General features: G+C 37.1%; 1 pseudogene; it reads right to left on the reverse strand.

Moving 5' to 3' along the window:
* Positions 1 to 34334: 34334 nt before the first annotated feature.
* LOC143645285 (glycosaminoglycan xylosylkinase pseudogene) lies at positions 34335 to 35402 on the reverse strand (annotated as a pseudogene).
* Positions 35403 to 72089: the final 36687 nt, after the last annotated feature.

Genomic DNA, 72089 nt, shown 5'->3' on the forward strand with positions numbered 1-72089 from the left:
CTTGCTGATAATGTGGGTACATTCTAAAGTCCACCTTTGACTTTCAGCCTCTATTTGACAGTGAGATTTAGCTTCCCCAATGCCAAGCTATTTCACGAACCTGACAAAGTCGCTGATAGTCATAGTCCTGTTGCATAAATGTTCCACTATTATATTGAACAAAGAGTCTGTGTTTTGTGGTTTTTGTGTCTCCAGTACGTAGAGCAGAACCCAGTACATTGTGGCACCATATATGTATAAGAAAATATATTTGAAGATATTAATTCAAATTATTGAACAAATGAACGAGTGAATTATTCATACATAAGCTGGTAACCCATATTGCAAGTTTATGTGGGAAACAGATTTGCTGAGTGTCTGTTCCAAATATTTTTCACTTAATGCCTTATTTATTTCATGCAACAATCACTAGGAAGTGTCCTTCACTTACACATAATAATACTGATAAAAGCTACCTTTTATTAAATGACACGGAGTTAGCCCGAGAACCTAGAGAGCTGACTCCCAAGTCTAGGAAGACAATTACAGGAAGTTCCATCTAAAACTTCTCTATGTAAAGTGCTATAGGGGCTTGAAGAAGGAATCCAAAAACTTTGTGGATCAGGGGAAGTTCCTGAAAGAAGCAAATTTATCCTGATGCCTAAAGAATGAGAAGGAGACAGCCCGAGAATGAGCGGTGGATGAGCTATCCACAAGAGGGAGCAGGGCTTGTTGTACGGGCTTGTTTTGAACATGTGCCTGGCACACCTGAGGATGCCACAGAATTTGGACATGGCTAGAAGATATGGCGTGGAGTTGTGAGACATGAGCTTGGGTTGAGGAGGGGGCAGATTATCAATGATTCCATAAACCTAAGGCCCAGAGGACACATTAACAGCATTACAGCTTGAAAAGTGTAAAGAATTTTTTTTTTAATATTCAAGGAATTATTTAAGATATAATGTAGAAAATGAATTTGGGTTGGACACAACTGGAGGAGATGGGGAGGTGGCAGTGAGGGTGAGACAAGAAAAAAAGCTGTTGAAATTAAGTGAGGACAAATAAATGGCCTGTACTAAAGAAGGTAAGTGGCAGTGGGAATTTGAGTTGTGGGATGTGGATATATATTTTTGAGATTTTTCCGGGGAGAATCAACATCTCATGAAAGCATAGCATATGTCTAATGTTGTGGGTATCACGACTAATTTATCAAGAAAAGATTCTAGGGTTCATAGAGGGAAAGCCATTTGTCCAAGAGCATTGCAGAAATCTAAGAGCGATTGTGCCCCAAAGCTTTATCCTTTCCACCCTGTGACACCATCTCCCTATAGCTTGATGCCCCCAATAACACATGAATTCCCATACGATGATGCACTCTGGCAGAGATCACCATTAGCAATAGAGCAACTTGAATCTTCCTTGTGCAACATTGAAACCATCTTCTGCTTCTTCCCCCAAATATTGACTGATGTGCCAAACACTTCAAATTATCAAATGTAAATTCTCTTTGAAAATCAATTTTAGAATGCCTAGCCAGAGACTTTGTTAAGCAGTTATGATTGAATGTAGAAAAATTAAAATGCAAATCAAATGTAGATTATCTAGATCACGCATATAACATCGTCTTCCACTAACACAGATGCTGTTGCTTCTTTAAAAAAAGAAAACAAAACAACACAAAACCCTCCTCTTTGGCATCTCAGAAGTAAGCACCCTTTTGCTAATTTGCTTCTTTCCTGAAGAAGAATAAACAAATCTTTAGAAACATAATGGGTCAGATTGTTCTCTCTGTGGCATCTGAGCATCTCCAAGGGATTCCACAAAACCCCACTGGGGGTCATTGCCTCTTTCAGGCCTCTGGGAAGCTCTGGGTAAATAATTGCTTCCCCACATTACCTGGATACCCTGGTGCTCCAGGCACAGGCCAGGCCAGACAGTAACTTCTGAACTGGGAGGATTTGGCTGATTAACTTTCCATTAAATGCTTCCTGACTTCATGCTGAAACTTCGGGGATCAAGCTGAGCACTGAGAAAAAAGAAACCATCTGAATGCTTCACTGGTAATTAACATCACAGGGTGACAAATCAATACTACCTGGCTGTTCCCATAAACAATGATAACAGGGAGAACTAGGCTTCCAGCCCAAAGCCTTGTGGTTATTTTTCTGTAGCTTTTTTGCTTTAGAGAGAGAGAAAGGTAAAGTAGGGCTGGGTGGTTTTTCTTCAGTGATAGATGCGAACAGATCTTTCAAGGACAAGGGTCTTGGCTAAAAATTAAATAAATTGTGCCCTGGGGTGCTAGACAAAAGTGAGACTTTGGGTGAGGGTTTTTTAAATTGTATGGGTGCTACCTACAGATTTATTAGAAAGGCAGAGCCCAGAACTTCTGTTTCAGGAGTATCACGGCAAGTTCCCCCTTGGGACTGTGCATACACGGCAGACCCTTACAGGGTCTGTGCACCTCTTGGGCACCGTGCAACTTTTCAAACCTTGTAACCAGATCAGATTATGTCACCCTTATTTGCCCATCCTCTTGGAGATGGAAGACACTTTTCTATTTTGGGGGTAAATGGTCTCTAGCACTCTAACTTTCGCCTTCTCAGAAGGTTATCTGGGATGATTAATTAAAAAGTGGTATGCACTGCAAACATTGAAAAGGGAAATAGACACATATACCATAATAGTTGGAGACTTCAATTCACCACTCTCATCAATGGACAGAACATCTAGACAGAGGATCAATAAAGAAAAAGAGAATTTGAATATTACAATAAATGAGCTAGACTTAACAGACATTTATAGGACATTACATCCCACAACAGCAGGATACACCTTTTTCTCAAGTGCTCATGGATCATTCTCAAAGATAGACCATATGCTGGGTCACAAAGCATGTCTTAACAAATTTAAAAAGATTGAAATCATACACAACACTTTCTCAGATCATAAAGGAATGAAGTTGGAAATCAATAATAGGCAGAGTGCCAGAAAATTCACAAATACGGGGAGGCTCAACAACACACTCTTAAACAACCAGTGGGTCAAGGAAGAAATTGCAAGAGAAATTAGTAAATACCTCGAGGTGAATGAAAACAAAAACACAACATATCAAAACCTATGGGACGCAGCAAAGGTAGTGCTAAGAGGGAAATTTATTGCCCTAAATGCCTATATCAGAAAAGAAGAAAAGGCAAAAATGCAGGAATTAACTGTCCACTTGGAAGAACTGGAGAAAGAACAGCAAACTAACCCCAAAGCAAGCAAAAGGAAAGAAATAACAAAGATTAGAGCAGAAATAAATGAAATTGAAAACATGAAAACAATAGAGAAAATCAATAAGACCAGAAGTTGGTTCTATGAGAAAATCAATAAGATTGATGGGCCCTTAGCAAGATTGACAAAAAGAAGAAGAGAGAGGATGCAAATAAATAAGATCAGAAATGGAAGAGGAGACATAACCACTGACCTCACAGAAATAAAGGAGGTAATAACAGGATACTATGAACAACTTTAAGCTAATAAATACAACAATTTAGATGAAATGGATGGGTTCCTGGAAAGGCATGAACAACCAACTTTGACTCAAGAAGAAATAGATGACCTCAACAAACCAATCACAAGTAAAGAAATTGAATCAGTCATTCAAAAGCTTCCTAAAAAGAAAAGTCCAGGACCAGATGGCTTCACATGTGAATTCAACCAAAATTTCCAGAAAGAATTAGTACTAACTCTCCTCAAACTCTTCAAAAAAATCGAAGTGGAGGGAAAGCTACCTAATTCATTCTATGAAGCCAACATCACCCTCATACCAAAACCAGGCAAAGATATTACAAAAAAAGAAAAGTACAGACCAATCTCTCTAATGAATATAGATGCAAAAATCCTCAAAAAAATTCTAGCAAATCGAATTCAACAACACATTAAAAGAATTATACATCATGACCAAGTAGGATTCATCCCAGGTATGCAAGGATGGTTCAACATAAGAAAATCAATTAATGTAATACACCATATCAACAAATCAAAGCAGAAAAATCACATGATCATCTCAATTGATGCAGAGAAGGCATTTGACAAGATTCAACATCCTTTCCTGTTGAAAACACTTCCAAAGATAGGAATACAAGGGAACTTCCTTAAAATGATAGAGGGAATATATGAAAAACCCACAGCTAATATCATCCTCAATGGGGAAAAATTGAAAACTTTCCCCCTAAGATCAGGAACAAGACAAGGATGTCCACTATCACCACTATTATTCAACATCGTGTTGGAGGTTCTAGCCAGAGCAATTAGACAAGAGAAAGAAATACAAGGCATCAAAATTGGAAAGGAAGAAGTAAAACTATCACTGTTTGCAGGTGATATGATACTATACATCAAAAACCCGGAAAAATCCACAACAAAACTACTAGAGCTAATAAATGAGTACAGCAAAGTAGCAGGTTACAAGATCAACATTCAAAAATCTGTAGCATTTCTATACACTAGCAATGAACAAGCTGAGGGGGAAATCAAGAAACGAATTCCATTTACAATTGCAACTAAAAGAGTAAAATACCTAGGAATAAATTTAACTAAAGAGACAAAAAACCTATACAAAGAAAACTACAAAAAACTGTTAAAAGAAATCACAGAAGACCTAAATAGATGGAAGGGCATACCGTGTTCATGGACTGGAAGACTAAATATAGTTAAGATGTCAATCCTACCTAAATTGATTTACAGATTCAATGCAATACCAATCAAAATCCCAACAACTTATTTTTCAGAAATAGAAAAACCAATAAGCAAATTTATCTGGAAGGGCAGGGTGCCCCGAATTGCTGAAAGTATCTTGAGGAAAAAAAACGAAGCTGGAGGTCTCACGCTGCTGGACTTGAAGGCATATTATGAAGCCACAGTGGTCAAAACAGCATGGTATTGGCATAAAGATAGATATATCGACCAATGGAATCGAATAGAGTGCTCAGATATAGACCCTCTCATCTATGGACATTTGATCTTTGATAAGGCAGTCAAGCCAACTCACCTGGGACAGAACAGTCTCTTCAATAAATGGTGCCTAGAGAACTGGATATCCATATGCAAAAGAATGAAAGAGGACCCGTATCTTACACCCTATACAAAAGTTAACTCAAAATGGATCAAAGATCTAAACATTAGGTCTAAGACCATAAAACAGTTAGAGGAAAATGTAGGGAGATATCTTATGAAACTTACAATTGGAGGTGGTTTTATGGACCTTAAACCTAAAGCAAGAGCAGTGAAAAAAAATAAATAAATGGGAGCTCCTCAAAATTAAACACTTTTGTGCATCAAAGAACTTCATCAAGAAAGTAGAAAGACAGCCTACACAATGGGAGACAATATTTGGAAACGACATGTGCTGGTTTGAAAGGAAGTATGCCCCCTAAGAAAAGCCATGTTTTAATATAAATCCCATTTCATAAAGGTAGAATAATCTCTATTCAATACTGTATGTTTGAAACTGGAATGAGATTATCTCCCTGGATGATGTGATTTAGTCAAGAGTGGTTGTTAAACTGGATTATGGGATGACATGTCTCCACCCATTTGAGTGGGTCTTGATTAGTTTCTGAAGTCCTACAAAAGGAGAATGGGAGACTCAGAGAGGGCAGAGAATGCTGCAACACTACAAAGCAGAGAGTCCACCAGCCAGCGACCTTTGGAGATGAAGAAGGGAAATGCCTCCCGGGGAGCTTCATGAAACCAGAAGCCAGGAGAGTAAGCTAGCAGATGACGCCGTGTCTGCCATGTGCCCTTCCAGCCGAGAGAGAAGCCCTGACTGTGTTCGCCATGTGCCCTTCCAGCCGAGAGAGAAGCCCTGACTGCGTTCGCCATGTGCCTTTCCAGATGAGAGAGAAACCCTGAACTTCATCGGCCTTCTTGAACCAAGGTATCTTTCCCTGGATGCCTTTGATTGGACTTTTCTATAGACTTGCTTTAATTCTCGGCCTTAGAACTGTAAACTAGCAACTCATTAAATTCCCCTTGTTAAAAGCCATTCCGTTTCTGGTATATTGCATTCCAGCAGCTAGCAAACTAGAACACGACATATCAGATAAAGGTCTAGTATCCAGAATTTATAAAGAGATTGTCCAACTCAACAATAAAAAGACAGCCAACCCAATTACAAAATGGGAAAAAGACTTGAACAGACACCTCTCAGAAGAGGAAATACAAATGGCCAAAAGCCACATGAAGAGATGCTCAATGTCCCTGGCCATTAGAGAAATGCAAATCAAAACCACAATGAGATATCATCTCACACCCACCAGAATGGCCATTATCAACAAAACAGGAAATGACAAGTGCTGGAGAGGATGCGGAGAAAGAGGCACACTTATCCATTGTTGGTGGGAATGTCAAATGGTGCAACCACTGTGGAAGGCAGTTTGGCAGTTCCTCAAAAAACTGAATATAGAATTGCCATACGACCCAGCAATACCATTGCTAGGTATCTACTCAAAGGACTTAAGGGCAAAGACACAAACGGACATTTGCACACCAATGTTTATAGCAGCGTTATTTACAATTGCAAAGAGATGGAAACAGCCAAAATGTCCATCAACAGATGAGTGGCTAAACAAACTTTGGTATATACATACGATGGGCTATTATGCAGCTTTAAGACAGAATAAACTTATGAAGCATGTAATAACATGGATGGACCTAGAGAACATTATGCTGAGTGAGACTAGCCAAAAACTAAAAGACAAATACTGTATGGTCCCACTGATGTGAAACGACATTCGAGAATAAACTTGGAATATGTCATTGGTAACAGAGACCAGCAGAAGTTAGAAACAGGGTAAGATAATGTGTAATTGGAGCTGAAGGGATACAGACTGTGCAACAGGACTAGATACAAAAACTCAAAAATGGACAGCACAATACTACCTAATTGTAATATAATTATGTTAAAACACTGAATGAAGCTGTGTCTGTGCTATAGTTTTGTTTGTTTGTTTGTTTGTTTGTGTTGTTTTTTGTTTTTTTTGTTTTTTTATTTTTTATTATTATTATTTTTATTTTTTACTCTATATTATCATTCTATATCTTTTTCTGCTGTTTTGCTAGTTCTTTTCCTAAATCGATGCAAATGTACTAAGAAATGATGATCATACATCTATGTGATGATATTAAGAATTACTGATTGCATATGTAGAATGGAATGATTTCGAAATGTTGTGTTAATTTTTTTTAATTAATAAAAAAAAAGTAGTATGATTCAGTTAAGCCTAAAGAACTTTACATTTAGAAGAACCTTCTTCTGATGCCTACCATAATGTAGTAGGGAAATACTCAGTAAAAGGCATGCATCATTTCATTTAATCTGCCCAACAAACCTGTAAATTATCATCACCCCCACTTTCCAGTTGAGGAAGATAGGGATCAGAGATTTAGCCGGTATTCTGCACGTAGTAAGCATTACAGCCAAGCCTGGGTCCCATGACCATCTGGCTGCAAAGCAGAAGCTGTTTCCTCTATAAGCCAGAGAGCTAGCCACCTCCCGTGGCCACCGCACAGCTCTCACGTGGGTCTAGAATCTTAAGCTTTAGCTGCCCGCTTCAGTCTGGACCCATCCCTCAGTAGTCATGCGACCTTGAGGGGTTTACTTAACCACTCTGAACCTCAGTAGCCTCTTCACCAAAATGAGACTATTAATAGTAACTAATTCATTGGATCTCTGAGAATGAACTGACATAAGGCCTTTGCACAGCCTCTGGCACAATATAAACGATCAATGTCAGCTACTATTATACCTATACATATAATGGTGCCATTAACAGACATATATTTTCTATGAATTTATGTTAAACATGTAGAGAAAGAAATTGTGTCAAAATACAGGCTTTATTTGTTTTGCATTCGGCAGACTATCCAGTTGTTCAGGAGGGTGGAAATGTTTTCAAAATAAGATATCTCACCAAAAACTTCAGGTTTCTATTTTTTCACCTTTTAGTAATTGCCCATTTTTTGGCAGCAAATGGAGTTTTCTACTGGCTATTCTGTTATTATTTAAAAACCAAAGACAAATAAATGAAAACTTTCAAAACTATGTCTCAGGGGTGCAAGGGTATTTCAGTGGTAGATTTTCACTTGCCATGCAGGAGACCCAGGTTTGATTCCCAGTCCATGCACTTCCCCCAAAAAATAACAAACGAGCAAAACAAACAAACAAAAATTCAACAAATGGTGCTGCAGTAACGGGATACTCATATGGAAAAAGTACTGAAATGTGACCCTGCCATACAGCATACAAAAAAAAAAATCTCATGGAGATTCCCACATCTGCCTGTCACATCAGGGCCAGTACAATTTCTTCTCTGTGTGACTTTTTATTGTCCCAAATGAAAGGCAGGGAGAGGAGAGAGATTATGAGTATCTTCTCCCTTCTAATAAATTGCACATAAAGATCACTCCAATCTGTACTTAGATTTTTTTTTTTAAGTTTTTTTTGTTTGGAGAAAATCATTTAATGATGTGATCTATTTGGGGCTTATTTCTCTTATCTATTTGTATTTACATGAAGTAATGTTATATCTGTTATTTAAATAAACCCAGCTTATTTGAAATCAGCAGACTTTTGAGTCTCAAATATTTGTCAAACACTAAACCAAGGGAGATAAATATGTGAGTAAGAAATTCTCTGCATGCCAGATGCTCAGAATTGTGTGTGCATGTGTGTGTGTGTGTGTGTGTGTGTGTGTGTGAGAGAGAGAGAGAGAGAGAGAGAAGGTGGAGGGGGTGGGTTGGAGAAACAGAAAGAAAGGCAAGTGGAAAGGAGCCTTTTTAGCCCTTTCCCTTTCAGAATTATACTAAATTCCACTCTTCGCATCTTTCTGTGCTTCTGCTGGTCCAGACTGAATAATTTTCTTGAGAACCATATTTTTAAAAAAAGCAATCAACTTTTCTTAAACAACCGAGTTCTCTATATTTTAAATTTTTAAACTACGAATTTATCTCCCTTGGTTTAGTGGTTGAAGGAAAAGGGGAAATTGAGAACTCATAAACTTCTAACCTAACAAACATGAAATTATTCAGAAATTCTTATTTTTTGATATTACTATTCAGCTCACACACTCACAAATAAGTAGATTTACATAGGTTTCAGGTTTTTACATTAGCTTTAAATATCAATATCAAGTACATGTATTGGATCTTCTTCTTCTAAGTAGTATAGATTATATAGCGAGAGAATTGACAATGAAATATAGACCTGGATGTAGATCTACACACAGATGTAGAAATCTGTTTGAAAACTGTCATCTCTCCACTCCACGTCCCTGTGTCTCCACCTCCCCACTGTTATCCTACCATTGTGTCAATTTCCAAGGCAGGAAAAAGGAAAGGAAAGCAGTCTTTTTTTTTTTCCCCTTTTAATTTTCTGATCTCAATTGATGACACCTGGGATTCCCTTGAAGTACTTTTATTCATATATATATATATATGAATTTATATACATATATAAATTCAGGTGCAGGTACACAGGGAATGGGGAGGTGAGGAAGTGGCACCTTGTGGATTTTATTTTGGCAATTTCAATTTCAATTCCCTTTTGACTCTTAGATGATTTACCACTCACACTGAGCTGAGAAAACGGGTGACAGGATTCTCATTATTGTTACAGGGGGTTCACAGTTGAGCATTTACTTGGCTGTGTTTGTAACTCCGTGATGAGTGGGTGAGTGGCTGACAGAGCATAGACAGAGCTGAATAGAAATCCTACGGCACATTAAAACCAGAAAAGAGGAAAGCACTTAATTACTGAGTGAAGAGGTGCTGTTTTGACAGCTGAGAGTACAATATCCTGTCTCTAAACATAAAGATAGTGCTAATAAAAGTTCGTGTTTTATAGCCCCTGTTATGTGCCCAGCATGGTATTTGGGGCTGGGAGTTCATAGTAAACGAGAAAGTTTCATGCAATCTGCCTTCTTGGAAATTACAGCATCATTTAATTCCAAGAAGTCCTCACAACAGCTCCTCTAGGTACATCTTTTCATCTCCATTTAAAAAGTGCAAACCAAGTTTCAGAGAGGGGGAGTGACTTCTCCAGGGTCACACAGTAAGAATGTTGGGGTCAGAAAGTGCATTCATGTCTCTGACCCCAGACCCAGTCCTTTGCACAGCACGGGGCAGCCACCAAGTCAGATATATTGACAACACAGAACTAATTCCTGTACTAGTTTCTCCTTAATTATTTTTGTAAGCTTAGACTGGTTCCATGGATAAGTTTATAATCTCTGGCAAATGAATGGTGATTTTAACTTTAAATATATTCTAATATATCGTATGGTAATGGAAATCACTCATTAAACCTGAGAGTAAGTGGAGCTTTCCAGAACCACAAGACTTCATTTAAAATTCCAGAACAATACTTAGCTATTAAGCCAACAAAAATGATTATGAGGAAAGAATTATGTTCCATTTACACTCCTATTTCAAACGACAAATGACCCGGAGTTGCCTTTTCTAAATGTCAGTCCCCTAGCTTTCTACTTCAACATCACCTGGGATGCTTGATTAAAAAAAATAGAACATTTGAGTCTATATTTTAGTCACCATCTCCAGGAAAAACAAAACAAAATAAAACGAAACTGTAACTGAGAAGTTAAGATTTAGGGGCTGATTATGATTACTGAATCATTATATAGACATTTCTTCTTTACTTTCTGGTATATTAGAGTAGACAGAGGGAAATACTTGAAATCTCTGAACTGTGATCCAGCTGCCTTGAACTTTGATAATGATCATATAGACTTTATCTCGTGCCCTCATGATTGTAAAAACCTTCAGACTGACCTCTACTATTTCCCATTTTATCCATTTTTTTCACCTATAGTCTTGTGATCACTAAAGACAGCCCCTAATGTTTATTAATGAAGAGCCTTGGCTCAGCCTAGAGCTAACCCACCCCAAGTCCAAAGTTATTTTGATAACCAAAGCTGGATCTAACCAAAATGTGCCCACCTGACATATGCAGTTGCCTACACTTTAAACTATAAGTGATCTATACCTCATTATAATACTAAAAATCATGCCTATCAACATATTAAGGCTGTCATTTTCTGACATGTGTTCTGTGACTAAGCATGTAGTCAATTTGCACATGCTTCATAATTAGATCACCTCTAATTACATCATCAGAGCCACTGTGCTCACCATCCTAAAACCTGCCAATCTTTTGATACTACAAAGCTATCAGAATTACTGAAGATTTTTAGGCCAATAGGCCATCTGACCTGCTTTGTGCCTAGCAATAAACTCTTTCTCTCTTTGAAAACCTGGTATGCCAGAAATTGGTCATTTGAGCACATTGGGCAAAGATCCCACCGCTTTTGATTGATATCAAAACCTGGGGCTTGGTATTTTAAACCATTTCCCCAGAACATTTCAGTCTATACTCAGGCATGGGAATTACTCATCTAGTTATGAACTGCTGCACTACAAATGGAGTAGACATGTAGTCTCACCTTCTTTATTGATAAAACCTGACTAATAAAAAGACTCAAGGCTGATCAAGTATAGAAGGAACTGGGTGGTGCAACGGTGGCTCAGTGGTAAAAATTATTGCTGCCATGCCAGAGACCCAGGTTGGATTCCCGGTACCTGCCCCTGCAAAAAAGAGAAAAAGAAAAAAATAGCAGGAACTCTGATAACTTTCTCTTAGAGAAGAGTAGACTTCCTACCATTATTGTTGAAAAAACAGCCACCAAAACAAAGTCCTAGAAATTGATTCATGAGACCATTACTTCTGTTTCTCTCCTTGCCATGCCCTATTGGTATTAAGTTGGCTTCCTTAGATCTGGCTGCTACCACCTGGACAACTGAGGAAAGATGACTTCAGACATTTGATGCAAAGTTAATGGAAATCTACTCAATGTTTCAGTTCTCATTTTGATTCTATATTGAGTCATCAGTTAAGTCTCTCTAGGAATTATGTCATGTGTAGCCTCCACATTCTCTTCTCAATCCCAAAACAGAAAAGTGTATTCATTCTTCTCCCTTTCTGGGCGGCGGCGGGGAGGGGGGGTGGCGCGGGGGGGGGGGAGGTTGATTGCTTTCAGTGGAAAAGACAATATTTGAACCAAAAAGGCCCATCTGCAGAGTCTCCACCTCCACGATCCCACCTTCTTTCTGGAAACTTTTCATTCTTTATCATGCATCTCAAAAGGTTGATTATACACCCATCCTTGCCAATGGGGCTTGACTGGCTTTTAAAAAGTCAGGACTTAAAAAAATACAAAATACAAAAAAGCCTGTTTCACTATTGCCTTGCGTCTCAGATGCAAATTGTCCTCTCAAGGGTCACCAAATGCATTCTAAGCCTTCGTTTAAAATGGCAAAACTGTAACAGAAATTAATGCTAGAGCTTTATAATCTATTTATAAATAACCATATACCCAAATTCGTTACTTTTGACATTATTGCCTTCATTTCCTTCAATTGCCATGTTCCATATGTCAAGATGAGACACAGTAGAAAAAAAAAACACCTGCTTTTTTTTAGAATGGACATCAAATCCTATCTAAATCATGGCCCTAAAATATCAAGGGAAACATCAGCCTGCGCTAAAGATGTGTGAAATGATGTGGCTACACCTTTCCCATTTTTGTTGGTAATCTAAAGCTGTTGCTCTAAAACAGTTTCTGATCCATAGAACACAAACTCTGGAGGATGATAAGATTTACACACAATACACAGAGTTGCTTTCATTAAGTATTTTGGAAAATGACCAGTATAATAAAATCATTTACCGCAGATTTCACAAAAACAATGTCAATCTGTAAAGACAGATATAGCATATTTTTCCCCCAGCTAAACTCGGAGAACTGAATGAGTGGCATTCTACAAATTCTCTACGGTAAATGTTAATCCAGACCAATTCATGTTATTGAATCACTAACACTCAAACACTCTTCTGAGAACCAGAGTGGGAATGGAAAATTGTCTGGGGAGAAAAGGAGAACTACAAAAGAAATAACCCTTTCCTGGAAGCTGGCTATTTGTCACATACTATAATAAAATAACTTAAACTCTAATAACTTCCTCATAAGCCTTCTCATTTAATCCTCACAAACATTCTCTGAGCTCCTGCAATTGTCCAGGGTAGAGAGAAAGCACAATATAAATGAGGCACTTCACCAATCCTCTTTCATTGCATTAAAAAAAAAAGTTCAAAAATTTTTATCTATGAACATACACATGTAATCTTATAGTAATGCAGAAATGTGATCACATCTTACATGTTATGACTTTGTTTTTAGTGAAATCTATTTTCCCATTCTGGGTTGGCTTCCCTCTCTGCTCCTAACTCCCTCTATCCAGATCACCTGCAAGCCAATGTTAACAACTGATGCTAACAACCTAACAAGTTATGTGCCACAGTTTTCTCCACAATCATGTGGTTATACACACATGCACACACATATTTCATCAGATCTAAGATGCAGCTCTGTCACATCTTAATATCTCTTAAATTAGGATGCTTTTTACAATCGCTGTGGAGCACCCACTGTGGAGGACATGGTTCCCTCAGTCTACTGCAGGCACGTAGCATCTAATGGATAGACGTCTAGGAAATGTCATCGCTCTTGATTGCAGAGGAAGATATTCCAAATACCGATGACTTCAGGTTGAAGAGGGATTCAGATAAATCCTACCGTGCGAATAAAATAAAATCTAAAATCCGTCTTTTACTTATATGCTCCTTTTTATATATGCACAAATGTGATACATGATTAATTTCACTCTGGTTGTGTCTAAAAGAACTCTTTGAATAAGAATTATATTTTTAAGTGTTAAAAATGCCTTGAGTTCAGCGGGCCATGGTGGCTCAGCAGGCAGAGTTCTCACCTGCCATGCTGGAGACCTGGGTTCAATTCCCGGTGTCCATTCTTGCAAAAAAAAAAAAAAAAGGCCTTGAGTCATAGTTTCATTTCAGCATGTTTTCCATTATATATAAAAAGATGGTGCATTTTGCAACTCATGGAACTTTAATACAGTTCAATAAGGTACAAGCACACCTACATATACATGCAAAGTTTTGCTCATCTTGTTTATAAAAATGGAATCTTATTTTATACAGTCTACTTTTATTTTGTTTATCTCCCTGAATGATAACTTGCAGAAATTCCTACAATCCAAGTAGTATATCTCATATTCATTCATTTTATTGGCTAAATAATATTTCATAGTGTTTTTTCCTCTATTGACAGGCATTCACTTTATTATTGGTTTGTTTCCGTTATAAGCAATGCTTATGAATATGTTTTTACATACTGTTGGTTTACTTATTTGGAATATATGCCCAGAACTGGGATTGCCGAGTTACTACATGCATGCAGTTTAACATTCAATATATGTGAATATAGTTAAAAGGGGAACTATTAGGCCATATATGTTACTAGAATAAAACTTAAAAGATAAAACTGAAGACTGTATAACACAGAGAACCTATTGTAGACAATGAACTATAATTAACATAAGAATGTTCTTTCATGAATTATAACAAATGTACCACACTAATGCATGATGTGAATAATACGATGGCATATGGTAAAAGTGTAATGTCCAAAGTAAATTATAAATTATAGTTAATAGTCACCATTTTCACATTCTTACATCAATTATAGCAGAGGTACTACACTAATGTAAAGTGTCAACAATAGAGGTATATGGGAAAATTATAGTTTTTATATGATTTTACTGTAAACCTACAAGTTCTCTAATTAAAAAAAAATAATTTGATAGGATATAATTCACAGGCCAGGGTATTGGATGTTTTAAATGAGGTAATGCGTGTAAATTGCTTCGCACAATGCCTAGAACATAGAATCTCTCAATTAATACTGACTACTACTGTTAAAACAATAGCAGAAGCTATCATCAATTTTAATAATGTTCTACACCAGTGTGAGGTGTTGGTGGTGGGATGGTGTATGAGAATTCTGTATTTTAAGCATGATTGTTCTGTAAAACCGTATCTTTTCTAATAAGAAAAAATTTCAATAGATACTGTCAGTTTGCTGAATGAATGAATTCTTTCTTTTGCTAACAATGCAGCTGGTGGTAACTACACACAGCAAATTACACTTTTTTAAGTCAACTATATCTTGAGATAAATCATTATTATGTTAATGAACATTTCCCTAATTACCAGTCAATGATTTTTTAAAATCTTTCCATGTATTTGTAAGTCATTAGGCAAATTTATTTAGAATTCCCCTATTCATTTATATTGTATATTTTGCATGTTTTTTTTATCTGATTATCTTTTTTGGGGGGAGTGGGAGGGAAATCCCTTTGTAATAGTTATTTGCATATGGTAGATATAGCACTTTTGTCATCAGGGTTTTATATTATTAATTTTTTTCAAAGTCCATATTTTTACAATTTCATCTTGCAACAATCTTAACTTTTTATGTCTATCTTTAAATTCTACCAGATTTTCTTGCAAGATTTTTTTCTTCCCTTAAGTTATTTCATTGAAGCTTGTTTTTATATAGTAAAATAGAGGTCCAATTTTAATTTTACTTAGTTGTGTCATCACTACTCAGTAATGACTACATCCTTTCCCATTTATTTGATTGAACTCTCAATTTTGCATATACTACCTTCCTATATACAGAGAGATATGGTCTGAGATATGTTAGTTTTAGTGACCATCCATCTATTTTTCTGCCAACAGCACAATGACTCCATCTCAAAGGCATGATAGTGGGTCTTAATATCTGGTAAGGTAATTACTTTCCTTTTTCCCCAATCCTTTCTCTGACCTATTCTTGGAATTTTTTTCTGCTATATAAGCTTTAAAAAGGTTCCCTCCTACTTTGTTGTGCAACTCTCACTGTTTACTTGGTTAGGTAATGTGCACAAAAAATGTAGCTTGTAAAAGGCAGAGGGACCATTTGATCCTAGTCTCATCTGATTGCAGTAAACTCACTAGTATGCAGTTCTGTCTCCATGCAGAGTTTCCTTTGTTGCTCATACAAAACTGGCAGTTATGGTTTTTGTTTTCTATGGATGAGGAATTGAGACTAGGAGAAGGGTAGCTAATTTGCCTAAGACTGTGCAAATCATTTGCGGGAAATACTTCCTTATTCATTACACACTATAAAACTCCAAGATTGTCATACATGTGTACAATCCTCTCATCCCAAATTAGTATCTGCCTTCTCCAAGATTCTTTAAATACTGACATTTTACCTTTTAACCCCTACATGAAAGTCCTAATGCACCTTTGGGAAACCAATCTATTTGATCCTGGACACAAAAGTTAGGCAAAGTGGGTGTGACTGTCCAGAGGAGAAAAGGGAGATGTGCATTCCTTGAATAGTACTCTCCATGGCAGATCCCTCACTTTTTCTGCCACTAGATCAAACCATCACAAACCATCTGACTTGCAAGCACTCCTGACCATACAGTAGGAATCAGAGGTCTTTGGCATCAATGCCTAGGATTCAGAAGTTAAGATTTGACTTGGGAGTCACAAATACAGAACTACTGGCTTCTGGAAAAATCTCACCCACTTGACACTTTACTTATCCTCCAAATCAGGATATCAGTATATATTCTGTTTTGCCTGGAACAAAGTCCAAGTTTATGCCTGTTTTCCCAGTATAATTAATAATAAGGTCCCCTTTTACTCTCAACACTGTCTCACTGGGACAACAGATTATATGGTCATGCTACTCAGAAAGAGAAAATGCCAGACCTATCATATTGACCTGGAGCCAACTGAGGTTTGCAGAAATATCATTAGAATACCAGAGGGGAAGGACTCAGGAAAAATATAGTCATCTCCTATTTTATACCATTGTTATTTAACAGAAGCATTTTCTTCCAGAAAAGGAGGTTGCTGTAGTTTGAGGGATGTTTTCAAGGCTAAAAGGGCATAAGTGGTGAAGTAGAAGGGAGAAGTGATTTGGAAATAGATACATCTGGTCTACTGTTCCTGTTCTCTGAAAACAAATATTCAGGGATGGAAGAGCCAAAGTCCCCCTGAGATTGCGCATCTCAGAGACACTTTGGTGCCAAGACTTCTTATCTCCAACTGTCAACAAGAACATCGTGATTGATCCTGTAAGAAAACATGCAAGGATTCTCTGATTCCAGTTCACTTAAAATTAAAATCTTGAATAGAAAAGAAGGATCATTGAAAGAATCATGGGCAATTAGAGACAGTGAGGATATCTGATGGCTAGGGTGACCAGGAAAGGGAACTATTTGGTTTGCCAAAGCTGCTGGAATGCAATATACCAGAAATAGATTGGCTTTTATAAAGGGGATTTATTAGGTTAGAAATTTACAGTTCTAAGATCATGAAAATGTCCAAATTAAGGCATCGAGAGAAAGATACCTAGACTGTGAAGAAAAGCCGCTGGCATCTGGAGCACCTCTGTCAGCTGAGAAGGCACATGGCTGGAGTCTGCTGGTCCCTGACCCTGGTTCATTGCTTTCAGCTTCTGATCCCAGTAGCTTTCTCTCCAAGCATCTCTGGGTCCTTAGTTAACTTCTCCAGGGCAAATTCTGCATTTCATCTCTTAACTTGTCATCTCCAAATGTCTGTGTCTCTTGGCTTCCTCTCTCTGCCCCCTGTGTTGGCTGTGAGCTCTCTGTATGTTTCCTGCCTTTTATTCTCTTCATAGAGGGCTCTAGTAGAAAGGTAAAACCCACATCTCATACACATATCCATGGACACAATTTAACCAAAAGTCCCACCCACGATTGTGTGGATCACATCTCCATGGCAAAACCTAGTGAAAAAGTCCCACCCAGTAATAGGTCTGCCCCCAAAAGTCTGGATTAAAGGAAAATGGCTTTTCTAGGGTCCATGACAGCTTCAAACCAGCACACTAGCCATAGAGGGTGACGGGATATAGATTTAGACAGGTAGAAGAGAGAGAGAAGCAGAGAAATGAGAATGTACATAGATAAAGGAGGAGCAGCACAATGAAACATTCATGGGCAAAAATTAGTCTGACATAAGAATGAGTAGCTTACTTTTATCCAGGGCTAACTCCCAATGCTGCATATAAAATGAATTCTGTGAAGTTGTTCCAAAGACAATCCTGATGGCTTTGCAATTTTGGAGGAGAATGGGAAAAATATTTCTTAGGATGACTACAGGTTATGCTGTTTTCTCTAGCAAATAATAATGAAGATACAGGCAGTCACTGAAAGAGTTCTTTGCAAAGAGATAGGTCAGATACTCAGTTTCCTAACGTCCAATTTTCCTTTCCTGACCCTCACTGTTTTCTTTACTCCTACACATGCACACTGCTTGCAGCTGAAGAAGCAGCAGATTGTTTCTATATCCTTTCATACTGGAATAAAGTTCATTTGAAAGCAAAGTGATCATCACAAATGAGAATGAAAATTGCTAACAAGTGAAGGAATTGGTGTTTGCTTCATGACCCAATCACTAAATTAAGGTTTGGAGACACAATTCCAAGAATTCCCAAATTATCTTATTTTTCCTGATTACAAGAGATTTTTGATCATCCTTCCTGGCAGATTTATTTCACTGGCGCTCATAATTTTTCATCTTCATTTTGGATTACCCTGTCCAGCTATTTCAATGTCCAGTAAAATTTCTCACTGAAGCCCACAGAGTGCTAGCAAAGAGTGGGGATGCTCCCTCCAAATAAACAACTGATTCCTTTGGGTGGTGTCCATAAAGGATGATAAATGTACTCCAGTCTTGATGCATTGAAATTATATTTCCCTGGTAATAAAATACTGTTATCAACATCGATTGCATGCACATAAATTGTTAATAATAAAAATAATGATATATGGCTCTCATTAAGTACTATGTAACAAATAATACACTTAACATTTTACATTAATTGATTCATTTAACTCATTTAATCCTTGCAGCAGCACCATGAAGTAGTTTTCTTTGACTTGGGAAGCTGGATCTTAGAACCCAGCCACCATGTTGTGAGGAAGTCCAGGCCACGTGGAGAGGTCACATGTTAGGTTTCCAGCCAGCAGCCCCAGCAAAATCTCCAGCAAACAACTGCATCGACTGCCAGGCATGTGCCAAAATGAGCCTTTAGATGATATCAGCCACCCAGGCTGAATGAGCTTCCAGCTGAGGCACTAGAAACCACATGAGGCAAAGACAAATCATTCCAACTATGCTTTCTCTGAATTCCTGACCCGCAGAGACTGAAAGAGGTAGAATTTGAGCGTGAGCTGTTGTGCAGACATAAATAACTAATAGAGGAATAAAGTAGGTAGCTTATATCCCCAGCATTACAGATGAGGAAACCCTGTTGTAATTATTTGTTGAAATGTCTCTCTTCTCCATTACATTCCCCTATGCCAACGATCATGTCTTATTCTTCTTTGTATGTCCTGCTCTAAGCACTGGTCCCAGTACTAACAGGACACAATAAATGTTTGCTCAGTGAAGGGATTATGAGAAATGTAGATAGCAGAGGGAGACAATTTCCTAAGCGCACTTTTTGTCTCTTTACCCAATTCCCCCAGAAGACACTCATTGTGAAAGGCAAGCAGACCTAAATTGTTCATTTATTACAGAGAATGAGGCTTGTGAAAACTACATAAAGAAGGTGAATCATATTCTGATTCACCTGATTTAAAAGGTATTTTTGCAGGAAGACGGTTGCACTAAAGTACCTTTTCACCAACTGCTGAGACAAAAGAATTTCTTCTTTTCTAACGCCGTGTTTAGAAACGGTAGTCTCCTAAGCTAGTATGACAATGCTATGTAGTGATGAATGAGTCCAGACACCATAAACCATCCTCTCTTCAGACTTGCATTCACCATTGCATTGGTGCTTTTCCGGATATCATGACCTGCTCCCTGGTTCTATGTACAGACACCAGAGGAAACCGATGAGCGTGTGGCAATGGCCACAATTCTTTTACTGTGCCTCTGCTCCCTTTGCCTGGCTTCTGAGTGTGCTTTGTGTCTGCTGGCCTGCACCTGTGGTGACAGGCAGCAGAAGACTGCTCTGTGCTCCCAAAAGTGGCAGGGAGGTTAGAGCTCCCTGGGATAACCCTTAGCCAATGACTAATGGGTGTCTTTCTTGACATTTGGACAAACTCTGAGATGTAATTTACACAGAACGGCCCTTCAAGACAGTGTGAGTTCAGGACTAGAGCTCTTCCTCTTTCCCATCCAGTCTCCTCCACTACCTTACAGGCTTCTGGGTATGGCTTTAATACATTAGTTGTCTACACTTTGCACTGTAACTGAAAGAAATGACCTCTGCAAATGTACCCTAAGCTTATGACTTGATAGCCCTAGAATTTGTTTTCCTAAACCCACACCTTAACATCTTCCTTTCATGGTGTTTGCAGGTACATGAAGCCTGGACAGTCTTGGCCTTTATGTGTAGTGTGATGTTTTGGAAAGATGATGAGTTTTGAGGTCAATTTGTAATACTAATTTGGCTCTACCATCTAATACCTGAGTAACCTCAATCAATTTTTTACCCTTTTGAGGCCCAGCTTCTTCATTAAAAAAAAATCGGATAGCATTTACCTTATAGGTTTCTTCCACTCAACTGTAGGAGTAAGTTACTTTTCACAGTGTCTAGAAAATAAGACAATCTCAACAAATATTAGCTCTGTGGTAGTTAGACTCAGTTGCCAACTTGGCAAGGTGAAGGTGCCTAGATCTATTGCTGTGGACATGAGCCAACAGCGTGTGAACCTCATCTGTTGCTGATTACATCTGCAGTCAGCTAGGAGGCATGCCTGCTGTACTGAATGATGTTTGATTTAATTGGCTGGTGCTTAAATGAGAGAGCACAATGTAGCACAGCCCAAGCAGCTCAGCATACCTCGTCTCAGCACCCGCAGCTCAGTCTAGGCCTTTGGAGATGCAGAAAGAAATCACTCCGGGGAAACATGTTGGAACCCAGAGAGAGAAGCCCAGCAGAGATCGCCCTGTGCCTTCCCACATAAGAAAGAACCTCAATTGAAAGTTAGCTGCCTTTCCTCTGAAGAACTACATGTTAACTAAATAAATCCCCCTTTATTGAAAGCCAATCTGTCTCGTGTGTTGCATTCCAGCAGCTAGCAAACTAGAACAAGCTCCCTCTCCTTTCACCTAACTTAACTCTTACAAAATAAAATCACTCCATAGGTTGCTCTATTTTAGTAGAGAATGACATTGTGTGAGTTTGTGCATATGTTGAAATACACATGAATTAGTTATACCACACAACTCAGCAAAGTAATGAGAAGAATGGTAAACCCCAGTTGTCAACTAGTAGGTTGGCACCAATCTGATAAAATACACCAAAAAATCCATACCTTACAACAGTTTTTAAGTAATGAAAAAATTTTACTAACATTCAGCTCAAAAAGGGTTCTTTTCTAGGTAATGAGTAGCTGCAATATGATGGCTAGTTGCTGTAGCACCTCAGAGACAAGGAATCCCCAAGCTTGCAGATAGCAATTTTCATGATTGGAGGAACTCTTAACATTACAGAATTCTGTGTAGTAACAAATAAGGAGAGGAACAGCCAAGAAAATAAGTAATAAAATTTAGCCTATGATTTCTGTACCATAGTGTTGAACTTTGAAAGATTATGGAATGAGACAAAGAATAACTTGAAATTAATATACTAAAATTGGTATAAGTGAGTGATTATTTCATTTGAGACTGTGAAAGAGCGCCAAAAAAGGAGCACAGGGTCTTTTGGAACCTGTGCAGAGCTCACAAAAGAATAAAACATAAGGGTCAGGACAAAGTCATAATCATAAGTCATTCCAGGCAAAGAAGTCTCCATTACCCTAATGAAAAAGTTTTGGCAGAAGGATAAATACACAGTGATTCTAGCTGAACATTAATATTAGTTTATTGGAAGCAGTAACAGAATATTTATAATTAAAGTAACTCTTTAATGAACTGGATTTTTATTCCATTGATTTATACACTTCTCAACAGATTTCTTTTAGTATATATTTTTTAAGCATTCAAAAGAGTCAAGATCAGAAAACAACCCTTGATAAAGATAGGAAATCCCACTAAATTTATAGTAAAAGTCTTAGTTTTCAGAATGGACTGATTCCAAAGTTAAGAAGTCGCCTATAATAATTGATTTCAGAACTACACTTTATATTCTGTGGTTGGTAAAAAGGTTATACCAGCATAAAATTTCAACTAAATACAGAAAACCACTTGTGTGACTGTGCACACATTGTGAGTATATTATATATACATGTAATATACTATGTATAATGTATATATATAATAAACTCACAGTTAAGTTTCAACATTTATTGTCCCATAAGTTAGTTTCTTATGGGTGTAAAATTCACCTTAACATTATAGAACTCACAATCAGAGAAATCACTAATTACTTCAAAATCCACTGACTTTATTTAGGGAAATCCATACACTTTTACACTATTTATTTACATTTACACCAATTCCCAGGGAACTAACAATTCCCATCATCCAACACAGAAAATAAATATGAATGATCTATACATAGAACAAGTCATAAAGGCCAGGAATATTTATGTATATTTAATATATATGACAGCTTCATTTGGTAACTGTTAAATGAAATTCATTAAAAATTTTGTATTCATGATGTTTCTTGAGCTGATATTTAATAGTAATTATAAATTTGCCATAATATACATAGACAGATTATGCAATGTGAATTTAAATTAGTTTTCATTAATAAAAACAATCTAGTGTATTGTGAGCATCCAACTGCATTCATTTGCATTTGATTAAGCCACTAAAATCATCTGAAATAAGCAGTAATTTAATATCTGCAATGTTAATTCTAAATTCAAATGATATACTAATTACAGATTTAGTATATCAGCTAATTACGTCAGTTTGAAATGCTGCCTTACTTTCATTTTTTAAAAAACATTTGTTTAATTTTGAGTATTACACATTTTAAACTTGGGTATTTTCCCCTTTTGTGTAGTCACCCTCTATGATAACAGGGAGCAAAGACCATGAATTAACATATGGTTATTTTAGCCCTAAGTGCTTGATGTCATTAATGGGGTATGGGTAAACAAACAGGACATCTAGAGCTGCACCATGTCTACTCCTGCAAACTTCTAGGTTCTCTGAAATAGGTAACTATGTCTTCTTTAGCTTAGTGCCCCATCAGAATGTGCCACATCACAGGTGCTCCATAGGTGCAGTAAATGGAACTACTGTCATTCTTTGGGGAACGGGATACTGAGTGGTTAATAATACTCTTCTACCTGTTTAAGTCATTCCACATATTAATATATGTCTCGGGGGCAGGAGCATGGAATAAAATTTACCATGTCAATTTTGGAAAATTCTGGATGGTGGGATTATGGATAATTTTTTTTCTTTAATAAATTTTCTGCGTTTTACAAATGCTCAAGTGAGTTAATAAACTCCCACAATTAGAAAATGTAAGTTATTTATCCAGATTAAGTAAATATATTCTTTAAATCAGCACACCCATAGATTCTGCATGTGTTTAATTAAACAGGGGTGGCAGTTCAGGAGACATTTATAGAAAAGACTTAGAAAGACAGTGTATCATAGATTGTTAGTTGGAATTTTTTTTTGATGCTGTATGGAGTGGTCATATTTCATTATTTTTCCACGTGAATATCCCATTATTGCTGCACCATTTTGTTGAATTTTTTGTTTTGCTTGTTTGTTTTTTTGGGAGGTGCATGGACCGGGGATTGAGCTCAGGTCTCCTGCATGGCAGGTAAGAATTCTACCACTCTACCACTGAACTACCCTTGACTCCCTGGAATATTATTTTATATAGGTAGAAATTGTCTTCATGTGTCACATGTGGTTTCAGTGTCCTTTCTATTTGAAAAGTAAACATGACCAGAACTATGATTATCTTCCAACTCTTGGCATCCAAATTTCAAAATACCTTTTGCTAAGAACAGGTCACTTCTGGCAACATGTTGATGACAATGAGTAGACACTACTAACATTATTACCATCAGTGCATCCAAAGGAGACATACAACTTCAGCAAGGCAAACTTTAATTGTCATGAGAACTTATCATCCCTTCTCTTCAAATAAACACAGTCATCAAGTGCTATAGGAAGAAAAGAGTCAGCTATTAATTAGTAATTGAATATACCAAACATTAAATATTTTTACATGTATTATATCGTTTAATTTCACAAGAACTCAATATGATGAGTATTATTCTCCCCATTTTCAAATTAAGAATCTGAAACATAAATTGATAAGTAACTTGCCCAAAATGAAATGTTTCCTACTGACTTGACTCAGACATTTTTATTCCAAAATCCTGCTCTTTTTTTTCAACTGGGTGCCCATTCTTGCAAAAGCATGAATAAATTCTTCTCAACATTCAGGTGAGTGTTTATTCACTTTCAAGTACAGCGTTTTTTCTAACAGACATGACTCCCATCTTTGCCTAAATTTCTTAGGTATGAACAGATTTATAGGTCTGGGGAGACTTTGCTCAACACACTTTGCTTCCATTCTCCCTGATCAGCTCCCTAATCACTGATTAACTTGAGCCCTTTTCAAAGGCAGCTCCTTCCCCAGAAATCACCAAGACTAACTCTAGGAACTGGAACTCCATGGCCTAGGTGGAATCCAAGTGAGGACAGATGGAAGAGATGGCCAAGGCCAACTCCATGTGCTTTGTTATCTGAGGTCCTGAGAAAAGAGTCATTTCCTTATGAAATTTTGGAGCCCACCAACTATTAAGCGCAAGAACCACCAGCTGAGCAAAGCGATGCTCAGGTAGCAGGATTGAAGAAGAGTTGCTCTTCTTCCTGCCACATCCAATGGCCCCTTTTTAAATCAAAGATCTTTAAAAAGCCTCTTTGGAATCCTGAAATGAAATTCATGGCCACTATTACCCACTGGGCAGGTTTGAAAGGATTATACACCCTAGGAAAGCCATGTTTTAATCCTGATCTATTTTATGGCTTTTTAAATCCCTATTCAGTACAGTAGGTTGGAAACTTGATTAGCTTATCTCCACAGAGATGTGACACACCCAGTTGCAGGTATTAACCTTGGGTTAGTTGGCGATGTGACTCCACCCATTCCAGGTGGGTTTTGACTAGTTAACTGGAATCTTTTAAAAGAGGAAGCATTTCAGAGAAAGCTTGAGAATGACAAAGTCCACCAGACAGAGATCTTTGGAGAAGAAGAAAGAAAACGCCTCCCAGGGAACTTCATGAACCAAGAAGCCTGGAGAGAAAGCTAGCAGACCCATGCTCTTAACCATTAGCCATAATTGCTCCCTACCCCAACCCACTCTTACCCTCCACTAAATCCCACACATATTCACACACACACATGACCGTAAAAATGGATCAAGTAATAACAAAAGGAGTAATCTGGTCATATTGTTTCTTTTGGAGATTTTGTCTAATATGCAAGTTGCTTCTCATAGATCTGTGTTTAGTAAGAAATTCATTCACCTATATCTAAATTAGGTGTCCTAGTAGGCAACAATACCCTACTACTCTAGGAAGCAGATACATTCAATTTCAAAATAGCTGATCATGTGAAAGAAAAATGTATTGCAAATTTAAGAAGGCAGTTTTACTTTATCATTTTCTAAAATGGACACTATATATTGGATAATATTCAGACACATGATTTTAATATAGAGAAGTCATAACAAGTACAGACTCTGGAATCGGTCCACTAGGTTACACCTTTTCAGGCTGTGTTTTCTTGCATAGGTAAATTAATCCTCTCCATTCTACAGTTTCTCACTATGACAAATAAACCATGCAGCCATGTGGGCTGCTGCAAATATTAAAAGAGATAATAAATCTACACACTTTCATCTGTCTCAATAAATGGAATCATCTTGAACTCTTCATATTGATAGTTATCTCTAAACAACATAAAAATTTGGAAAAATTAATGGATTGCATATCTGTCATTGTTCAATATCATGCATTCCTCAGAGACTCCATAGAAACAAACTGAACCAAATACTAAACAAATAATACCATTTTACCATTTTGGAAGAGTGGGAGGGAAGGATTAAAAGGTGAGAACAAGAAGGAATAAAGAGGGGAGGGAGAGTGGTGCAACAGTGACTCAGTAGCAGAATTCTGGCCTGCCATGCCAGAGGCCATGCCGGGTTCAATTCCTGGTGCCTGCCCATGCAAAAAAAAAAAAGAGAAAGAAGAAGAGGGGAGAGAATAGAAATGCCCTCTATTGTTTTGTTTTGTTCATAAAGCTGAGCTCCCCAATCCTTTGACTTTCCTGATAACCTTCAAAATCTCTCCCAATAGATCATTTTCAATGGTTTCCAACTTGTTTCTAAGTTTCTCAGAAAGGGGAGAGTTGGTTGATTGCTTTCTGATGTAATTAGAGGCTGCTTTTTAATTAAATTATCAACAAGCCTAATGTGTTTTAAGTTTCTTTGCTGCCATGGTAGAATATTAATTGAAAACAAAATGATCAGAAGCAGGCAAAATAGGTTACCCGTTGAGCTGACCCCAAGTTGTCCTGGTAAATAATCAAAAGAGGCCAACAAAGTCCTTTCTGTCCTTATTTTCTACCTCTTGTTCTCTCATACTTTGTAAACTAGAAATAGATTTTTAGCATGGGACACTGTAATTTATTCACTCTGCATAAAGAATGTATGAATGAAAGCTACAGCAGAGTGGGAGAGCGAGACAGAGACAAAGACACAGAGAGAGACTGAGAAAAGGTCAAGAAAATAGAGTCAAAGTTGTAGTCAAAGACAGATATAGAGACAGGCACAGCCTGACTTAGCTGGAAACTCCACTATGTTGTTCTACCATACCAATTTCATTAATATTTTTAAAAGAAAACTAATTATGTGACTCTGTGTTCATCTTTAATAGCATCAACAATTCTATCTATAAACCTATCAACAATCTATTCTGATTCTGTCATAATTTTTCTGCACAGTATTTTTTCTTTGTGCACCTCAAATTTTGATCTATTTTATTAATATTTTCCCCATTGATTTAGACACAAGGTGTATCTATTTTGTTATTTTTACCTTACATTCATCCTGCTTTCACATTCATTGTCTTGACATATGATATATGCACAATAAATGTCATTTGAATGTCTGAGTGAATGAATGGATAAACATGTTTACTTCCTGATAAAAGTTTTTCACATGTGAGTTCATTTTTTAAAGTTAGTAATTGAGAATCTATTTTGTGCTAGGCTCTGGGAAAACAAAGATGAAGAGTGTTTTGCTTATTCTTTATCTAACAAATAATTATGTAGATATATTACTTACCAGGTAATAGCTCAAAGTGTTTTACAAATATTACTCCACTTAAATGTCTTAACAAGCATATTATGCATGTACAATTACATATGGAAATATAGGCTCAGGGCAGTTAAGTAACTTGCCTAAGACCATCCAGCATACAAGTGTTTGAACTGAGACTCAAACTTAGGTACATATGATTTCAAAGTCAGACTGATCCCTTTTCATTGAATTTTGCTACTCAAACTAAGAACCCACCCACATACACAATTCAAATTCATACGAGACATTAATTATTTAAATTCCTTTTTTTCCTGAGCTCATTAAAATACCTGTATATTCATAAATCTTAATCACCTTGTACAGAGCACAAGTAGAATATAGCAAGGAAAATACCAAATATTTGGAAATTAAGTATATAAATATTGAAACAATTAAAGCATAAAATATGCAAACAAAATATTTTGAATGACAATGAAAATGTATCAAACTTTGTGGAGGAGGTAGAAATAAAGTGAGTTGGGAATTTATGGCTTCAAATGCTTACACTCAAACTCATGAGAAGTCTTAAATCAATCACCTAAGTTTACACTTTAAAATATAGAAAAAAAAAGCAAGATAATATCAAGATAAACAGAAAACAATAAATAATTAAGATCAGAAATCAATGAAATGAAAACAGGAAAAAATAGAGAAAGTTTAAGTCAAAAGTTGGTCCCTTAGAAAGAGCAACAAAATTTATTCACCCCCAAGAAATCCCAAATCAAGAGACACAAGATATTGATATCAGGCATGAAATAGAGGGACTCATCACAGATTTTACAGGCATTTAAAAGATAGTAAGAAAATATTATGCATAATTGTACACCAAAAATTTGACAACTTGCATGAAATGGACAAATTCTGTGAAAAAACAGTACTAACCAAAATTGACACAAGATGAAATAGCACATCTGAATAGACCTATGTTGATTAATGAAGTTGAAATTCATTACCAAAAACTTTCCAATAAGGAAAATACCAAGTCCAGAGCATTTTGCTGATGGGCTCTACTATACATTAAAGAAGAAATAACACCAATCTTAAGTAAATGCTTTCAGAAAATAAAGGAAGGAACATTTCCCAACTTATTTTATGAGGTTACATAAACCTAATACCAAAGTATGTCACCAAAAAAGAAAACTACAGACTCATATCCCGTATGAGCGTTAATGCAGTCTCTCTAACAAAATATCAGGAGCTAGAATAAAAGGGGAATTTCTCTATCTGATAAAGGGCATCTATGAAAAACTGATATACCCTTAAACTTAATGTTGAAATTGTAAGAACACTTCCCCTAAGATCAGGAATAAGGCAAGGTGGTCTCCTCTCACTAATTCTATCCAATATTGCACAGGATATCCTGACTTTTATAAGACAAACAGAAATAGGTGACAAAATACATAAAAGGAAGCAGTAAACCTGTCTCTACTTCCAAATAACATGAATTTTATGTAAAAAATTGTGAGGAATCCACAAAAAGTGATAGAATTGATGGATAATTTAGCAAGTCTGCAGAACCCAAAGTTAATATGCAAAATAATTGTTATTTTATATGGTAGCAGCACACAATTGGAAAATAAAATGAAAAAGTCTTATTTACAATAATCTCAAACTAAAATATTTTAAAAGAAATTTCAGAAACTTTTGAAAATCCATACACTGAAAACTACAAATATTTGTTGAGGAAAAATATAAATACTTAAGTAACTGGGTAGATACATAATGTTCATGGATTGGAAGACCCAATATTGTTAATATGCCAATTATCCCCAAATTGATATATAGATTCAACTCATTCCTAGGGTATTTTGAAGAAACGGACAAGTTGAATCTAAAAGTTATATGGACATAGAAAGGGCATGTCCTAATCAATATCTTAAGCAATAATGAAAATGATTCACAAAGTTGAAGAATTTACACCACATGATTTCAGGACTTACTATAAATCAAGTGCAATTAATATAGTGTGGTACATGCTAAGGAATGGGCACATAAATCAATGGAACTAAATGAAGATTCCAGGCATAGACTCACACTTCTACAGCCATTTCATTTTTAATTCAGGCACCAAAGCAACATATGATATGGGAATAACTGCCTATTAGTATTAAAAATGAATCCTGATCCTTCCCTTATACAATAAGAAAAATTAATTCAAGATGGTCAAAAGACACAGATGAAACAATAATACCATAAAGTTTTAAAATATCCTTATGACTTGAAGGTAAACAAGGAAAGGTCACATTAAGCAGTAATAATAAAAGAACAAAGTGATAAATGACTTCATCAAAATTAAAACTTCTACTTGAAGGCATCATTAAGGAAATAATTGGAAAAGCAATATACTGGGAGAAAACATTTTTAAAATAGATATAAGTGACGAAAGTCTGACTTCTGTGATAGAGACATCTGGCAACTCAAAATAAACAGTCAAAACAATCCAGTAAGAAAAAGACAAATATCTGAGCAAATATTTGAACAGGCACTTCATAAAAATAGCTAATACGTACACAAAAAAAGAGCTCAACATCATCAGACAATGGGGAAATACAAATTAGAAACATAATGTGAAACCACTATGCACCCATCAGAATTGTTAAAACACCAAAAGCCAGCAAAGCTCTAGAATAACTGCAAGTATTATACATTGTTGGTGCAAGTGTAAAACTGTACAACCAATGTAGGAGAAGGTCCCTTCAGGTTCTCCTAAAACTATTCATGCATCAACTATATGACCCAGAAATTCTGCCCCTCAAGCTTTACTGAAGAAATGTGAATATATATATATATATATATTTTTTTTTTTCCTCAATCCTACTAACCATATTTTAAATGCTCGATAAGTACATGTGACTAATGGTTACCATATAGAGAACAGGGATATAGAACATTTCCGCCATTGCAGACAGTTCTTCTGGATAGAGCTTTACGAACAGGAGAAAACTAAAAACAAGAGTGATCACTTTGGCATGAAGTATTAGATGTCTCAGGGGCATGAGGGAACTTCCTACATCGATGGCAATGTTTGAAGATATTTTGGTAAGTGCTCAGATTACACAAATATACATAGTTCTGAAAGCTCAGCAAATATTTGCCTAGGAGTAGCATATTTTATTGTATGCAAATTTTATATTTGTAAAAAGATACTGGATTCTAGTTAATTTGAATGCTGCATTCGAGTACTGATGTCTGTAATTTTCTTTAGTGGGAAGTGTAGTGATGCATGCATTCACTGTAAAATGAATCAATAAAATAAGTTGGGTTGGTGAATTTCTACAGGGATGAATAGATGGATAAAACTGTGATGAAACAAGTGGAGGAAATGATGATAGATTTTAGGTGGCATGTGTACAGGTTTTAGTTGTACTTTTTTTCTTTTAACTTTGTAATATGTTCAAAAAATGAAGTTTTAGAAGAGTTTTCAATTATATAGCAACAAAAATATAATTCTAGGAATAAATCTAAAATAAATATATAAACAAAAGTCCTTTATTGAGCAAATCCAAAACATTATTTAAAGGCACATCATATCATAAGACCTAAGTAAATAAATGATGTCAGAAAAATTTGATCTATAATTCCTGTGGAAAGCCCCCCAAAAATCAATGAAGGTTTACTTTGAAATTTGAAAAGCTGATTCTAAAATGCCAGTGAAAAATAAATCAATAGTAATAATAACAACAACAATAAAAATTTAACAATAGCATTTATTAAGTCCTCACTACATTTCAGGACCTTTCTAAGCACTTTTTATATACTATCTCAATTAATGCACATTATAAACCTGTAAGTTAGATACTGTGATTTTTAATGCTATACACATGAGGAAGCTGAGATGCAGAGAGGTAATAACTTGTTCAATTTTACACACTTAATGAGCGCACATTAGTAAGTAGAAATTTCTCTTCTAGGGAAACTCGCACCTTAGTTCAAGAAAATATACGTTATGACATTGTTTGTGACAATCACTTAATGACAATCTATACCACTCACAATAAGGAAATTGATAAGTGTGATTTAGTTGCACAATGTAATGCCTTGTTTGAGTTAAAAGAAACAAAGTAAAATGACAGGTATCAAACAGGATAATTCTCTAAAACATAATGTGAAGTTGAAAAGAAAATAGTTATGCAAACAGATGATCACAGCATGCTGCTATTGATGTAAATTTTTGAACCACACAAACCAATATTGTATTCAGATTTTAAAGCATGATTCTAGCAGCCAAGTGCCTAGGTTCAAGCCTCAGCACCATCACTTAATATTTGAGTGACATTGCTCAACTCACTTGACCTTTATGCACTTAGTTTTAATCATCTACAGATGTGGGTAATAATCAGAGGAACCATAATTTCCCAGTTTGTTGGAGAAAGCCCCAGAGTTCTGGTTTCATAGTAACTTGACCAGTTTATGTCTCGTTTTCCTTTCTGAAGGGCTCTGATTTGGACAGTAAATTATATGGTTGATTCACACACAATTTTGCCACCTCAGCAAAGCTAAATTGACTTATATGGAAAAGACCTAGGGGAAAAAGGGCTTTCTAATACTTCTGCCTAACTTGGCTGGTATAACCACCCTGGGATAAGAAGAGCTGATAGAACATTTCAGCCTTCCCGTTTTGTCAAGACCATTACTTGGAAGCTGGAATGCTGGAATAGAGGAGAATGCATGCCTCTGGCAGACTGTTGAAATGCGAGTCTTGATATAAAGTGATTTCACTTCATGTCAAGAAATCAGATCAGGAACTACTGGGAAAGATTTCTTGATCCTCTCTCCCACTCCTACACTGTCATCAGAGCACTTGGAGACTTGGCATCATGTGAGAAATGCAACAGAGATTCATCAATCAGAATGTATCCCCCTCCCATTACCCTCTTCACTTTGGATGTATTTAGACAAGGCAAAATTAACCTTGCGTTATATTAGGAACTATGTCAGTTCTGGATTCCAGTCTTCTGTCAGTTATTTTTATTGCTGTGATTTGGGGAAATTACCTAATTCCTACCATATTCAATTTTCTCATCTGTACACTCAGGAGACTAATACTGACATTATAAGTTTGATTTGGAAATGAAAGATATCTGTTTCAGCCCATGCCAAATTTTCTATATATTGTAACTCATATTATTTAACTGTATTTCCCATAATTATCTACTTTCACACCTTTGCTTTTGATCATCCACAGGTCATAATGCTTCCCAATGAAAGCATGTTGTTTGGCCTGATCATGTCATTGGAGGTGGCTCAGATTTGATTCTTAAAAACCTCTCTACAAGGGCTGGCCACGGTGACTCAGCAGGCAGACTTCGTGCCTGCCATGCCGGAGAGGAGAACCAGGTTTGATGCCTGGTGCCTGCCCATGTAGGAAAATAAATAAATAAATCCCTCTACGTGTTTTAGAAAAACATCCACTTTTGAGATAGAGCATATTTCCAGTTCTATTTCATTATTTGAGCCCTATTTCCAAGATTATTTTCTGAACATACCCTCACTCTGTGTACTCTTCCTATAATTTTAGGTGATTGATTTGAACTATTGGATTAAAACTACTCTCAATATCAAAGGCAGCAAAATACTATTCAAATGTCATTATTTATATTGCCTTCTTTAACAAATGTGCAGGTCATTTATACTTTTTCAGGGAATTTTTGATGAACATGAGTGATTCATAGAGGACAGATAATATTTAAATGGCATCATTAAATAATTTAAAATGGGAAGATCTCCTCTGGGAATTACTATAATTCTATATTCTCATTATCTGCTTTCAGTTTCCAAAATATTGTGGAATGAAAGGAACTTCTAAGTAATTTCTCTATGGTATTATTAAGTGAGTTGACATCTACCTTTAGAGAGACTTAAATTTTGCATTTAGCACAATGATTATTAAAGCATTCTTGAATAAATTTAGGAAACTAAGAATCAAGTGCAGTATGTAATCAATAAAGAAAATACTAAATATTAGCACTTCCAAATGTCTGCGTAGCTGAAGGTAGAAGATAAAGCTTATGAATTGTTGAAGGACTCTGTGTAAAATGTGTTTCTAGATTCATGTTTTTGCATATAAATATCCTCGTGTGAATTTTGAGTTTGTGTCTTTCAAGGAATTTGCCCTTTTAATCTAAATTAACAAAACACTGGTCATATAGTTGTTCACAATATTGCTTCATTATCCTTTTAATGTCTGTTAAATCAGTTGTGCTTATCCCACTTTCATTTCCAATATTGGGAATTTGTGTATTCTCTTTTTTTCTTGGTTAGCTTTGCTAGAAATTTGTCAATTTCATTGATATTTTCAGAGAACCAACTTTTGGTTTCATGTATTTCCTTTATTGATTTCCTGTTTTCGATTTCATGGGTTTCCATTCTAAGTTTTGTTGCTTTTCTTCTGCTTTCTTTCTACTTAGATTCCTCTTTTTTTCTCTTACTTCTTATAATGGATCTGAGATTACTAATTTTAAATGTTGCTTCATTCTTAATATACTCATCGAATGCTGTAAATTTCTGCTTACGTACTGCTTTTGCAGGGTCCCACAAATTTAAAAGTTGTATTTTAATTCTCATTTAACTTAAATATATTTTTAGTCTCTCTCGAGACTTCTTTGACCCATGTGTTATTTAGCAGTGTGTTTTCTAATCTCCAAATTCCTGGGGCTTTCCCAGCTATCTTCTGCTACTGATTTCCAGTTTAGTTCCATTATTGTCTAAGGACTTTGATTCCTGTTTTTACAAAAATATTTATGTATATTTTATGGCCAAGAATATCTCTCTTTGTGACTCTTCCATGTGGGCTTGAGAAGACTGCATTCTGCTCTTGGAGATGGAGTATTTTCCAATTGTCAATTAGCAAGCTGACTGATAGTGCAGTTCAGGTCATCTAAATCCTCATTTATTTTCTACCTGTTTCTTCATTAAGTACTGAAAGAGGGATAGTAGTTCACCAATTCAAATGATGGGTTGTCTATTTTTCCTTGTATTTATATTAATTTTTGTCTAGTATTTTTTAACAGAATGCAGATTTCATTTGCTACCACTGCTTAAGGTTTCCAATTTGACTAGTCCCACTGAAAAAAGACACAAGAGGTTATAAAGTTTTTACAGAAAATCCACTCCCGTGAAGAAAGGACTGGTAGGTAGTTTAGTCTATTCCAGGTTGAGCCTGAATGATACAACACTGATAGAGAGGGGCAAGAATGCCCCTCTCATCATGTGAGGGGTTCCCAAAGCTTCAGGCATTTGTCAAGATGGATGTGCATAAGGCACCTTCATCATCTTGAAAGCTCCTGGCAGTAATTGTGGCCAATAGTGCCAAGCAGGTAATTAAAGACAGCTGTGTCAGTGATGTCCAGGAGGTGTGGGCCAGAGTCATAGGGGACGTTTTCTTCATGGCATCACAGTGGCTCTCGTCCTAGTCCCACCTGACCAGTTTGCCCTCTCAGTAGGTTCTACCCATGGGTGTCAGTGTTTCTGCGGAGGCCACAGATCCCTCCATTGAGTCTCCATCAGCACTGAGTGACCATGACACTTCCCATAGAAGGAAGTATTGTTTGCTACAATTAGAAAGGTGCTCAAAAGCTGCTCCATGGCAAAAGGCTTGACATCTGTCTATGGATTAACAAAGCTACCACCCACCAGGAGGGTTCAGTGGAGACCCAGAATCCTGTCCAAATGAAAGGCTGCTCCTTCTACATTGTGTCTATCATAACTGGCACATGGCTCCCCATCTAGCATATAGTTTCAGCTATACTGTTTAGGTTTGAAGATAGCTTTCTGACCTCCTTCAAGTAACAGTAAGGCTTTCAGTTTTTTCCCTTTATAACCCATATCAGCTTTAAGAACCTTTTCGGTGGCCGTGGCATGCATAAGTGCCCCCAGCTCTGGGTCACTTCAGACTAAGCTTCTTGGGGAACCACCCACTGGGCTGCAATATCCCAGGGAGACTGTGAAGTGTGGTCCAGCTTGAGCTTCAGCTCCACCTACCAGCTAGCTGTCATTCAGTGGATAACCCTTTGGTTCTTTGGGTTGGCAGCTGGAGTATCTAAATTATCAATCTGGAAAATTTTGGTGAAGATAAAGATGATAAGAAGAATTGTTAACAGGACTATGTGCTGCTTTAGCTTCATGTTGATCTATTTTCCTTTCCCCCTGACCCAATCTCCCACTTATTAAGGAGAGCAGGTGTGATGGTTAGCAAGGAGATTCCACGATTTACACACTGATCCATGGCTCTTCTATAGTACCTCCCACAATTCCTTCCAGACCCTAGGAGCACCACTGCCCCTTCCAGCCATTCCAGACCTAGCTATTCCTTGGTCACTACTCCCAGCACTGAGCTGGCCATCCCAAACCTGTCTCAAGCATTTTCATTTTGTTTATTTTTATTTGTTTATTTTCGGGGTTCATGGTCTGGGAATCAAACCCAGGCATCCCACGTGGAAGGCAGGCATTCTAACCACTGAACTACCCATGCACCCTCTCATGCATTTTTAAAGCTTTATGGATAGGTGCATACATGTTAATGGTTGTTAAGTTTCTTGGAGAATTATAATTAATGCCCCTCTTTATCCCTATTGAAATCCTTTTTCTAAAGTCTGCTTTGTCCAAAATAATATAACTATTCCAGCTTCGCTTTGGTAGTATAGGCATGGTATATCTTTTTCCATCCTTTTACTTTTAACTTATCTGTGTCTTTGTATATAAATTTGGGCTTTTATAGAGAACACATAGTTGTGCGTATTTTTTTATCCATTCTGACAATCTCTGCCATTGAACTGGTATATTTAGATCATTCATATTTAGAGTGATTATTCATATAGGTAGTTGGATTAAATCTACCATGTTTGTAATTACTTTTCATCCTTTTTTCATTCTTTTTTCTTATTTTTCTTCCCCTTTTTTCTGCCTTCTCTATTTGTGACTATTTTATATCATTCAGTTTTATCCCCTTTATTAGCAAATCAATTTTATTTCATTCTAAAAATATTTTTGTTTATGTACTAGAGTTTGCAATATGCTTTTCTTTGCATGGGCAGGCACTGGGACTCAAACCCGGGTCTCCAGCATGGCAGGCAAGAACTCTGCCTGCTGAGCCACCATGGCCCACCCTGCAATATACTTTTATAACTAATCTAGTTTTAACTAGCATTGTGCTCCTTCATTCTAGTGCGAGAACTTAAAACTGAAGTATTTCCAATTCTTCCCTTCTGCCCTTATATTATTTTCGTTCATTTCACTTATCCATTTCTATAATTACCAATGCATTGTTACTATTATTCTTTTGAACAAAGAGTTAGATGAATTAAAAACAATAAAACATTTTAATTTTGCCTTCACTTTTTTCTTCTCCCACAGCCCTCTTTTGTCTATGTAGATCTAAGTCTCTGACCTATATCATTTCCATTCTCTCTGATGAATTTATTTTAATAATTCTTGCAAGATAATTCTACTGGTGATGAATTCCTTCCCAGCCTCCATCTTTTTCTTCACTTTCGAGGAATTTTTTCTCTGTATATAGAATTCTAATTTGGTGCTATTTTTCTCTCAACACTTTAAATATTTCACTACATTCTCTTCTTGCTTGCATGTTTTCTAACAAGAAATATGCTGCAATTCTTTATTTTTATATAGGTACAGTTTTTTTTTTCTTTTAGCTTCTTTCATGATTTTTTCTTTGCCTTTGGTTTTCTGTATTCTGAATATTGTATGCCTATGAGCAGACTTTTTGCTATTTATTTTCCTTGGAGTTTTCTGAGATTCCTGGGTCTGTGTTGTTGCCTGATTTTATTTTGGGGAAAATCCCTGAACATTACCTCAAATATTTATTCTGCCTCTTTCTTCTTTTTTCTTTTGAGTAACCAAATTATGCATGTTCCACCTTTTATAATTGTTTCACTGTTCTTGATTATTCTCTACTATTTATATTTTCATTAGTTTTTTCCTCTTTATATTTCAGTTTAGGAAGTTATATTAACATTTCCAAGCTCACTTTTTCTTTCCTTGGCCATGTCTAGACTATCAATTATCCTATCAGAGACATTTTTCATTTTTGTTGCAGTTTTTTCCTTTTCACTCAGATTTTCCTTCTCTCTGATTGCATACCCATTTGTTGCATATTGTCTACTTTTCCCATTAGAGTCTTTAACGTGTTAATCATAGTTATTTTAAATTCCCTATATGATAATTACAAAATGTGTTATATCTGTGTCTGGTTCCAATGCTTGCCTTCTAACTTCATATCATGTTTATTATCTTTTAGTGTGCTTTACCATTTTTAACTGAAAATCAGACATAATGTTTCCAGTAATAAGAACTTAGATAAACAGACTATAATGTAAGGTTTTATGTCAGTCTGGATAGGACCTTTGGTTGTGATTAATGTTTTTCTGTAGCTATAGGTTCCAGAAGCATTAGTTTCTTTGTTCCTGTCTCTGTTACTTGGATTTTCCTAAGAACTCTTTTTTAAATAGAATCTTTCTCTTACAACTCTTTCAGTTTTAATCTATTGCTTTTATATTGGGGCTCTGTTTAAGTGGTGGTAAGATAGAGGGTAAGAAATGTTTCAAATAATGTTATAATGAAAATCAGTCTTTCAGTGGGGTGAGTCCTGAGGCTGTGACCTTCAGAAGTATTTCTCAGCTTTCTTTTTCCTCCAGTTAGATAAAATAGAAAGGCTAAGGGCACTGAAGTTAGCTAATTTTCTATCCTCTGGATCTGATAAGGCTCCTGTAAAGTCTTTTCCTTAGTAGAACAGTATTTTCTTATGGAGAATGCTCTCGAATATTTCAAAATGGTTAAAAATTGTGTATTTGTTTCTTTGTCTGGTGTTCTTCACTATGAAAGCTTAGTGGGGGTTCCTGGAGTTAAACTCATGAAAGTGTGGGCCCCCTAAGACTGGGCCCACTGGAGTTTCTCAGCTTCAACCTATTCCATGCTCAGCCTCTAGTATTCACCAAAATTATCATTTCAATACTCCTACCAATTTATGGTTCCACTGTCTTCTACTCCAGATAAGCTGATCTCAGCTGCGATTCACTGAATTTGACTATCTCTCCAGATTTCAGGACAATTAATTGTCCAGAGACCACAAACCACCAATATCTCTAAGAAATGTCATTGATTCACAATTTGTTCAGCTTTTCCTTTGCTGTAAGAAGGGGGTGATGACATCCAAGACCTTGACATATTGGAACTGATACTGGAAGGAAGGCTAAATACTTTTATCATCTGTAAGAAGGCTTTGGTTGAGTAAATATAGGTGTTGAAATTGAGCTCACTTTCTCGTCTCCAAATATCTTCTCATGCCTTGGTACAAACTACTCTGGTTTGTAGCTACCAGTTAATCTATTGTTTCTTTCATCTATTAAATGATAGTCACAGCCTATGTAAAAGGGAAGGCACTGCATGAATAAATGAATTAGTGAATATTGGACTAAATGAAATCTAAGTTTAATATAAAATTCTAAGACCTGGTGGTCCAGGCTTACTATATCTAGGTATGAAAAGGAATGTTTTGATCTAGGATGCATTACATTGTTAAAAAAAAGGGGGGGGGGACCATGACAGCAAAATTTAACCATAAATGGCTTGGAATAGTTCAAATAATAATAGGGTGGTGGGTTCAAAGTCAACTTAGAATAAAAATAAATATGTGAATGATGACCCTTAAGGCTTTGTGCAGATTAGGTAAGTGGATTTCACTGAAGAATTTTTTTTGTACAGGTTAAATAAATCAGTAAGAATTTTCAACCTTGCTGATGGCCCAAATTTTACAACACAAAAGTGCAAAGAGTTGTCACATGTTTTTAAAAAAGAAATGCCCTTTATCTGATATACTCTGACTTCCAATGAAATACATTTTAGATCTCAAGGAAAGTATAAATACCACCCTTTGCCAAAGCAAACAGGACTACCAATACCCAAAGATTTGCCATATAGAAGCTTTTTCAGATAAACAGCCTTCTTTTATAGAAAATAAAATATCTGCAAAGGAAACCCAAAATTAAAAAAAAAAATCTTCTAAAAAATCTCAAATATATTTCTAACCAGGGTTGCGATTTCCTGGGATATCTTATATAATCTTTTTGTAGCTCTCAATATCCATATCAAGTCACTAGAAATTGTGACAGACATTTCCACTGAACACTTATTATGTCATGTCACATACTGTTAAATTCTTTAAATGGACAGCAAAGTCTAATATCTTCAAGAATCTAAAAATCTAGGAATGATATATGCTCATTTTTTATTCAACACCCACTGTTGTAGTTTGCTAGCTGCCGAAATGTTATACGCCAGAAACAGAATGGCTTTTAAAAGGGGGAATTTATTAAATTGCAAGTTTACAGTTCTAAGGCCATGCAAGTCTATAAAATTGTCCAAACTAAAACACCAACAAGAGGTTATCTTTACTCAAGAAAGGCCAATGACATTCAGGGTTTCTCTCTCAACTGGTAAGGCACATGGTGAAATGCTAGCTTTCTCCAAGCTTCTTGTTTCATGAAGCTCCCCAGGGTCATATTCTTTCTTATCTCCAAAGGTTCTGGCTGTGTGATCTCTTGTGGTCACATGGCTCTATCATGGCTCTAAAAAAGGGACCTCTCCAAAATTTCCTCTTTTAAAGGATTCAGTAAACTAATAAGACACCTGGAATGGGTGGAGTCGCAACTCATGGAAGCCATCCAATCAAGTTGATGCCCAGGGCAGTGTGATGGTGGCTCGTGGAGAAACTCATAGCCATTATGGAGACCGGGTTGGGTGTCATTCCGTTACTGCCATGTGAAAAGAAAAACAGAAAAAGTTAATGCCCACAATTGGGTGAATCATTCTCTGTGAAGATAATGATCAAGTGTCGACAACAATAGTGAATGGGATTGAAAGAAACAGCTGCTTACAAGTGGGTCAGGATTAAAACATGGTTTTCTAGGGCATCTAATCCTTAAACCAGGACACCCATGTGCAGGCACTAAGATACGTGATAAGTAGAAAATGTGACTGTAAGACTTGTGTAACATTACAACTGTGGATTGAGAGCAAAGTCAAAGGAATATAGTAATGGTAGAGAAATCAGATTATCTGTACATGTATATATTAATACTACATTTTGTTGTTTTACATTTTATCTTCTAATCTCTTTAGGGAAGTAAATGGTTAACAAGCAGGTGCAATCCATTTTTTCTTCAGAAAAGATAATCTGAAGGAAAGAAGGCAGTTAGTGTGTATTCTTAAAAGCTCCTCATGGCAATATTACGAACAGAATTGTAGAAAAGAGCTTCAAAACAGGATGCTTTTAGTGGATGTCTTCAGTCAGTTTAGAACCATTTATGACAAAAGAAACCTGGAACTATGGATTCTGCGATGGTCTTCTTGGAAATGTTACAAAGTATTTAACTATGAGTGGAATATTTTATCTTTAAAATATTTTCTACTTTTTCTTAGAAGTGATGCTAAACACAACCTGCTTAAGAACCTCATGCTATCTGGTCTTCAGTGCATCTGAAGCATCAAACAAGGACTGGAAATTGTCAATAGTCCTAGGATTTCCAGTTTTTTTCCTGTGTATATGATTACTTCTACCCTTGAAATTATGAGTAAAGCTTTACATTGGATAAAATATCTCAATTGTATGAGCCAGATTGGACTATCTGACTCTGTAGTTATTTCACTTTCCATTTAGAATTTAAATTAGTGTTGTGGTCTTGAAAATCTTTTTATTCCCTATGGCAACAAGAGCAAAAATGAGCAAATGCATATACCCAATGGGTATGAAAAATTTCACATATTCATTTCATTCTTCAAGAAGTCTGTGAGCCAGATATTAATAGTACCATTTATTGATGATTCCTTAAGGATCAAAGGTTAGCAAATACTCCCAAGTTTATGTAATTGTAAGGGACCAAATATGAACCCAGATGTGCTACTTTGAAGTCATCCAGTTTTCCATTACATGGTAACTTCTATTGTCTTGGAAAAGGGTAGGTCCTTAGTAAATAGATTTAGTATATTTACTACTGACTATCAATTCTAGGAACAAATAAACTTGATGAAGAAAGAAAAATGATCCAGACAGCATCAGAGCTATTTATGCATTTACTATTTATCTCTGTCTAAACTTCATAAGAAAACTTCTGATTGGCACTGAATGGTCGAATCATGTTGGCTGTGGAGATCACTACCGAAAGGTACAATTTATGGCGCTTTCTGTGTTTCCTTATCTCTTTATTTCTTCTCTACTTTGTTTTCCCCCTCCTTTTGTCTTATCTTCTTGTTGCAAAATCAGTAGCAGTAAACACGGCCCTGATGTTTACATAATGAGAACTGGTTTTAATTGATATGAGAAAACTTTACCTACATGTGTTGAAAATTTTCAGACTGTTTTTTCCCCTCCTGTAAAAATTTAGTCTCCATCAGAAAGAAGTTATAACTCACATTCCAAGCCAATTACATATGGAGAAATTACTATCTTGTTATAATAAAGCGGATCATTTATGGATAAATTAGCCTTACCCGAGACAATGGTATTACTCCTTTTATGAACTATTTTGTATCTCACTTCATCTAGAATGGGGTCACTCACAGCCATTTGATTTGTCCCCACAAACATGAAGCTGTAGTCAGGAACTGGTGGTGAGTTTAGCTGTGAAAGCAGGGCACATGCATCCTAACACAGATCTAAAACAGTTCTAACACCCTAGCCCGCATCCCAGATTGTTGAAATCGGTTGCCAACGTCTGTAGCTATCATAGCTGCTGGTTACAAGAAGCACAAATCTATTCCTAGCCATACAAGGAATTGGAATTTGGAACAGAAAACCTAGGTTATTGGCCTGTAGGGACACTGTGGCTGTGTGGCTACCCACACATCATCCACTGTACCTCTGGGAGCGTGTTTTCTTTCCCCCATTTTGTCACCAACTGGTGAGACCATTAATCAAGGTGTCAAAAATTCCTCTGTAGAAGAGACAGACCTATCTCCAGAGCAAGACAAGCCAGGCATCCTCCATGCAATTTGAATCTTGAGCAGATAAACAGACCAGACTTACAATGTTAGGGAATCATTTGCTCAGCAATGTCACGTTCTTGAGATTAGTGAGTGGACCTGATACTGAGACAGTCCATGTTATTCTATGAGTTTGATTGTTCAACCTTTCTACCATTCCTGTAAGCACCTCTGTGTCTGTATGATAGATTTATTTTTCCCTTTGAGTAAGTTTAGTTTGCTTGTAACAAAACATCTTAATTGATGCATGTAATTGTTTGCTACTGACTGTGTGATCTACAGTAAGTCACCTAGAATCAATAAAGCTTGGCTTTTCATCCGTTAAATGCAAATAATGAGAAGGCACAGAGTGAGAGTGGAGAGAACATTGCTATGTGACAGGAGGCAGAGATAAGCCAACGAAATTTAGGATTGCTGGCAGCCAGCACCCAAATACTATAGACTTTGGGGAGAAAATGTCACCTTGATTTTGGACTTCTGGCCTCAAAACCATGAGCCAATAAATTCCTATTCTTCAAGCAGAAAAAAAAAGTGAATAATAATATGTGCCTTATAAACCTTATAGAGTCAAAAGGACAATAATGAAGATTATAGGCTATACTTATATTGCCAATGATATTCTACATGAAATCGATAGATCTAAGAATATTATATCTATATGTACTTGTTTTGCAAATTTAAACTATGAAAAAGTAATATTTATATATAAATTAGATTGCACATCACACCTATGCATCTTTAAATAGATATGAATACATTTCTGTGCAGCTAACTAGCTAGCTGTCAACAACCGTCCATTTATCGTCTATCTTTCTTGATTGGGAAAAGACAGCCACACGGAGTGAGTAAAAGCCCAGGAGCAGAGCAGTGGGACCTCCAATGACGGTTGAGAGAATGTGAGTGAGATGAACAGGAGAAATTAGGATAAGGCATAACACCGAAGGTGTCTTCATTGTCGCTATTTTAGTTGGACTGTCTGGGTAAGTGTGGGAATCAGAATAGAGCCCCAGGTTATTTACTGCGGTTGATATATTGTAATGCAGAGAGATTGTAAAGCTAAGTATTTAAGACCCATTTCTATAGTTTAAAAAATAGAATAAAACAAGATTGTTGTAGTGCTTCTAATAGGAGATTCGAATGTGGCAACTATGTGCCTTGAATAATTTTGTCATCAGGTCATCTCATGCATCCTATTAGTGCTCATGCAATGGGTTTGGCATCCAAAAGAAGGACAGACCTGTGCTCAGAAAGCAAGTCTATCATTAGCATCTCAACAAGCAGCAAGCGTAATGATCTGCACCCAGCTTACTCCACAGGGGGAAGGTCTGAGAACATTTAACACTGGAGCTATGGTCCATTTAGGACCTGCTGCCCCTCGGGTTGCAGGTGACTTTATGTTCCTCCTTTAGGGGGTCTGCCTGGGATAGTGTTGGAAGAGTTTTACTGCTGTCACCCAGGTTGCTAATGAACTTACTAATGGTGACCAGGAAACTACTTTGGTGCCACTTCTCCTGGGAGCTCAGCATTTGCACTTTAGGTTTGCAAGCATTACCTCACTGATCCCTCACCACATCCCTGTGAAGTCATTATAATTACAGCAGTTTTTCTGGGGAAACTATAGTGTAGCACAACTCAAGAACTTCTTTCCCACTACCATGCAAGTGAAAAGCTGCATTCTGATATTTCATCCACACTAGTTTGAAGTATGACAGAACACACACTCTTTCCAGCCAGGCCAGCTATGCTTCTCCTTCTCCTTTTCTCTCAGGGCTTTCCCTGCGAGGGCCACAGCGAGGTGGACCAGATTTATACCAGACCAGTCCAAATGGGAGGAGGTTATTTATTAACTGCAGGGATGACATTCTTTTAATAAATAGAAGAAAATGCATTCTGTATAAGTATATGAATTTCATTGTTAGATAGTATGTTTTTGTGGTATAAACAAAAAGAAGTTGCAATGTCCAGGATACCAATTTGGAATTGAAAAATCATGAAGCACTATGCTGGTTTGAATCTGTTACATACCCCAGAAAAGCCTATGTTCTTTTAATTCAATCATGTGGAGAAGATCTATTGCTGGATTGGACCTTTTGATTAGGTTGTTTCCATGGAGATGTGACCCACCCAATTCAAGGTGGGTCTTGATCTTTTCCTGGGACTCTTTATGAGAGAGAGCCTGGCAAAATTAAGAAAGAAAATGCCCCAGGGAGAAGCAAAAAGGACCCACAGGGGCTGATAGAGCCATTGGAAACCAGAAGCCAGGAGAGAAGGACAGCAGACGTCCCCAAGTGCCTTCCCATGTGACAAAGGAACACTGGATGCCAACGCCTTTCCTCCCAGAGTATCCTCTCATTGGTGCCTTAAATTGGACATTTCCAAGGTCTTAGAATTGTAGCTTGTAACTTAACAAATCCCCTTTGTTAAAGCCAATCCATTCATGTTATATTGCATTCCCACAGCTTTAGCAAGCCAGAGAAAGCACAATGCAAGATTAATAATATATTCATTTATAAAACCACAATGAATGAGTGCCTACTATGTGCCAGAAGCTGTGAAGGTACTGGGGATATGACAGTTAACAAGACTCATGCATGAACCCTCATATACACACACACATACACACACACACTTACACACACACACACACACAAAGAACTTGCACAATACCGTTGTTGTGGCTACTGTTGTATATACTATCAGTTATATTTCCACTAGTTCATCTTTAATCCCTTACTGCTTTTGCTGTGAATGTGCCAACATGCAGCATAGATAGCATTTTTATTTTTCTTCACTTTCACCCTTGGGCATCTCATCTGCATTTATTCAGATGGCTCCCAAATCTAAATCTGTACACCCTGCCTTTTTCATTAGCTTGAGTCATGTGTTTACAAAGTACTTGCTGAATGCTTAAATAACCTGCTGACACTCAAAATCAACTTGCCTAAAACGGAGTCACATAATTTTCTTCTTTATAAACCTCAGGAATTCAAACATAAAAATGCAGGTCCAATTTTAGTTCCTTGTTGTCACCTAAACCAGCTGTCAAGTCTGGTTGGTTGTATCCTTTCCATATGCCCTTTCTGGCCCTGCCATCCAGTATTCCTTACACCGTGTTATATCTCATTGCTTCCACATTCTCTCCAGCAGCGCTTCTCATTACATCACCTGTGCTCAAAAATGTTGGCACTCAACAAAAAATACCCAAACTCCTTACCCTAGCATGAAAAGTCCTCTAGTATCCAGCCTGCAACAACTTCCCATGCTGGCTTATCTTATAAAACACTCTTTACTTTCAGACCACACAGGAAATCTTGCTTATATAAAATGCTGGCATAAATTGCATGCCCATGACTCTGCTCTCTCTCTTCCTCCACCTGAGCCCCTCCACTCTCCATTCACATGCCAGCACCCAGCTCATCCTACTTGAAAAATGTGCTTTATTCCCTCCATGGAGCATTTCTGATTCTCCCCAGGTAGAACAGAAGTACTCTCTTCTTTTTAATCCTGAAACCCTTTGTCTGTATCACAAATATTGTGACTCAATATTTTGAACCTGAAATTAAATTAATGCACTTACATACAACATTTCTCCCGGCAGAGGTGAACTCCTTGAAGCAAACATATGTCTGAGCCATAGCTATAACTACATAGCTACATAGCTATGGCTATTGCCATATCTATCTATATGTATACACATGTAAATATACAGCTTAATATCATATGTAAAGAAAATTACATAAGTCACATGTGTGCAGCTCAATAAATAAATCATCACAAATTTAACAATGGTCAAAAAGTAAAACATTAGCAGAATACCAGAAGCCAAATTATGTCTCCTTTCAATCACGATCCCACTCAAGGATATCTATGGTGTTGATTTCTAACATCATAGCCTGTTTTTAAACTTTATATAAATGGGAGCAAATTAAGGCACTAAATTGTGGCTGGCTTCTTTTGCTGTAATTTACATTTATGAGATTCATCCATTTTTTTTCCTGTACTTGCAGTTCTTAGTCTCATTATTGTATCACATTTTATTTTATAGATGTGCCATCTTCGTTTATCCAGTCTTCTGTAGATGTATATTTGGATTGTTTCCAGTTGTGCGATATTATAAATAGAGCTTCTTTCTTGGGTATGTCTTTAGTAGCACAAAGATAATGCATTTCTGTTGGTTGTACAGTGAGTAACAGTGTCTGATATATTTTTGTGTTCCTCACCACATCTAGTTCAGTGCTTTGTTAGTTGAATAAATGAATAAATCTCTGTACTACATATTTCTTTCTTAGATAGATTTTAAGTTTCCCAGGTATTAAATTTTGTTGCATCTTTAGGCAAAAGTATAGTGCCTTGTTCAGTATAAATATGTAACAAAAATTGGATTAAAACTTTTCCTAACTCTTTGAAGGTATATGTATAACTTATGTCAACACCTTTTGCAACCTAGAATATGTCAAATGCTAAAGGAATATGTTGCTAATTATATCTTTACCCAAGCCAAATTAGAAATGAATGAGGTCTTCAGTGAGTGGTAGAATCTCAACTATCATTTTATAAGAATGAATGCATGCGAGGGATTGGGTTTAAAGTTAGTTCCTATTAACGTTCTGATAAAGATTATGAATAAAAGCAACAAAATCAACATTCAGAATAAGATAAGGTCTTACAACTGTGTATTAATAAACCGGAAGGACTTCTATAGTATTTGTTCACTACCTCCAACCTTGAAGAAATTCCAATTGTTTTACTTTATTCTTTCTTCAACAGAGAAAAATTCATGGTTACCATTAAAATCAGGGAAGACTGAGGCTCCTTCACATAGCAAAAATGAGCACATAGTTTTCATATAGTATACATTCTCTCTGTCTCTCTCTCTCTGTCCCTCTCTGATCCCCCTAGAAACAGACTTGAGATAAGGACTTGCATCTGAATGCAAGAAAAGATTTGGAAGTGAAGGGAATTTACTGGTAAGAGAATGGAGAATTTGTACTTGAAAGAGAAGGCAGCCCAGTAACACAGTGAGTGGCTGGAGTTGAATCCAGTGGGTAAATTGGGAAATGATGCAGAAATACTTCATAGGTATCACATCCATGGAGTGAGGGAGCTGGGGTAGTTATATACTAACCTGAGACTTATTGATCCTAAGTCAGATAAATCCTGAAACCCACAGGGACCAGCCTCTCCAAGACTATCAATGAATTATATCCCCCTATCCTTTACTGCTGGCACTCTTTCTCAACAAGAAAGTCAGAAGGGACATTGCCCAAAGATCCCTACAGATTGGGAAAAGAGTCAAAGGAGAAGAAGGAGATATAACAGAGAAAATGTGTTTTACAAATGCATATGGCTGCTGAATCACTATATTATATTCCTTCTAGCCTCCAACATTTTGGAGCTGTTGGAAGGAAAAATCTGAGATGGTGGAATGGTAGCTCATGACAAATGCTAGGATCTGTTCTGTAACTTACTTGTTGATGTGTGCTTTGAAAATTGTTGCTTTTTTTCTTTCTTTGCTATGTATATATGTTATATTTTACAATAAAAATTCTAATTAAAAAAATTGTTCCAAAGATAGTTAATTCCCTGGCACCTCCAGCCTGCCATATGCATGGGTATCATGGCTTCTTACAATTCCAGTATTCACTGTATTTTTCATGTCATCTTATGAAAATGTAAGAGATGAACCACAGATTTTCATCAATGCTCTCTAGTTACTAACATCACAAGGTAAACATGTTATGATTTACTTTATTTACAATGGAATAAAACAATCCAGCTTCTCAGAAGGAGCACTTTTTACTGATACCAAACTACTTCCTACAAAAGGCCATCATAAAGATAGCACTACTCAGTCTGGTAAACAATGTGATCCTTTAACTTTCCAGGAAAAAAACTAGAAGATGCATAAGCCAAAGGCAAATCAAAATTAAGCCCTTCAAAACAAAACAAAACTGAAAGGAATCATGTCTTCTTTTAAAATATTCTCCAGCATCAGAATATCAGAAACAATACCTTCAGGAATAGCTGTCAGAACCAGGAATCTCTAATGACATCATAAAGAAGTTGATAATTGGCCTGAAGATGTTTCAAGAAGCCAGTGACCATCTCAATGACGCATTGACCTTTGAAAAGCCTTCAGAGAAGAGTTTGGGGCATTCAATCCAAGGACTGAGGAAAACAAATAGAAGGACCAAAATCATTATTGCTATCACAACTACTGCCCAAGCATGACCACTTCAGAGCTGTCACCACTCATCTTCAGGGGCACTGAAAAAGGAGCCACTGGCAGCAAATCATCCCAGATGGAGTAATACCATTTCTCCAGCAACAAGACTCAGTATGCACACTATTTAATTCAATCAATAATGAAGTTTCATCCCTGTGTTTTAAGTCCTCCTCAGCACCCTAGTCCTCTAGTCTTTACAGAATTTCTACTTTCAAAATTCTCGGGTGGATCCTCACCACAAGCCTGCTTCATAGATAATATTATCCCTGTTCTTCAGATGAACATACCGAAGCTTGGAGAATTTAAGAGAATATGACAGAGCTGCAGTTGGAACTAGGTGTGCATGGTCCAAAGGTTGCTTCCTTATAAGAATATTGACCCTGAGCCACTCTCTTTGACTGGACTGTGAACCCTGGAGACAAGGGCTCTGTTCATCTTTATGTCCCCAGCAGCTAGACCCTCTTCTGCACACCAAAGACAGTCACTAATTGCTATATTTAAGGGCTGCTTCCACCATTATCATGGGATCAGTTCCTCTGAGGCAGGAGCCAGCAATTTTTCAGAAATGGTGTGTACGCTGAGTCATTTCTTTATTCTTCTTTGAGTAAGAAGAATGAGAAAGGATTGGGACTTCACTTGGCTGTTCTCTTGGACCTCAGGTTCTCTTTCACAAAGTGGGAAGTTCCCCAAGTGGAGAATTCTTGACATTCTCAGAAGCAATGGGGACAACCAAAGCAATAGGCTGAGTCCCCAATCTTGGAGTTTGTTCATATGAAACTTAATCCTACAAAGGATAGGCTAAGCCTACTTAAAATTAGGCCTAAGAGTCACTCCCAAGAGAATCTCTTTTGCTGCTCAGATGTGGCCTCTCTCTCTCAGCCAACACAACAAGCAACCTCACTGCCCTCCCCCTCTCTATGTGGGACATGACTCCCAGAGGTGTGAACCTTCCTAGCAACGTGGGACAGAAATCCTAGAATGAGCTGGGATTGAGAAAACCTTCTCGACCGAAAGGGGGAAGAGAGAAATGAGGCAAAACAAAATGTCAATGGCTGAGAGATTCCAAACAGAGTGGAGAGGTTTTCCTGGAGGTTACTCTTACGCATTAAATAGATATCACCTTGTCAGTCAAGATGTAATGGACAGGCTGGAGAGAACTGCCTGAAAATGTAGAGCTGTGTTCCAATAGCCATGTTTCTTGAAGATGATTGTACAATGATAGAACTTTCGCAGTGTGACTGTGTGATTGTGAAAACTTTGTGTCTGATGCTTCTTTTATCTATCTTATAGACAGATGAGTAAAACATATGGATTAAAAATAAATAATAGGGGGAACAAATGTTAAAATAAATTTAGTAGATTGAAATGCTAGGATCAATGAAAGGGAGGGTTAAGAGATATGGTATGTATGAATTTTTTTTCTGTTTTTTTATGTCTTTTTCTGAATTACTGCAAGTGTTCTAAGAAACGATCATGATGATGAATATACAACTGTGTGATAAAAACAAAAGAATGTTCATATTGTATGTTGAGCGGTTTTATTAATAAAAATTTAAAAAAAAATTGAACCCCCAAAAAAAAAAAAATTCTCGGGTGGGTCACGGTGGCTCAGCAGGTAAGAATGCTTGCCTGCCATGCCTGAGGACCCGGGTTCGATTCCCGGTGCCTGCCCATGTAAAAAAAAAAAAAAAAAAAAAATTCTCTGCATTTCTTTGATTGTGACAACTCATCCACTATGTTTACCTTTCCAAACTTTTCCCTATTCTGTGTTGAAACACTGCTTTGTAATAAACAAGCTCACTTTTATCCTCAACTTCTTCCCCTAACTTTTTCTTTGCTTCTTTATTTTAATGAAAACATTGCTTTCTTCTGAAGGTATAGTTTCTTCTGATGGTTGTATCTTCACTTAGAGCCCATGTATTACAGATTTGAGGGGAGTTTTTCTTTTTGCTAACTATTGACATTTCTAGAGCATTAATCCCCTGTATTAGTCAGGAAAGGTTAGGGGAAGTCACCATAACAAATAAATTCTGGAGTTTGAGGGTATGATATGAAAGATGTTTAATTCTCATAATGCAATCTGATGGATGATCAAATTACTTTCCTCAAATGATCTGCTTCCTTGTGCTTGTTCCACCATCTTTTGGCATTAAGGTTATCTTATTATTTAGCCAGGAGACAGAGAAAAAAGTACAGGAACACACACCACATGCTTACTCACCTCAGCCAGAAAGTGTGTTAATTCTATGTATCTTCCATTGCCCAATCTAATTGAAATACTGGCTCAGAAATGTATATTTCTAGGGTTCCAGGAGGGGGAAATGAAGCTGATGAGTATCTATCACCATTCAGTCATGTGGTCAACAAATCCATTTTATCCTTTCCTCACAGATCACATTCTTTCTTCCTAAGAAGAGGTTGAACTCCCATATTGTCAGTGTTTCTAGCTCAGAGTAAAATTTTCCAGTTGTTTCCAAGTTCTCTTCCTCAAATCCACATGTGGCTCTTTCTCATTTAGAAAAAGTATACATCCCATTTCAATATCTAATGTTGAAGCAAGGAAAGCTATGACCCACATCAGACATTCTTATTTAGAAAGAGAGAGAAAAAGAAAGGGAGGAATGAGAAACACAGAGAAGTCACTGGTCTGTAGTAACTGAAATTTGGTGAGCCAGAGGGATTTTCCCTGTCCTTAAGGTAATGGACAGTCTTTAAACTGGTTCAATTCTTTGAATCTTTTTGTTTACAATTCTCCATGTCCTTAACTTTCGCCTTTGGGAAGTTCTCTCATTTCCATTCTTTGCTTGGTCACATCTAAAATGAGGTTGGTTGGTAGGAGAGCAGGGTTGCCTCCTTGAAGCGATATAGATTTGAAGGCTGCCTCTTGGTAGTAGAAATTAGGGAACCTGAAATTTGTTTTATAGCTAGAGCAGCAAAGGACATTTTTTTAGTTTGGGTGGGCAATATATATATTTTTCAAAACCTAGAAGGCTTGAGCTTCTTCTTTTTTTTCAGTCAGTTCATAATAATATCCATATCCAAAGTTCTTTCTAGACATATTTAATAAACCATGACTTTCTCTTTAATTGTTGTTACTTTGATAGTCTCAAAATAAATTGATACACCATTAATCGCTTTGGTAAAATGAAAAGTGGTACTGGTACTGTGACTCAAAAAAAAAAAATTAATCCCATCTGCTATTGTTTGTATTTTAGAAAAAAGCAGCTTTTCTGACCTTAGAAGGGCCAAAGTTTCTGAACTCTGCCTTTTCCCTTTCATTTCTGCTAGAAAACTAAACTTTTTTTTTTGAAATTATTTCATCTCTTTCTTATAATACTTTACCAAATTGAAATATAGTGCCAAATTCAATAATGGCAACACATTAATTCAATGCATTTTTTCAAACCTCTTCCCCTAGACATGCCAGATCAGTTGGCGGTATTCTACCTCCAAAATGTTACCAGAGGTGAAAATTTTCCAAATGTCTTCCCACACCATAACATGGATTACCTTCTTCCCAGATTCCAATATCATTTCCTCCTTGCCTACTTTCCTTCAGCCATGACAATGCCATTTGTTTGAGGACATTTATTATGATGTCAATTCACTTCTGCTCAAGGTCAGTCATGCTAGCTGTTGAGTAAATATTCAAAATCTCAGTGACTTAAAACAATCAATGTTTAGTTCTCACTCCCTGCTGTTTTCAGTGCTGAAAGTTCAAAAGATTTCCTGGCAGTCCTCCTCCGGGTGCTGACTCAGATCCTGTCTTCTTTTATCACATGACTGTCATCTCCGAATCCTTCTCTTCCATCCACAAACTGGGAAGAGAGAATGGACTATGTTTTAGAATTCAGGCCCTAGGAATAGGCTAGAACAATTCTGCCCACACTAGTTGACCATAACTAGTTACTTCAGTCCTACCTAATTGCAAACAAGGCTAGAAAATCTAGTCTTTTCAGTACTCCTAGGAAACGGAAATAGGATTGAAAGGATTCATCTAGTCTCTGCACAGTTCACCCTTCTGGTCAACACATATCTATCTCAATCTTTCTTCCACATGTAGGAAACAGTCTTCATGGAGAGCCATCCAACATCAGTTCAGTCACTGCCTCCGGCTTCATGTCCGGGATAAATGGATGATGCCCAGCTATCTCAGGCATCTTCAGATATGGTTCTTTCTAGTCCTATAACTTCTGGACTAAAGTGATATCATCCCCTAACCCAAATACATTCACATGCTACATAGAATAATACAACTGGGACAGGGTACTATCAGTAAATACTCCTATTTGGAAGGTGAAAAATGGAAACACACCACAGCCATTTGTCAGAGCAATTCTGAAATGCTGCTGGGCAGACACAGTGGAGGTCCCACCTTAGGTTTACTATTCAGCTCTCTGTGAGAAACTGCTTTTCCACTGGTCACCATAGGCCCTGCTTCCTCCCTTAGAAATCTCCTTATACTTATTCACATCATTCTCCTGTCCAATAAATTCAGCTGGAGACTTTCTCCTCTGAGCAGTGACTTAAAGATCAGTTTTTTCCCATCTTATGGTTCTTTCACCTAGCAGTTGTAAGTTCGCTCTGAAAATATCCAACTGAGGCAAATGGAGTAAAGAGAGTAAAGAGAAGATATGCAGACAATTTAATCATCTTGTTAAAAGAGTGGCATCACTTCTTTTTATCTATGAATGGCCAAAATTCAGTCACATGGCCCAGACTAGCTGCAAAAGAGGATGAAAACTGTTTTCTTCCTATGTGACCAGTAAGAAGAAAGGGATTGGTGAGTTTGTTTCAGATGCTGTTTCTCACTCTTTTATGAAAGGCTACTCCATAAATCCTGTTGATATTTGACTCTAACATTTTCCCCTCTCCTAGTACTGTCATTCTTGGTAGTTCTCAGGGTCACATCTTAGAACTTATCATCATCTGAACAGCTCTATCTCCAAAATCACTGACTGTACTTCCTTCTATCCCCTCTCACCACCACCATTTCCAAATAACATAATCTTTTTCTTTACTTACTACAAGACCCCTCTTCCTAATTCATCCTTTAACATACACCCTTAGCCCCTTTAATATATTCTGAATACTCACAATCCCCCATTATTTCAGTTTATTTGTTCAGCTTCTTGCTCTTTGACCTATTTGCACTTAACTAATAACTCCTTTTAACTTTTTCCAATTCCATAACTTCTCCTTTCACAATTCTTTAATTATCCAACTTGGGATCTTCAGTTTGTTATTTCAAAAGCACTCTTGTCAAATACTCAATTTTCCCTTTATTTTTTATTTTTTGCAAGGGCAGGCACTGGGAATCGAACCCAGGTCTCTGGCATGGCAGGTGAGAACTCTGTCAGAGCCAGAGTGGCCTGCCCTCCCTCTATTTTTTATAAAACTCACTGTAAAACATACCAATTGTGAATAAAACCACTGTTTTTTTCTTTCTGTTTTCATCCAAGTAGCTAAATGCTGATAGAGAAATTCAGGAAAATGAGCAAATTCATGATACAATTTATTCATGATCTTGAAATTAGAGGCCCTAATGCTTGCTTTAAATTAAGACATTTCTCTGGTCAGCAAATCTGTCCACTTTTCATAACAATTATTTTAAACTTTTACATTCCTCACAAATCTGACCAGCCAGCAACTTACCTCACTCTCATTACCTAATGGAAACAGAACATGCAAGCCCTAAAATAAGGACTCCCCTGCCATCTCACCTTAGGCTTACAAGCCTACACTCTTCTTTCCCTCATCCTCTGCACCTTCTCTCCTTTTATAATTGAAAATATCACCCCACCTATGTAAGGCTGCTCCTGTGTGCTTCACTCCCCATTCTTTCTGACTTCACAGAAAATTAATCTATTCTTATCCTCCACTCAAAGATATTTTCAGTCTCCATCTCTATATTGCACTTTTCTCAATAGAATTTATATCCTTTCAATCCCATTTCATCTGAAAATATATGTGCCAGTTTGAAGCTATTATGCACCCCAGAAAAGCCATGTCCTTTAAGCCTCATTTCGTATTACTCAGTGGGATAATTTTTATTGTTTCCATGGAGATGTGACACAACCAATTGTGGGTGGTAACTTTTGATAAGATGGTTTCCATGGAGATGTGCCTCCACCCATTCAAGGTGGGGTTGCTTACTGGAGTCCTTTAAGAGGGAACTATTTTGGAAAAAGCTTTACAGCCAATAGAACCAACAGAACCCCAAAGCCAGAGACTTTTGGAGATGTGGAAAGAAAATGCTCCCAGGGAAGTCATTGAAGAAGCCTGAGAGGAAGCCATGTGCCTTTCCAGCTGAGAGAAAAAACCCCAATTATCATCAGCTTTCTTGAGCCAAGGTATCTTTTCTTGGATGCCTTAGCTTGGACATTTTGATAACCTTGTCTTAATGTGGACATTTTCACGGGCTTAGAACTATAAACTTGCAACTTAATAAATTCCCCTTTTTAAAAACCATTCTGTTCCTGGTATGTTGCATTCTGGCAGCTTTTGCAAACTACAACAATATAGTAAATATGTTAAAGCATTCATTTCACATTTAAACCCATACCTTCAATCTCCACCTTTATTTTGGTAACTGCTAATTCTCCTCTGAGCTAATCTCCAACTACTTTCTTGACACATTACAAACAGCTGCAACTTTACACATCCAAAACTGGAATTTGGGTCTACCACAATCTAAAATCTCCCAGCTTTCTCCTCAACTCAGTAAATTCAACTATTGTCAATCGCTTTGTGCTTGTCAAATGCCTAGGGAGTCATCCTTGACAACACCTTTCCTTTTTCACCTCCGTTACATAGTAAATCCACAACATCACATCTAAATGACCTTGAAAACAGCCTCTTCAATTTCCAACACTTTGCTTCAAAGAACTTCCTATCTTTCTGCACTATCATAACAGCCTCCTTTCTCTTTCATGCTTTTGCATTCCTACTTAACCTCTTCAATTCATTCTCTTCCCTGCAACCAGAGTGATGTTTCCTAAATGCAAACCTTATAACACATTACATGTCTGCTTAAAATTCTTCAATGGATTCCCTTTGCTGTTGGGGTACAATAAAAATAGTTAATGTGTGTCAACATAGTCTAGCCCCTAAATAGTGCTCCAGTCTCATCTCCCACTATTATGTCCCTAGATCTCTAAGCTCCAGCGACACTGACTTCTTTTTTAATTTTCAAACAAAACACGCCCTTTCCCACCACAGAGCTTAACACGTGCTGTCCTATTATTTAAAATACCACCTCCTAGGCCATTTTTCACCTATTTCATTCTCTCACATCTTTTTAGTTCTCTGATCAAACATTATTTCCTCAAAAAAAAAAACTTCAATGACATTCCCGACTAGGTCAAACCACCCTATTTCACACTCGCATTGAATAGTGTTCATTTCCTGCATAGAACTTATGATTTAATAGTCATGCATGTGATTTAAATTTATTTGCATGGTTATTTGGAGTTAGTCTCATCCTTGACCTAAAAACTCCATGAGTGAAAGGTCAGTGATTAACTTTCGGATATGTATTCCCAACCCCTATCCCAGAGCACGGATATAAAGGATGCTCAATAAATATTTGTTGAATACAATTCATCAGTGAATTTCTGAGTGGCAAGATAAAGAGGAAGACAATGTCCCAAGTAAACAGTTTCCTTATTCAGGAATGAACTGCAGAAAAATCAATGGAGGGCATATATATAATGCACTATGCAACCTTCCGTATTTCTCTCATTTCAACTTTTGTTAGGAAACAGGTGACGGGGGGTAAAGGTTACCTTCCACGAAAAATTACTAGAGAAAAAGTAACTTGCATTATATATAATACAGATCTTACCAGGCTTGTGGTTAATTAATGTATTACACATGTCAGGAACACAAAAGAATACACAATCATGCAAAAATATTTACATTATCAGTTAAACCTCTTGTGAAAACAGGATTATATTTCAGGAACCATAGGTTGAGGGGGTTCATGATTATGCTGAAGTGTCATCTCCTAGAATTATCTTTCTCCAGTATGAGTTTCAGAGAAGTCATACACTGGCAGGATGAGGATTCTCCATCTCTTTTATCTCTTTACATGAAATGGTGATTTAACAGAACAAACCCTTGATTTTGAATTAAAAATTGTTTCCCATGCCTGGCTGCCACCATGTGACATTCTGTGCTCTGCTTAAAGTCTCTGAAATCCAAGTTTCTACCCTGTTAAAATATGGAAGTGAATTTCTAAAATTGCTTCTAGATTTAAGATCCTAAGAATCTTAATTCAGCATCTCTGTTATGTTTCAATAACAACCATGATGAGAAATTCAGAATTCATCCGTAAACAGGGTTAACCAAATACTCCAGGGCCAAATATAAAATCTAAAAGAATGAGAAAATACAAGATAAGGCACACAAAACAAACAAACAAAAATGAAACATGAAACCCCTCAACTGTTCCTTTTCCTAGCCCATTTAGTTCTCCTATCATAAGTCAGAACAGAGGGCAAAGGATAATAGTATCTGCTCTCTAGAGCATCACCTACTGCATGAGAGCAAAAGCAGAGAGGTTTATTGTGTCTAGAACCTAAATTTCTGTAACACACAATCTCAATCAACCTGTCTGGATAGCTCATTTAAACAACCTAAACATATGGAGCCCAGAAGTGGGATGAGGTTTATATTCTGTATAGTTTAATGTAGTGCCGAGAGACATCACAGACTATGGGAGGCTGATAATTAAGAAGTATTGGGAGAGTCTCTTAAGGGACTGGAGAAAAAAGTGCCTAAATATTGAATTTTCCCATCAGGGAAACCCCTGGTACTCTATCAAATATTAGGGAGCCCCAAGAAAATAGGCCAAGCCCTTGATTCCAAGGCTTGCCCTTCATGATACTTATTTCTATAGTGGAAAATTTAAGACTACCTATAATTATGCCTGGGAGTTGCTTCCAGAAAACCTCTTTCATTGCTCAGATGTGACTCTCTCTCTCTCTCTAAGCCCAACTCTTTTTCTAAGAGGGAAAATTATCACCCTCTCCCCTACATGGGACATGACATTCAAGGGTGACGGTCTCCCTGACAATGTGGGGTTCCCAGGGTTGAGCCTGGCCCTGGCACATGGGATTGAAATGCCTTCTATACTAAAAAGAGGGAAAGAAAAGTAACAAAATAATGTCTCATTGGCTAAGAGAGTTCAGGTGGAGCCTAGAAGATATTCTGGAGGCTACTCTTATGCAAGCTTCAGCTAGACATGTTAATTGCATTTGCTTTGCCAAACCCCAAACCAACATCATTCCTGTTAACCCTGGAGACCAACCAGGGCTCTAAGGGAGACTCTACAAAAGTCTCATGTACTAAGTTTACTTTCCTGAAACCTACAACCTCCAGAGGCCAGATAAGTCCTGAAACTCAGAGGGGCCAGCATCTCCAAGAACCCCAACTAATTCCATCCCTATATCTTATATTGTTGACAACCCTTTTCAACATGAAAAAGTTAGAATGGGCATAGCTCAAAGCCCCCTGTAGATTGGGGTAGGATCAAAGGAAAGGGAAAAGTTATGGCAGAGAAGATAGGATTTAACAAATGAGTATGACTGCTGAATCACTATAATTAAAATTACATTAAATTCTTTTTTAATTTCCAGCATTTTGGAGCAGCTAGAAGGAAAGACTTGAAAATGTGGAGTGGTAGCCCATACCAAATTTGAAATCTGTTCTGTAACTACTTGTTAAAATATACTTTGAAAATTAGTGCTTTTATTTGTTTGTTTTTTTGTATTTACGTCATATTTCACAATAAAAAATGTTTAAAATTTTTTTGTTATAAAATATTTCCTCAAAGATAAAATTATAAAAGACTATGAACCCCAATAACAAGTAATTAAAAAAAAAAGAATCCAAAGTGGATCAAACTTGGAAGGGCAAAACAAACACACAGAAATCTTACCTCTCTATTTTCACTAAAACTAACTGAAATTTGTCATTGCCTTCCCATATTGGTGTCCTATGGCTGCAGTAATAAATGACCAAAAACATGGTGGCTTAAAATAACAGGCATTTATCCTCTGAGACACGCGGAGGTCAGAATTCTAAAATCAAGATGTCTGCAGAGTTGCTTGCCTCCTTATGGGGGTTCTATTTCTTTGCTTTTTTAAACTTCGAGAAGCCACTTGCATTCCTTGGTTTCTGGCCCCCTTTACACATCACTCCAACATCTAGCTTCCATCCCCGCATCTCCTCCTTCTTATAGGGATTCTCGTCATTACACAAGGTCCACCAGATAAACTGAGGTGATCTCCCCGTGTCAAGATGTTTAATTAAGTCACACCTGCAGATATAATCGAGATCCCTCAGCGGAGTCCTTTGTGCCATGTAAGGAAGCATATTCACAGGTTCTGATATTTGGGTATGGACAACTCGGGAGGGTCATTATTCACTTACCCCATTCTCATTTCAAATGTAGGCAACAAACCACAGTGGGATTAGCAGACCACTTGACTTTGTTACCAAAAGAAATCACAGCTGTTTTTATAGCATGTTCCTTTCTAGTAGGCTCTTAAAATACCTGTCATGCCTGGCACATCTTTTAAGCTACGATAGCTACTAAAGGTGTCCCTGGTTACTTTGCATTTAATGCATTACTGTAGAAGCACTTAAATTACTGTATCAGAGATTTTAAAAAAATATTTTGATGACTGTATTACAATAAAAATTGGATGCTTTTTTTTAAAAAAAATACATGTTTTATTCAAGGTATATGTTCTCAAAAAATAATTAACATGATTATACAAACAATCCTTCCATTGGTTTTGCAATTATTTCCTACCATGTTTGGTATGCATGAAATACAGTGTGTCCTGAACTGTTTTCCCTTTGTTGGGTCTGGAGAGCACCCAAAACAATGAAGCCCAAAAAGGTTAAGAGAGATAGTAAAATTAAATATTGATGTAAGATAGAAATTGTTCATACAGCTCGGGAAGAGTTTATTTCTAAATATAGTTGCCTATATTGAACAGAAGAGCTTCTTTAAAGCAATAGCTTCTAATAAGGCTAGGTCATTGAAAAGAGATATTTTTGGTATGTCATAAAAGTTGGAGTAATAAGGGAGCACTTGTTTAAACTAATAAAGGAGCATTAGGATGTGTGAAAACGGGAAGATTTGCAAAGAGATCAACTGCTGTTTAATGACCAGAAAAGGCATAACTCTGCCTATATCAGTAGCCCACAGTATAGGATTTTGAAATCTCAACTTTCCTGAAAGTAAGTATAACTCTAATTCTCCAGCTGGTGAAAGATAAGGGTGTCTTCTATTAATCAGTCTCTGGTAGCTAAGTCTAGCCCTCTGGGATCAGGAGCTGAGGGGATGATTAGGAATATCTGTAAATCAAGCCATCAACTAGAGAATAAAATAATTTCTGAAACATCGTCCAGAAGACAATTATGGTAGTGAAGGGAAGATAATGGTAACCATGGACTTCTCTTGGCTATAAAACATGTAAGTATATATTAGAAAGGCCATTCTCCAGCCCTTGATCAAATTTTCTCAAGTAGGAGATGAATTCTTAGCATCAGTGCACAAAAGCTGTTTTATTCAAAGGGCTTTTGCTTGAGGTGTTAAGCTTGTTCTTTCTCAAATGAAGCCATGATGGAGTAGAAGCCCACTGAAGAACTTCCTCCTAAGAGATAGTTTTAAGGTCACTTGAACAAAGGACATAACTTTTATTTGAATAATCAGAACAAGTTAAACCACAGTAGTTGATGCTTCATTGCTCAGTGAAGAAAGCATGGAGTGACAACTTTGCACTGATCAACCAATAGGCTGAACAGTCAAACATAGTTGTCCTCCCTTTGATAACCTCATGTGCCTTACTCAAGTGCTGATGATATATTGGTTTTCAGAGATCAGCCACATAGATTATTACAGTGGTTGGAACATATAATGCATCCCAGAGCATCTTTTGGATTCTACTGCTGGGCAAAACCTTTTGAATGTATACAGATAGAAATGGGCACATTAATTTCCAGGATTTTTTTAAACTTCAACTTTTCATAAAATTAGCAAGTGATCCACCTATTGGAGTTCTGAGTGGAAAAGAATAAGTGTCACCCATTTGAACTGTCGTAGATTGGTTCCCCAGGAAACAAAATCTGAGTTGGAGATATGTGTGGAGATTATTTCCTGTAGAGTGCTTTCAGCAATAGCACTCATAAGGGAGTGAGGGGGCAGGGTCACTGAGAGGGAGAAGATGAGCTCTGGTGTGGTTACAACAGAGGCTTAGACAATCCCCTTGTGAACTGTAGGATTGGAGTGGCCTTGAAACCTGTCCTCTGCTGAAATGAGAGGACAGAGCCTTTGGGTTCTGAATTTGACCTGTCATTGGATGCAAACAGCCCTCTGGAGAGGAAGAAAAGGCAGCTCCATTTCTAGCTTCTGGAAAAGGACTGTGTGCCACTGATTGGCAACATAAGGTGGCACATTGCAGCATTCCCTACAGCAAGGTGGTGATTTACCACACAGATATAAAATTCAGCTTCCCAAGCCCTCTTTGTTTGGCTAAGGTGAAATTGGTGAATTGTCCTCTGCCTCAGTTACTACATCTGAAAATGAAAATAATAGTGTCTACTTCATAAAGTTGTTTTGAGAATAAAATACAGGTAAAGCAATTAGAACAGTGACTGGCATATAGTAAGCAGTGAGAAATATCAATGATCATTAATCTCCATAGTTAGGGACTTCTAAATATGGCTAACATCATAAAGTAAATAATAATAATAATTGCTCTTTGTCAGTTTCCAGATCACAAATATTCTCTTAGATGCTGTTGACACGGCCTCTCCAATCCCTTCAGCCCACTACTCAATTACCTGAAGGATGCTGATAGCTTCCCATCTCAAGACCATGTCCCATTCTGTGACTGCCTTGGGTTTCTCTGTTGCACACAAATGCAGTCCAGAAACATGGGCAAATTAAAGGCCAATGGACATCTAATCAATGAGGAATGGAAGTGGTAAGTAAATGTTCCGGTATCCCTAAAATACTCAAGGACAATTCTAAGGCATATGCCATGCCAGTTCTCAAAATTCCCCAGTGGAACTGAGGACCACTCTCTTATAGTGATAACCTACTACAGTGGCCTTCCTAGAAAATGGCCCCCAACAATCCTTGCCTCCTGATAAATACACTCTTCTATATCCCTCTCTTGTATGCTTAGGACTGACCTTCCTTAATAGGATATTAAGAAAGTGATATTTTGTGACTTCTGAGGATATGTCATGAAACATATTATGGCTTCAGCTTTGGTCTTCTTGGATCACTTGCTGTGGATAAGCCAGCTGCAAGGTAATGAAAATATTCATGCTGCCCTATGGAGAGGACAAGTTGCTGAGCCTTGCTACCAACACTCAGCATCAGCACACCAGCCATATGCATGAGCCATCTCAGAAGCAAATCTACCAGCACCACCCAGTCCTTCAGAAGACCACATCTCTGCCAATATCTTGATTCAAACTCTGAGAAACCCTGAGCCAGAACCACTCAGATAAGCTACTCCTAAATTCCTGACCAACAGAAACTATATGAAATCTTTCTGCTATTTAAATTCAGATAAGCTATTCCCAAATTCCTGACTAATAGAAACTATATGAAATATTTACTACTATTTAAGTTCAATGAGTTTAAGGTTGGCATAATTTGTTATGTGACAAAAGTTAACTAAGACATCCACGTAATAATAAACCATTTATTGGCTTCACTTCTCTTTCTCTCTTAGTTTCCCCACATGTTTGCTTCCTAGGATTATTCCCAAATAAACTGTATAATACTCAAGTCTTTATTTCGGAGTCTTCTTTTAGAGGAGCTCAAACTTAGACTTCTGGTATTGAAAAGGCCTTTGAAAGCAAACTCTTCAGATAGGATCTTGGAAGTGGATCACTCACTGAACTAAGGAACTCCATTTCTGATGATAAATGGGATGGCAAAAACTTCTAGAAAGATGCAGTATCAAAATTACTATAAGTCTCACTTTGGGTTGATTAGGATTAGGTACAGTTTGAAAGGGATGCTCTGTCTTGTGCAATAGCTCTGATACTTGAATGATAGTGAGAAAATGATAATTACACAAATTGTGGAATAAATACTGGCTTTATTTTAAACTGCCCTAAAAGGAGTAGGAGAGTAGCCAGCATAGGTCAACCAACTATTAAATCCAGGTACACCGTGAAAACCAGAAGTCATTCATATCAGAATTTAAAGAGACCCTCATGCCCTGAAGCTGGAGGATTAGACCAAGTATTTGATCCTAAGGATAATAGAGGCATAAGAAGACTATGCTCTGGCAGATCTCCTCTACTTAAATTAAAGCCTTATTAGTGACATATCATAGCCTTGCATGGGGTCCATGCCTCACAAGATAATGCTTGACTTCCCCAATTTCTGCTGCTTTTATTCATTGCCTCTGGACCAATAATTAGAATCACATCTCAGCATAACACAGGAAAGTACAGTCTCTCTTTGGCAGAAAATTGCTTATTTACCAAAGAACTACAGGATTTGGTAAATATGGACCAACAGTGATTAGTGAAACATATTTGAGAGTGGATCTCAAAGGTGTTGGACCAAGATGTGTGGAATACGAAGCTGGGTGGAGCAGTTTATCGATAAGGGAATACTCTCCCATGAGTAGGATTTAATATCTTGGCTGGGACACCTGGAGATGGTCTTAACATCAATATGAGATGGCTCCTATAAGTTTGAATAAGATAGTAACCTCCAGTTAGCGGGGTGTTAGATTTTAAAAAATACCTTGGCATAGAATTTAGGAAGGGATCAGAAGGTTTAAAGGTGGAATTAGAATAGATTTGTTATGTGAAATCAAATAACCCACCAGGTTCCTGGGAGTTTTCAGGCATCACACCATTTATTTATTAAGAATGCCTTAGTAAAGGAAGGAGCACTCATTGAGAAGTACAATTGTAATTGTCCTCTGTAAACAAGGATTAATGGTAGAAGATGCTGCTGTAAATCTGGATTCACTAGTATCAGTGGGGATGGTGGGATTCTGGAAAGGCAAAGCAAGGATGTGGCACTTAATCTTCTGAGGCAAAGTGTATATAATTACTGTAATAGACAGTAAGTCTTGAGTGGAAACAAGATGGCCTTGATACTTAGTGAATTGTTGTAGTTGTTAATAAGTCATTCTAGAGATAAAATAGACAGACACACAACAAAGAACTGTTTGGGTTATATCGAGAGTTGGTGAATAGAAGATTGCAGTCAATCATTACAATGGAAAATCCTGATCTCTCACCCGACTTACAGATTTGAAAATGAGAGCCCAACAACTGAAAGAGAGACTGGGTTTTTCAGAGGGCAGAAGTTGCATTGACCTTGCAAGCATGCGTGTTGAATATTTTCCCAAACCTTTCCCAAAGGCTCCTTTGGTCATTCATCAGTATAAATGTACACTGGGGAAAACAAAATATCTGTATCACTTTCAGGTTGTCATAAACAGGGACTGATCTGATAAGTGATAACTAGGGGACCTGAAATGTTTGCATGATTCTCCTGTTAAAGTAAGAGTGTATAGATTCCAAGTGACAAATGAGATCCTGGCTCAAGTTCACCTCACACTGGACTCAATGGGCCCATGGGACTGCCTTGTGTCTTTTTTTTCCTAGTACTAGTTACATAAATCAGTTGGAAGGGCCAAGTGAAAGCTTCTGAAATGACCCCATTGGCCATATCAGGAACAATCAGGAGCAATGTGCACCCCAGGTAGACTTAGAGATTGTTGCTACCTTAAAATATGAAATGGCATTTATGAAAAACAGATGGACCACAGAAGATTAAAGTTACCGTAATTTAAACATAACTGAATAGCAGTCCCAATCATATGTACTATGCTGAATATGGTGCTATCTTTCATAAGTCAATATAGGTACAGTCTCTAGTTATATGTTCGTTGATCTGACAAACGTCTTCTTTTCAATCTCTAACAGAAAGGAAGATCAACAGTATCTTTAATTTACTTGGGAAAAAATCTCTTCACATTTACTCGCGCTGTGGCTATGTTTAATTTTCCAGGTCTCTCTTACAATTTCGTACAAAGGGAATCAGATTTCCTTGAAGTCTGAAGAACAGTCATGCTGGGTTCTCCATGTTAATGAAGTAGATACCGTAAAGAGTGGTACCTATACCCCTGCAGAAATGAGGACTTAAGCAGCTCTTAGGAGTGCTGCCTACAAATAGCCCTCAGCCCTTAGCTCCCCTGGGGATGCCTCTGCTGAAGACAGCCACCCTAGTCTGATTCATGCCCTTTTAATGGAGTGTCCTATCTTCAGCCCAATGGGGAAAATGCAAATGAAAAAGATCCATTCCAGTTCCATAGTTCAGAGTAGGCCAAGGCCTCAAACTTTTACCGTATCTCAATTTCATCAGCTTCTGACTAATCAGCCTTCTTCTTTCCCCTTCTACAGCTGGAGATCCCAAAAGTATACCCCAGTAAAACACCTGCATACTAATTTCTATCTCAAAGTCTCCTTCCTTGGGAATCAATCTGTGATGTCATGGCATTTGAACTTAGTAAAGAAAAGAATGGCAACAGTGTGTGTGATAGATAGAATTGTGTAGTTGTTATTAAGTAATTAATAATAAACTGGGATATGTCCAGTTTGGACATATTCTTGCCTTGGTCCACATTCTGGTGGGTGTGGACCACGGTAAGAGAGGCTCTTCAAGATGGTACCTCAGCTAAGGTGTGACCTAATTGAATCAGGTTTGGCTTTGTCTGGATTACTGGAGTTGTCCATTAGCAGAGTGAAGTCAGATTGAGAGAGACGCCACAAGGAGAAGCCAGAGCTGGAAGTCAAAGGAACTTGAAAGAGAAAGAATAAGACATTGCCATATGCATATTCATGTGATGAAAACCCATAGAATCTCAAAGATTGCCGGCCAGCCAGAAGATACCAATCCCAGGAGGAAGGAAGCCTTCTAGCTTCTGAAACTGAGCCAATAAATACCTATTGTTAAGCCAACCCATTTCATGGTACTTGTTTCAGCAGCCACGAAGGAAAAACAGTAAAAAAAAAAATAATAATAATAATCCATAGGGAAATTCAAGAGTCTGCCACATAGGTGAAGCTTTTTAGGGGTGCAATGGTTTAGGCTAGACTGTAACCTTGCTTCCAAAATAATGGAAAAATTATCATATCTTGTATTTTCTACAATTAATGAAGAAGTAGAGTACTTAGTGGACCACTTTGGATTTTGAAGTCAGTGTACACCATGCTTAAGAATAATCTTCTGATCTATTTATTGAGTGACTTAATGCCAGTTTTGAGTGGTTACCAAAGCAGAAAGAACTCTGCATTAGATCCAGACTGCAGAACAATTTCCCCACAGCTCAGGCCATAGCATATCCATTGATGCTGGAGTGTCTGTGGTAGATAAGAATGGCATGCAGAGTCTGGTAAGCATAATGGGGAAATAACAGTGCAGTTCCCTAGTGTTCTGGAACAAGGCCATGCCTTCCTCAGCACAGAATTACTCATCATCTGAAAATCGGCTCTGGTATAGCACTGGTACTTAGTAGAGACCAAGTGTTATACCACAGGATATCAAAGAGCTATGGAAATGCAGCTGCTTGTCCTCTGCTTGGGACTGTCAGGCTTATCAGTGCAGTAGGTGCAGAGGCAATCCAGCATATGCCAGAAATGGTATATTTGGCATAAGGACTAAGACGGTCCAGAGGGCAAAAGGGGGTTTCATATCAGATGTCTTATGCGCCATTATCATCTACCTCTGATGTAACAACACAAGAGGAAGAAAGTCGGGAAGAAGATAGATGGTCAGCTCAAAATATTGTTGTGATTAAAAACAGACTGTAATAACATTGTATCCCATCTCAGGGCCTCTGGTGAGGGGCAGTCCTCCCAGTGTGGAAAGCATTATAAAGTATATTTGGCCATCTTCTTTATAAAGCACAGAGATCAGCGAACTTCAGCCATCCCCATTTGTTTCCATATTATACATGACTGCTTTCACACTACAGTGAAAGTTGAGTACTGGCACCAGAGACTATTTGGTCTTCAAAGCCTAAGATACTTATTACCTAGTCTACAGTGGCTTAGACATGGGTTTATACATTATTGGGTGGTGGAGAATGGATTGGATGGTCCTGAAGGGCCTGGGAAGAGAGAGTAAAATCAAAAGATTGGAGAGAAGGTTTTAGAAATTTACATAGATGGGCTTATGAGAATAAGTATGAATTGTACATATCATGATACTGCACTTCAATGCCCACCAGAAAGCATCCACTTCAGAGAAAGCATTGAATATCAGATGGGTAGAATGGCTCATCCAGAGGTGGTTAGCTAGCTTCTTTCCACAAACAACCTACTGTTTGTACAGTGTCCCATAAGGCAGCCATGGTGGCAGAAAGGGAAGTTGTGTTTGGACCCATTAACATGAACTCCCTCTCAGCAAGTCTTATTTAGCAACTGTTGCTGCTGCTATACCAGCAGAAAAAACAGACACTGATACCTTTATAAGGTGGATCTCTTGAGGAGACCAACCATACACATGGAAAAGTTTTTGACTTTGAGACTTGTCACCCTTGAAGTTACCATCATTGATCCTTGTGAGGGCTGCTATTTACTCTAGACATCAGTTTTCCTTTTTGTTCACATTTCCTGGGCCAGGAAAATCATCCTAAGACTCACAAAGTGCTTGAATTATTGAAATAAAAAGCCACATAATATCATTTCACATAAAGGGAACCATTTTATGATTAAAAGGGTGAAATAATTGGTACAAAACTACAGGATTAATGGGTCTTACCACATATAGCATTCAAAACTCTGCCATCCCAGTTGAACTTTTGAATGCCTTCTTAAAGACTCAGTTAAGGAACCAAATACCCTACAAAATACAGGGTACTTGAAGACAATAACCTGAAAGGTTGGAGAGCTTTTCTCTCAGATGTAGCATATTATTTGAACCAATAGCCATTATGAAGTAAAAGTAGTATTGGCTCCTTCCACTGCCACTCTCAGTGATTAATTTGGGGAAATTGTATTTGTTTCCATTACCCACAAATTTAGTTTTTGCTGGGAAAAAAGTCATCTCCCAAGTTGGGGATATTTCCATAAGAAGATACATTAAGAGTTTACTGAACCAAAAACTACTGCTAACTTCTGGTTGTTCTGAACTTCTAAAGTCAGCAGAGAAGAAAAAAAAACTACATTCCCCCAAAATAACAAACTTTATTATCATGAAAGAATCAGATAACTACTATATAATGAGGACTTAGAAGAATCAATGGAATTCAGGACATTGTCTCAAGTGCTTCTGGATGTTTTCATGCCATTGACAAGTGTGAATGGCAATCTAGCAACCACAGCCTGATAAAAATATCATAATCAGAGATTCAGACCCTTGAAGTTGAAGGTTTAGACCACTCCACCAGGAAGGCAATTTAGATTGACCAAGAGTGAGGGGAATCTAAAAGAGTTAATAATAGGGTGAGTTGATGAATATAAGCTATGGCCTTGGGAAAAGGTAGAGTAAGAGGGAATACAGCCTTTATCTCAGCCATCCATATTTATTTTTTTTTTTTAGATTTTGTGTGTGGCCACCACATTGAAACTTCAGTAAAACAGTGGACTCAGTGTGGTGCTCAATAAGATCTGAGTGCTACAAGAGGTGGCCAGTATAAGACACTGTAGATGCATGGTCCCATCACCTTGGCCTATATGAGTTTACCTGCACTGGGGTAAACAATTTCCAGTATGGTGACCTTACCTTATCACAAGCACCTGCAGTTTTCTGAGGTTTAAATCAGGAAACCTGCCTGAGTTTTTAATGACATCATGAGAAATTTGCTGAGATGTGTGCATGTGCAAAGCTAAAGTATAAAGAGAGCTAAAAGCCCAGGAAGTAGGAGAATGTAGAAAGTGACCCAACTCTCCCATCCCCCTATGAGTCATTTCTGAAGCATATTTCAAATGTTTCTCCAGGAATCCCAGAGAAATTATGCCCAGTTGCCCACAGTGTAACCCACATATTTTGCCATTTTTAGTCCTGTAGCTTACCTTTATTACTTTCTTACACACATTTCCTATGGTCACATGCAAAGTCCTTATATCATGGTCTGTCTTGGGATAAACATTGATTAAGACACTTTCTTCAAAAACTATCACACAGTGAGTATAACAAGCCACATTAGGAAACTAAAAATAAGACACTAGGATTCAATATGTTTAAATAACTTGATTAGGATCACACAGTAGTTAGTGGAAGACATATGCCTATAATTCAACTCTAAGTCATACCAAGGGCCACCAAACTTCAGTTCTTCACATAATATTTTCATTACCTTTCCCCTCACTCACATGACACTCAGATGGTTTTTGCTTAACATTGTCCCTCTAAAAACTCCACTTTTTAAATTTAAATAAAAATATATATTTTAAAGAAAAGTCACTGTTACGTTAAACTTAAACCACTATCCCTTGTATAAATAGAGGGTAGTCATAAAAATATAAACAACAAGGATATTGGTCTCTGATACATCTAAAGACTTATAACATCTCTATCTTTATGGTATAAAGTGATTTTTTTTTAATAGAGTGATTTTAAAAGACCTTTTGTCTTGCTTCTGGCCTTAGATGTTCCTCTTACCCCATCTTCTGTTTTTCTTTTTTAACCTGAGTTGCAAAAACTAAGCACACAACATTCACATACCTCCTCCATTCCCACAATGGGGCATGGCATTTAAGAGTCATCTAATTTTACTACAGTTCTGAAAACACTGTGTTACAGTATAAAAGCACAGTTGCAAAACTCTTCCCATTGAGTTTTACCCTTCTAGAATACTTGCTAGTTTTTAATGCCCAAATTACTAGGGTGCACTTATCTCTAGATACATTTTTTCAGCCAATATACCTAAGGAAATACTACATTTACAGCCTCAGTTCTAAACATAACATTCGAAAAAACAATGTGCAGCAACAGTTACGAGATATGTTTCAGATACAATTGATTAATAGAATTGCCTTTTGGAAAGTACTCAGCACATCTACAGAAGGATGTGAATCTTTATATTGCTGGTGCTGAGAAAGGCATCACAGTTTCATACCCAGTGTGAGCCAATTTTTGCCATTGTGAGCATCTACTGAATGGATTTCCACAGTGCCTTTTATATGTAGCACTCATTTTGCCTAGTGCTGTTCAATGAGTCCCTGCAAAAGTTTATTTTTTTTAAAGAAACTGATGGAGTGAAAAATCAAAGTGAAGGAAGAAAACAATTACAATAGAATATGCTACCACATATCAAACAACTTTTTAAATGTCATTAATTCATTAGCAATCAGAAAGTAATGTGTTAAGAATTTTGTATCCTAAAAATATATAGGCAACTTACTAATTTAGTTACATTTTAGGTAATTGACTGGGGATTTTTAATTTATGTCTAACACACTAAACTTTTTTTCTCACTTAAAATAAGGTGAAATTGGCTTCCAAATGTTTGCATGCAAACTGATTTTCAGGAATGAATTACTTTTTAGCAGTATTCATGTATCTATCTACCTATTATCTTAAATAGGAATATTAAACAACACCCTGGAAAGAATAAAACATTAAATATATGAAATATGGAAGCCAGTGTAGTATTATAAATTATATCTCAGGGTTTCCCAATGGAAAGAAAAGAAAATTCCCATCATCAAATCATAAATGCTAATTTCATATGCTGCTCTACATAGGGGATAATTTACAAAAACATAGGGACAAAATATTTATATGGCTTTTTATTGAGAAGACCTGTAAAAAAAGGGCCAAGGGCATGCTGCTAAAGTAAATTCCATATCAACCATTTAATGAGTAGTTAAGTCAATGTAAACTCACTTGAAACAAGACAGAGATTAAATATAGAAGATAATGTATAATCTATTGCTTTAACTCTCCTCCCTCTTTCCCTCCTTCCTTCCTTCCTTCCTTCCTTTCTTTTTCTCTTTTTCTTTCTTTTTCTAATTATTAGTTCTCAGAACTAAAGTTTTGGTACATGTTGAGCCGAAGTCAATAGCAATATAACTATTTTGAAAGAACAAGGTAGTTGTGGCTAGGAAAAGAAGCTTTGTTTGAGATGTTAGACATCACAGGTCCTTAACTGAGGTTAAATCACATCCCAACCAAATGATTCTACAAGTTCACCAAGGGAATTACCATGGGTTAAATTGTGTCCCCCAAAAAGACATGCTGAAATTGTAACCCCTGGTCCTGTGAATGGGACCTTATTTGGAAATAGGGTCTTCGAAGAAGGTATTGATTAAGGTGAGGCCAAACTGGATTAGGGTGGATACTAGTCCAGTATGATTGGTGTCTCTCTAAGAAGGAGAGAACTGACACGGACAGACTGGGTGTGATGCCACGTGATATCTGAAGCAGAGCGTGCCATGAAATGCCAGCAAGCCACTGCCAGAATATGGACCATATTCTTCCCTACAGACTTCAGAGAAAGCTTGGCCCTGCTGACATCTTGATTTCAGACTTCTAGAAAGCATCCAGAAGTGTGAGAATACAGTTCTGTTGTTTTAAACCATGCAGTTTATGGTGCTTTGTTTTGGCAGCACTAGGATATTAAGAGAGAAAGTTTTTTTCCTGTATGCCTTTCTTGAATAACTTTGCATAATCTTGACATTTAGCTGTTTAGCTGTTATTTAGCTAAATAATTTAGCTGTTTTCCACAAATATTTCTTACTTTACTAAACATAACACATCACTCCATCCTGGATGAGGAATGACACATTGGCGCCTTCTTAGCCAGTCATGAACTTGAACCAAGATTCAGCTGATCATACTGTGTCAAAAAAAAAATAAAGTTCTCTTGAAAACTCAGCTCCTCTAATAGCTAATGCTGATGAGACTCCTAGTGCAAAATCCACCTGATTAACTGCACACAAACTCTGCTGAAATATTACGACACCTGCCTCTTTGTCTTTGATTGGGGAACCTATACATGATTATCTCCCTGTTATTTGCATGTTTGTTTGGTTTTTCTTTTTTTGTGCTGTGTACTAAATAAAATCTTCTGAGTTCTTCTTTGAGAGAATTAAAAGATGTATGTAGCTATTGTTGCTGTTCTTTTATAATCTTTTATCTGAAAAAATCAGCATCTTCTCGAGGCTGAGAGTCAATGAAGTTTTAAGCCAAAGGGCCAGAAGTTCAATGTGTTAGAACCACATTACAGCGAAATCCCAAAGCAAGCATGTCATGATTACCTACTTTTTTCTTTCTTAGTAATGTGATGTGTTCTGAATTGTTTTTCCAAATGACAAGTAAATATAAAAATGTTTCTGAAAAGGAACAGATGGTACTAGTCTCAGAAGTTGACAGTATCTTATTTATCCTGCCTAAGAGGATTCAGAATTGGTCCAAGGGTCACTGGATTAGCCACCATCAGAGATTAGCATCTATTGAGCCAAAGGTGAAATGGGGAATTTACTCTGAGATTGTATGGGAAGCCAAAGATACAAGGATGAAATAATTTTATCTTCCTATAAGGAAGAGAAGCCAGTGTTCAAGTATCAGGAAAAC

The sequence above is a fragment of the Tamandua tetradactyla genome, chromosome 8, assembly GCF_023851605.1.
Source record: "Tamandua tetradactyla isolate mTamTet1 chromosome 8, mTamTet1.pri, whole genome shotgun sequence".
Classification (NCBI taxonomy): domain Eukaryota; kingdom Metazoa; phylum Chordata; class Mammalia; order Pilosa; family Myrmecophagidae; genus Tamandua; species Tamandua tetradactyla.